This window comes from Neltuma alba, unplaced genomic scaffold (genome assembly GCF_004799145.2).
Source record: "Neltuma alba isolate B1F8T4 unplaced genomic scaffold, ASM479914v2 tig00010382_pilon, whole genome shotgun sequence".
In the NCBI taxonomy this organism is placed as follows: domain Eukaryota; kingdom Viridiplantae; phylum Streptophyta; class Magnoliopsida; order Fabales; family Fabaceae; genus Neltuma; species Neltuma alba.
In genome coordinates, this window is record NW_021635286.1 from 1,542 (window position 1) to 62,489 (window position 60,948).

Below are 60,948 nucleotides of genomic sequence, written 5' to 3' on the forward strand. Positions count from 1 at the left end.
GCTCATTTTCAGCCCAAATGACATTAGTGACATCCTCAGCATTTTTATCCAGATTTGATACTCCAATAAATGCCATTTGCTTTGTCAAGGTGTCTTGCACTAGCCCACTCAAAGCTTCCTTAATTCTTTTAGCTCTTGCTCTTGTGATTGGTCCAGTTGGGATTTGCAATGGATCATTGGAAGTTGAGGAGTTAGTTGCTGTATCGCATCAATGGGTGACCAGAAATTTAATGGAATAGTGATTTTGGACAGTTGCTAGAAACAGGGGAGTGATTTTGATCGAGTTAGGGTTCGATAACTGACAGGGGTTTTGAAATTTTTAACGTTATAAAGTTCAAAATTATCGATCATGTTATCGATCAGCCTATAATCGATCACGTGTTCGATAAATATGAAGAACACATAAGAACACTGAAGGCAATTATCGATCACGTTATCGAACAAGGAATTATCAAACATGTTATCGATAAAATTAATAGAGGAGATGCGTACCTGGTCTGTTTTATCGATCAAATGATCGATAACCTACTTATCGATCAGCTTATCGATTAATGCTTACCAAAATTTGAGTAAATATCGCCAAAAACTTGCCGTTCCTGATCGATGTTCTGATCGATAATTCATTTATCAATCAGCTTATCGATAATCATCGTTCTGAATCTCTTCTTTTTCCACACATGCCATATTTATCGATCAAGTGATCGATAAATTGCTTCTTTGTGGCTTCATGATTATCGATCTCCTGTTCGATCATTCCATACTCTGTTTACCTCTGTTTCTTCGACAAAACAGAGCTTCCTGCAAAACAAATTTCTATCCACTCCGATGCTTAAGTTAGTCATTTAATTATTAAAACATTATATTTAAAGATTGAAATTTGAGAGATAATGTGAGATTTCTTACAACTTATTGGGATTTACTATTCCTAATTCTCTTCGAAAGAAGTTGAACTTTTGTTGATCTAGAGGTTTCATGAAGATGTCGGCTATTTGATATTCAATGGGGATGAATTCTACCTTTAACATCTTTCTTTTGAACATAATCTCGAATGAAATGATGTCGAACATCGATATGCTTAGTTCGGGCATGATGGACTGGATTTTTGGACATACTTATCGTACTTGTGTTGTCACATAGGATTGGAATCTCTCGTAAGTTGATTCCTAGATCCTGTAGTTGTTGCTTTAACCATAGAATCTGAGCACAACAACTTGCAATGGCCACATATTCTGATTCCGTTGAGGAGATTGCTACAGTATTCTGCTTTTTGCTTGACCACGAGACAAGACACCATCTGAAAAATTAACATTGTCCACTGGTGCTTTTTCTATTTGTTTTATATCCTCCATGGTCTGTGTCTGAATATCCCATTAGATTCTGCTCCCTTCTTTGGATACCAAATTCCCAGATTTTGAGTTCTGACAAGGTATCTGAGAATTCTCTTGACGGCTTCATCATGTGACTCTTTTAGAGCTGATTGATATCTTGCGCACATTCCCACACTGAATTGTATATCTGGTCTACTAGCAGTGAGATATAGTAATGAACCAATATTCCTCTATATCTGGTCAGATTCACGTCCTTATCGTTTTCATCTGCGTCTAGCGAGATGGTTGAGCTCATCAGAGTTTTTACACTTTTGGCATTTTCTAATCCATATTTCTTTAGTAACTCCTTCAGATACTTTGTCTGGGATATAAATATGCCATTTTTCTTCTGCTTGATTTGTAATCCCAGAAAGAAATTCAGCTCTCCCATCATCGACATTTCGAACTCTCCCTGCATTAGCTTAGCAACTGTTGACAAAGATCTTTATTAGTAGCTCCAAAAATAATATCATCCACATAAATTTGAACAATCAAAAGATCTTTTCTATTTCTTTTAATGAAAAGAGTAGCATATTTGCCTCTTTCAAATCCTTTTTCTATCAGAAATTGCTAAGTCGTTCATACCAAGCTCTAGGAGCTTGTTTTAAACCATACAAAGCCTTTTTGGTTTGTAAACGTGATCAGGAAAGTTTGAATTTTCAAAACCAGGAGGTTGTTCGATAAAAACTTCTTCTAAAATATATCCGTTCAAAAATGCACTTTTAACATCCATTTGATAGAGTTTGAAATCTTTAATGCAAGTAAAGGCTAAAAGTACCCGTATGGCCTCCAATCTAGCTACTGGAGCATAAGTTTCTTCATAATCAATCCCTTCTTCTTGATTGTATCCTTTAGCCACCAATCTGGCTTTGTTTCTGATGATTTGTGCATACTCATCTAGCTTATTTTTAAATACCCATTTGGTGCCTATGACCGGATGATCATTAGGTCTGGGTACCAGTTCCCAAACTTGGTTTCTCTCGAATTGGTTGAGCTCTTCCTGCATTGCGACTATCCAAATTCGTCAGATAGGGCCTCGTCAACATTGGTAGGTTCAATGTGGGATATGAATACAGAGAAGCGCACTTCATTGAACACTTGTCTCTGGGTTTTAACCCTTCATTGACTTTAACAATGACTTGTTCCAGTGGATGGTCTCGGATATGTCTCCAAGCCATAAGCTGCTCTAAATTTTCTTGTGAAGAAGATTCATTCAAAATTTTTGTTTTCTAAATGTTCTTCTGAAGGTAATTTGTTTGAAGACTTGTTTAAATCCAATTTTTGAAAATTTTGAACGATCTTGGCATCATCATCTAGAGGTTTTTAAAGTTAGTTCGGTTTCAGCAAACACAACATGAATTGATTCTTCAATTGTAAAAGTACGTTTGTTAAAAACCCTATAAGCTTTACTACGATTAGAGTAACCAAGAAATAAACCTTCATCAGCTTTAGGATCGAATTTACCGAGATTCTCTTTGTTGTTGTTGTGAATGTAGCATTACTCCTGAAGATCTTTAGATGAGCCAGATTAGGCTTTCTTTCTTTGTATAGCTCATATGGTGTTTTCCCGAGCAACGTTCTAATGTAGGCTCTAGTAGAGATGTAGCAAGCCGTGCTCATTGCTTCTGCCCAGAACACTTGTGAAATTCCTTTGTCGTTCAGTATTGCCCTTGCCATTTCTGTGAGCACTCTGTTTTTCCGTTCGACAACACTGTTTTGTTGAGGAGTCCTTGGTGCTGAAAAATTGTGATCAATTCCATGCTCGTCACAGTAGTCGGTGAATTTTTTGTTTTCAAATTCTCCTCCGTGATCAAACCTGATTGATACAATGGAAATACCTTTCTCATTTTGGACCTTTTTGGCAAAAACAATGAAGGCATTAAATGTTTCATCTTTAGAGGAAAGAAACAAAGTCCAAGTGAATCTTGAATAGTCATCAACTATCACAAGAGTGTACAGGTTTCTGCTGAAACTTTTCACTCTCGACCAACCAACCAAATCCATATGAAGCATTTGGAGTGGCCTTTCGATTGAGACTATCTTCTTTGATTTAAACGAAGACTTTGTTTGTTTACCCTTCTGATAGGCGTCACAAATAATATCATGTTCATACTGAATTTTTGGTAAACCAACAACCAAATCCCTTTTTGTTAATTTTGAAAGTTGATTCATGTTAACATGTACAAGACATTTATGCCAAACCCAACTTTCCTACTTTTACTAATAAAACAGTTTTAGAAGATTTAGAATCAATTTGAAGTGTATAACAGTTACCGTCCCTTAGAGCTCTCAGCTTTATATTCAATTGCTCTTTCTTCAATGGCATGTCGTCTTTGCTTATTACTAAGCATTCTTCTGAATCAAAGATCACCCAGTTATTTTTATCAGTACTCTAACTAACACTGAGTAGATTGTGGCACAGTCCTTCCACGTAGTATACATCTTCAACCTTCATTCCTTTGTTGCTCCCTATCTCTCCAATTCCAGTAATTTTTCCAGATTGATTGCCATCGAAACTTACTTTGCCTCCGTCTTTTGGTTTGAGCGATGTGAACTTCTCAGTATCACCTGTCATATGTCTAGAGCATCCACTGTCGATGTACATTTGTTTGTTCTAGATGCTTTGAGGCATACCTGCAACAACACAATCATGTTTTAGGTAACCATACCTTCTTGGGTCCTTTTTGGTTAGTATGAGTTGTCCTAGGCACATAAGTACCTTTAGGCACCCATTTTAATGTTCCGTAAATCCCTTTCTTCTTGTGATAACAAGAAGAGGTTGTATGACCTTTACGGTTGCAATAAGAGCAAAGTGAAAATGGATTAGAGGAATGAATAGTATTTCTAAAGAATGTAAGATATGATCGACCACTACTCTTCTTTTCCTTCGACTTATCCCGAACAGGATCATATCCTATTTCGGTTTTATCCATCGAACATCGTTAAGCTCCCAAAATCACTTTGAGCATTTCACTACCCTTAGTGAATTTTTCTAAGGTTTTTGTGAGATCCTCGGCATTCTTTCTGTTCTTTTCACATTCCATGCATTCTGGAGGCGGGACTACGTTGTCTTTAGGCTTCATTTGCGGTTCTTCTAGGAACTTTATTCTTTTCTTGGAGCTTACCAACTCCTTTGCAATTCTTACTAATTCTAAATGTAATGCATTATATTCGGACTGTAATTCATCATAAGAGGGTTCAGAAGTGATTACCTCATCTATCTCTGATTCTTCGTCTTCCTGAGCCACGAGACAGATGTTGGCAGTTTCTTCATCATCACTTTCTTCTTCTTCTTCTTCTTCCGAAGAGCTGTCGCCCCAGATTGATGTGACAAAGGCTTTCTTCTTTCTAAATCTTCTTTCTTCTTTTCTTTGTCCTTCATCTTGGATAGTTGGGGACACTTTGCTTTTATGTGTCCTGGTTTCTTGCATTCGAAGCAGATGATCGGTTCTTTTGACTCATTCTGAGTTGTTGAGATTCTGCGTTTTGACTGGAACTTCCTTCCAACTCTGCTCTTGTAGAATTTCTTGAATCTTTCTGACAATAAGACCCATTTCATCATCCTCCAAGTCTTCTTGTTTTCATCTTCGCTTTCTTGAGTTTTAAGAGCGATACTTTTGCGGTTCTTCTCGTTCATCTCCTTTTTGTATCTTTGCTTACTCTCATATTCTGCAAGGCTTCCGAATAGCGCTGCAATAGAGCCAATTGATTCTCCCTTTATTTCTTCAATTGCTGTTAGCTTTGGCTCCCATTCTTTTGTGAGACCACTTAACATTTTTCTCATTTGGTCCTCCTGACTATACTTCTTTTCGAGTGCCGTGAGATGCTTTATGAGATGTGAAAATCTGACTTCCATGTCTCGGACACTTTCACCATCCTTCATTCTGAATAGCTCAAATTCTGTGGTGAGAGTATTGATTCTACTCTATTTTACACCGGTGGTCCCTTCGTGAGCTATCTCCAGTGCTTCCCATATTTCTTTTGTTGTTTCTAGACTAGAAACTCAGAAGTATTCACATTGCCTCAGTGCAAAGGTGAGTATGTTGATGGCTTTGTCGTTTAGGGTCACCAACTTTCTGTCTTCTTCATCGAACTCTCTAGGACTCTTGCGTACTTGCTGTCTGTCTACAGTTTTCATAGGGACGTAGTTACCATGCTCTATCACGTCCCATAATCCATACTCGGTTGCTTTGATGAAGATTTTCATCCTCATCTTCCAGAAGGTATAGTTTTCACCATTGAAGCCTGGCGGTTTGGACGTTGAACATTCTTCAGGCAGCACGCTGTCTCCGAATCCTACCATGGGATCTCTCTTCGGACTGTTAAGTCTTTACTAAAGAGACCTGCTCTGATACTAAATGTTGGCAGTCTCACCCAAGAGGGGGTGAATTGGGTGAGTTATAAAAATTTTCGAAATTAAACCAAAGAACTATCAGAAACAAAGAGTGTGAGTTTAGAATGATTTCACCGTAGAGAGGAAGACACAAGATTTATACTGGTTCGGTCTCAACCACTTGACCTATGTCCAGTCCTCAGAACACCTCTGAGTATTTCACTATGATCCAAGATTGACCGGGCTCTTGGCGCTTCAGTACAGTAATTGAAATTCTCAATCACCCCCTTACTTCCCGTAAGGTTACAAACCCACTTAAGAGTCCACACCCTTGAGTATCACACAAACGTGATTAATGAATAGTAGATAAACTCTCTTACAGAGTGAATAAACCATAATCACTAACGCTCGTTGTTACGGAAGAACAGAGTATTGAATGCAACAGTAAAAAATCAACACAGGGTAGCTCGTGTATTCAATCTGTTCATTTAATGCTTCTTCGCGCCTTTTATAGTTGAAGTCATTTAGTAACCGTTAGATGGAAGAGCTTCTAGCCGTTGAGAGTCCAGTTGCGTGTTTTTCCAGTTGTAACGGTTTTCCGCCATTAATGCTTCTGACAAGGTAGGTTACAGGCTACTTGGACGTGTTGGAAACTGTGCCCTAGGGGCCAATCATTATGTTATGAACATTGTTGATTTATGAATTTATTAATTACATTATCATATTATTTGCATGTTTACTGTGATGACTATCCTTGGATAACTCATGATTTATCCGTCCCTGGTCTGTCATCTATGTGGGAGTAGAGATGAAATAAGACCAGTATGACTTTAAAGATATATAGAGATATAAATTAAAGTCATAGGCACATGTAAGAGTACAAGGTGTTGGACCGACCTGCTATAAGAGAGCTGCATGGGTTAAGTCACAAGCTTCTCTCATATACAAACCATGTCACTGAACCCTTTGACCTGAGATCATCATGCATTCCTACATGAGAAACGCTCAGCTTTGACCTAGTCAAAAGTCACTTTTGACCGAGTGATCATAAAGACTATGTTCAGGCTTAGTGGTTTTTCATGCGGAGGAATGTGAATGGTCAAGATGGAATTTGTCCCTCACATTCGTAGAGAGATATTACTGGGCCCCTCGATGAGTGAGTCTGAGAAATGTATGGCCATACTATAATGGAAAGGTAGTTCCATTTCTATACTCAGACTACTCAGGGATCAAGAAAGTAACGGTCATGAATAGGAGGATGACGTTCTCCATGCCTCATCCATGACCAAAATGTCGTGTGACAAAAGGGACGTGATATGGTTGTATGAAAGGTTACGTCGTTCAACGATCCTCATATGATTTGGGTAGTCGTGATGTCTTGCTAGAGACCGCTTACGACTTGTGAGTCATTATAGTTAATGGCCCACTACCAACTTCATATGGGCCTACAGGGTTGCACACAAAATAGCCCAACACGAGTTATGATGTCCAGATTTATTGAATCTAAGATATGTCCAGATTCAATGAATAATATAGGGTGGACGTGTATATATATATAAATTCGTATATATATACATATTATATAAATATAAGAGATATTAATTGTTAGATTTAATTTATAAGGATAAATTAGATCTATGTAAATTAATTCCGTCATATCTTTATTTTGAATTAAATAAATAGGTGAATTAAATCTGTGAGACGAATTTAATATAAACTGTATTTATTTAATTGTTCTCTTATCTGATTAGGCAATATTTGATATTGCATTAATTTCAAAATTAATCTAGGATTAATTCCGAAATTAAATATCATTCATAATACCTATAGCATCCTATATATTTGATATTAGGAGCTAGGGTTTTGTGTGAGAGGGCGAAAGCTTGCAGATAAGAGACGGCCAAAAATAGAGAGAGGAGGACGGATTCTTTGAAAAACCCTAGACGGACAAAGAGGCGCTAGCACGTCGTTCGTGACTGGAGAGCTATTCGTGTGGATATCGGTAGAGGAAGCCGACCAGAGTTGTCGACTTCGAGCGACAAAGGAGGCAAGCAGAGGCATCCTGAACGGCGGAATTACCGAGCCACCAAGAAATTGAACATCGAAGGTAATGCTTCTTACTACTTGATGTAAACACGATCGGTAGATCTGGGCAAGGGATTGAAATTCTTAAATTTATTTTCCGTTGCGCGTTTTTCAATTCCCTTCAGGACGACCGTTGGAGTACCGTTGGATTTTCTTCGTAATCTGCAAAAATATGTTAATCCAATAAGTTTTTCTCCGTAGAATAAGATCAAAAGTAGAACCAAACAAATGATAGAACGAATAATCATAGTTTATAATTAGAATCAATCAGTTGTTAGATGTGCTGTGTAGTAACTGATTGTGCTTGATCGAAGTGATGTTTGATTATTACTTGATCGATCAGCTTATCGATTATTCTAAGTGAAGGCTTTTGAACCAAATAACTAAGATTATCGATCAAGTGATGGATCAACTGTTTATCAATCAGGTGATCGATAAAAGGAAATGGTGACAATATACTATGATGCATAGACAATGAAGATCAAGGTTGCTTTTGATTTTGAAACTCTTTAAATAGTGAAACAAGAAATTTATGAAGGCTGAGAAAAGCTCGAATGATAAATTTTGAGAAACATCGAGACTTATGGTTTGAAATGAAATCACCTCATGATCAAACAAGTATTCGAAAACTTGTTGATCGATCAGGTTATCGATAAATAGAGTGTTATAAAAATAACTTTTGGAACACTAATTTTCGAACACTTTATCGATAAATGGATGATAGATAACCTTATCGATAAACAATAAGCAAAAGTATATTTAGTGAAAACACAGGCTATGTGAGATGATCGAATAGGTGATCGATAAAAGGTTGATCGATAATGTTATCAATAAAGAGATCTATTCTTGTAAAACCAAAAGCTGATTTATCAATCATGTTATGTGAAAACAAGATAAACGTGAAGTGGTTATCGATAATATTATCGATAATCAGATTATCGATCCGATGATCGAAGAGCCACGATGTGACAAAGATATGTTGATTATCAATCATGTGATTGATAATTTTCTTATCGATCAGGTGATCGAGAAGCCACTGAAATAAATTCCTGCATGAAAAGTTAAGAGGCAATGTTCGATCATATTATCGATAAATGGTTGATCGATAATGTGATCGATAAATGGTGAAAAAACAAAACATAGAATGAATAAAGTGCATTACCATTTATCTATCTTCTCATCGATAATCGGTTTATCGATCAAGTGATCGATAAACACCTATCAAATTTGTATCCTAATTATCGATCAAGTGATCGATAATTTGTCCCAAATTTTCATATACAACTAAGAATGATCGATCAAATGATCGATCAACACATTATCTAACACGTTATAGATCAAAGTTTCTGCTGAGTTTACTTAATTAAACAGAGTTATTATCTATCAGCTTATTGATAAAACCTTGATCTGATCGATCAACATGCTAAAACACAAATTACTCACTTTGTTATCATCAAAACCTTTTTTTTTTGGTGAATAGTACGGGGCTCTAAGGCCCAATATTATTGAATCCTCACTGATCTTGGGAGAGCAACACCCACCCAATCAGCAAATAACAACCTTCTTACAACCTGGGGAGGACTTTCAAAAATCATCTCCTCCATATCTATCATAAGACTATAGCTAGCAAGGCAATCCGCGACAGTATTGCCTTCCCTATATACATGCTGTATCCTAACATTCACAAATCTATCAAGTTCAGCCTTTACAATTTTCAGTAAGCTAGAGTTACAATCAAAATCATCAATTATACTATTTAGAATATTAACAACAGCTAGGGAGTCACATTCCACAATCAAATGCTTGATCCCAGCCCTATAAGCCATCTGCAATCCAGATATCACAGCCCATATTTCAGCCTTTATAGTCAAGCAAGACCCTAGTTTTTTTGAGAATCCCTTGATCCATTTCCCATTGCACCCCCTTAACAGACCACCACATCCAGCCAATCTATTCCCACCCTTTGAAGCTCCATCCGTGTTTAATTTCACCCAACCATTCTCTGGAACTTCCCATCGAATAAGCCTCTCATATCTCTTACCAACAAGCCCATCAGTGCAGCACAAAGTATTTCTAACTTCAGCTAGGTATCTTCTAACCACAGCACTTCTGTCATTTGGCATTTCAAAACCATTCTCAAATAAACTTTTGTTTCTCCAATTCCATAATAACCAGCAAGTAATTCCAAATTCAGCAACCTTCCTCTCATCTTTATTGCTCAAACACCATCTGAACCACTCTTTATCCTTTAGTAGGTAAAAACTTGAGTTGTAATTACTCTCTCCTAACTGTCCCCATAGCTCTTTAGCACAAGTACAATCCCGCAGAACATGCATACTAGTTTTAGGTTCCACATTACATTTGTAACATAAAGCATTACCTCCCATTAGCCTGCTTCTCCTTTCTGCAGTAAACAACCGGTTGTGACTAGCCACCCACAGGAACACTTGAATTCTTCTAGGCCCCTTCCAGTGCCAAATCTTCCTCCACAACACATCCACCTCACCATCCTCCTTCTTCAGTAAGTTGTACATGTCAGCCACACTGTACTTGTTCTGTAATGCTGACCCCCATCTAATTACATCATCTCCATAATCAGCATTAGGAGGTGGTACAGCACGTATGATGTTCCTCCCTTTTTCTGAAACACACGTGTCCAGCTTTGCATAGTCCCATTGTCCATTATTATCCACCATATCCTTAACTCTACAATCCAGATTTATATTGTCAACCTGGACTGTACATTCATCTTCTAGTTTAACTCCTTGATCAACCCAATAGTCCCTCCAAAATCTGATTTTCTCACCATTACCCACTTCCCAGCACACAAATTGATTCACTTGGGGCCATAGACGAGCCACATTTTTCCAAACCTCAGAATCTGTATTTTTGACACTACATTCATCAATTAGGGTCATACGTCTACTATACTTCCCTATTAAAACCATAGAGCATAGGTTACTCTTCTTTGCAACTAAATTCCATCCTACTCTACCTAAAAGAGCATCATTCATTACACCCAAATCTTTTAAGCCATACCCCCCTTTCTCCTTGCTTGTACACAATAAATCCAAACCAATAGCATGAATTTTTCTTCTTTCCTCATCACTATTCCAAATAAAGTCTCTCTGCAACTTTTCCAATTGTTTCTTCACACCTACAGGTATAAAGGAGTGCTGCATATGAAAATTTGTCAATTGGTTTGTCACAGATTGCACAAGAGTAAGTCTCCCTGCGAACGATAGATTCTATTTTTTCCACCCACTCAACTTATTCTGCATTTTATCAATTAAAAATTGAAACTTCTCCTTATTACTCCTCCCCTTTGTAATATAGGCACCCAAATACCTCCCTAAATCCTCCATTTTCCTGAAGCCTGTTAACTCACAAATCTCATTCTGCATTCTTCTCTCAGTATTCTTAGAAAAGAAAACACTGGTTTTGTCTATGTTGATCTTTTGGCCAGATACATAACCAAACTTTTCTAGCACCTCAACAACATTTGTAGCCTGATCCAAATTTGCTTCACAAAATAATAAAACATCATCAGCAAACAACAGATTTGAGATAGCAGTGCCCTTTCTTCCCATTCTTATTGGATTCCACTTTTTCAAATTAACACTGTCAACAATCAAATGTGTTAACTTCTCCATTCCTAGAACAAACAAGTAAGGTGACAGGGGATCACCTTGTCTCAAGCCCCTTGTAGGTATAAAAGCCTCTCTTTTCACACCATTCCACATAAGAGCCAAAGTAGAAGTGCTAATACACATCTTAATGACCTTTATAACATGTTCATCCAATCCAATTTCATTCAAAACCTTTTCAACAAAACACCAAGACATTCTATCATATGCCTTTTCAAGGTCTATCTTTATTGCCATAAATCCCTTTTTACCACTCATTTTATACATCGAGTGAACCATCTCTTTAGCAATTATTATATTATCATGGTACTTCTTTTAGGCACAAAACTAGTTTGGAAAGGAGAAACTAGTTTATCCATGATAGGTTTTAATCTATTCACAATCAGCTTTGTCAAACCTTTGTACAACACATTACACAAAGCTATGGGTCTGAATTAACTTACCAATTCTGGTCTTTCAACTTTGGGAATCAACACCAATAGCGTGTTATTGATTTCCTGAACCCTTTCTGGATGCTCCCACAGTTCAGCCAGTAGCTTATACACTGAGTCCCCCATAATGTGCCAATTATGATGATAAAACACAACTGGAAATCCATCTTCCCCTAGAGCCTTAAGTCCCCCCATTTGGAAAAAAGCAGTCTTCACCTCTTCCCTACTAATTCTTCGGCCCATTCTGGATAAAACACTACTGTTGACACTCCCCCAACCTTGATTAGTTGCAATCCAGCCCCTGTCAACAATTTCTTCTCTGAATAAAGAAGCATAAAAGTCTTGAAACAGATTTACAATCTGTGACTCCTCCTCTACCCACTTTCCTTCACTGTCTTTCAGCATTTTTATTTTATTCTTTCTTCTTCTTATCAAGGTTTTGGTATGGTAATACCTTGTATTTCTATCCCCTTGGTCAATCCACCTCCCCCTCGATTTTTGAAACCATAGCATCTCTTCTTGCTTCAAAGTTTCCATCAATTCCCATTCTAGTTCTTTCTCAAGATTAATGAGGAATGGGTTTCCATTCCTATCCAGACTTCTCTGCACACCAAACAAGCGATTTAGCAAATTTTTCTTTCTCACCTCAATCCTCCCAAAAACATCTCTATTCCACTGAATCAGATCAGCTTTTAAATTTTCCAAGCTTCTATGAGTTTCCATTCTACTACTCCAACAATTTCTCATCATATCATCAAATTGATTATGCATCTGCCATGCTGCCTCAAATCGAAACATCCTTCCTCTTGCAGGTTGGTTTTCAGGAAACAAGTCGACTAGCATAGGATGGTGATCTGAACAAATTCTAGGAACAATTTTTACTTCAGCATCTGCAAACTTATACTGCCACTGATCATTTGAAAGTACTCTGTCCAGCCTTTTAAACACTCTGTCCAAGCCTTCCCACTTTGGCCCTTTCCAAGTGAAAAAAGGGCCCTTCGTATCAACGTCTATAAGATTATGATGCTGTATCCAATCACCAAATCTTCTACACCATGCTTCATTTACTCTTCCACCTCCTTTTTGCTCCAAAGGTGTCTTTATCTCATTAAAGTCCCCAGCTATCATCCAGGGATCATGCACATTACTTGCTAGATTGCCAAGTTTTTCCCAAAACCTTAATCCTAACAGCTCTTTCTCTTCTTTCTTTTCTCTCTTTCTCTCTCTTAAATTCACGAGCAAAACATTCTCATTTTATGTTCACTAGCTTGGCCGACTAGTGAGGAATGTGGGGGGTATTTATAGGCAAATTTTTACCCTTGGTTTGCCTTGCTTTTTCCTTGGGAAACTTGAAAATTCCAAGGCCACTTGTCCCTTAGTAATGTCATTTTTGTCAAGTTGTAGCCAAGTGACTTATGAGATGTCTTCTATCCATGGTTACTCCCTTATGATTTAGCCAAGTAACACCCTTAGGCTTCCTAAACATTAATGTCCATCTTCTAGATAAGCCATCTCACTAGCCACCTAATTACACAAGTGTGAAAAATAATAATTTTTGTATTAATTCACTTATTTTCTTCCAATTTTGCCCTTAACAATTTGTATAATTCCATCCATGTTCTTCTCCTCCCTTTTGGCATCATATTATGCCATTCTTAGAATCTATGCTTACGTAACTTACAGTTCCATACTTTTGTCATTTACACGAGCATAGCCTTCGCTTTTAAGCATTTCATCGTTGCTACTAGCATTATTTTTGTTATTTAGGCACACTCTTTCAAGATAATGCCATGACAGTATACCTATCTTTATGGTATTCCACTATACCATGTCATTTCAAGTTCCTCTAACACTGCTTTTATCAGGTCTTTTTCGCATACACTGTTATTCTCATATTTACCTTAAGAGCATATCTCCTTTCTTTCACATTCTCATTTCATATTTAGCTTGCTTGAGTGTATACCGTTTAGGACATACAGCTCTCAACTCTTTCCAACTTTTTCCTGTCTTACTTTTCTTTATTGACTAGATTAGAATTGTGCTCAGTCCAGTCAACAACAAAGGTATCTTGCGACAAGTCAAGGGTACTCTCTCTGTACTAGTCGACCATTGAAGGAGGTTTCTGTCACATCCCACCAATTTTAACCATAGGAGTATGAATAATAAATTAGACAAAGGGTCAAGTAGTAAAGTAGATTCAGAGGTTAAGTAACTTTTGAGTTGAGATCTGACTCTTGTCCAGGATGATAGTTTTGAAATTATCAGTCTAGGACAAAATGGGAAAATTAGAGAAAAATTCTAGAAAATTCTCAGAAAATAGTAAAAGATAAATTAGGAGGTTTGGAATCCTATTTGAGGCCTTGGAGGTGGAAATAGCATGAAAATAATTTATTACAGAAATTTCTATAAATAAAGGATTTTTCGATAAAATAGTGAAAAATTAGCTAGAAATAATTATTTTAAATATGCAAAGGCCTCAATAATTATGAAAAAAATATGAAAAAATTATTTGAGAATTTATTTGAGTTTATAAAATTATTTCCAGGCCCTGGAGGTGAAAGGATTAATTTTAGAATATTTATTACCAAAATCTTATTGGTAAAGCCCAATTTCAGAGAAAATTCAATACAGATAGTTAGAGGTTGAGATAAATTCTAAAAAAATTTAGGAGACCTTCCTATATTAAAATATGATTTTAGATGGGCAAAAATGAATTTTTAAAGGTCCAAAATATTATTAAAAATTAGATAGGAATCGGGTAAAAAATATTTGGAGTTTTTTTTTTGGTTGCCCACCCAGTTCACCGGAGCTTTGCTCCGGCTACATCTGGATCTGACCCGCGTTGTGCACCTGGCTATAGTGGGTGAGTCTCCTAACAGGAATTTTGGCATACGCTGAGGCTCGAACTCGAGATCTTGCTTAAGCGATACCAAGCCGCTTACCACTTGGACCAACTCCCGTTGGTAAAAATATTTGGAGTTGAAGGGTAATATTTCTTCCTTCTTTCTCCAGCCCATTAGGCATGATTTTGGGCCAAAAAAGCCCAAAAATTTTGTGGTCCATGAAGCCCACATGATTAAGGAATAAAATATTAGAAAATTATCACATGGTTTATCCTAAACATCATGACACTTGGGATACTTGGACACTCCAAATTTTCTGTAGCTTACATGGCCTTTCCCTTTCAGATTTTTGTGCGACACTTGGAGCTAGGGGAGGCCAAATTTTTGCTCTATAAAATACCCCTCCCATGCTCCTCAATTTTGGACATTTTAACACTCTAAGAGGGGGAGGTTTTTCTGCAGAAAAACTGATCCTAAAGAGCCAAAAACATGCAGGATTTAGCCAAAAATTATCAAGCAAGAATCAAGGATTAATCAAGGTATGTTAAAGCTTTTATTTGACTATGTTTCTAGCTAGTTTCAAGTGAAATTTGGTGACAAAACTCCTAAGGTACATGCTGTCCAAAATTTCAAAATATTGAAGAATGATTAGGAAAGGATAGAAACCATGATTTAGAGCTTGGATTGGCTTGCTTGGTTGATGTATTAATTGATTTTTGAAAGAAAGTCCAAGTTCTTTAATTAAGGGAGCAATTCGGCCAAGCTTGGTTCTTTGGATCAGAGATTGTTTCTGTTACATCCAGTAATATGTTAATTAGAAATAAAGATATTCCTAAATAATTAAAGGTAAAAAAGGATAAGGAGAAATAGAAGATTTATTGTAGAAAATAATTATTATGATTGTTCAAGTTAATTATGAAAATTTGACTATTTAAGGAAAATTGGTCAAAAATAATTATGAAAAAATATTTCTAAACCTCAGAAAATTAAGAAAAAATAAGGATAATGTTCCTTAAGAATTATATGAAGTTATATAATTGGTTTTATGACCAAATTACCCTTGAAAAAATTACAAAGAAATTTAAGGGTGATTTAGGCTAAATATTTGGAAGGAGAATAAAATCCCAAGAAAATTCCTATGATGTCCCAAGGAATTATAAGAGATTATGGGATTAAAATGAGACCCTCAGATATCCAAGATTTTTCCTAATTATTTGGACAAGTGGAAAAATCAATAATAAGTGGAAAATAGTTTTCCTTTTTATTTAATTAATGAAAAATTGAGTTTGAGCTAAAGAGGGCATTTTGGGAAGAAAAAAAATGAGGAGAATAAATTATGGATCTAATAGAAAATAATTACAGAGGCCAGAGTACTGTAATTATAGAAAAAAAAATTAAACTTGGAGTAAAAGTGCACCGATAAAGTGAAGACTAGAGTCTTGCACTTTAAATGGCCCACATTTTGCCATGTGCCAAGCCCCTAATGGAGAAGATTTGAATTGCCAAGTGTCACGCCTCAAGGAGAGAGGATTTTGACTTTTGGTAATTAATTTCATTTGGATTTAGTTAATTAAAAAAGAGAAAGTAAGAGTAAAAGGGGGATTGACACTTGTATCTTCATTTAAGATGGTGGTTGAGATATTTTGCTCATTAAAGAAGGCTCTTCCTCCCCTTATTTTCAGATCATCATTCAGCCAAAGTGAGGAAGTGAGGGAAAAGAGAGAGTTCCAAGGAGAAATCAAGAGAAAGGGAGCAACTTTGATTATCTAAGTGAGATTCAAGGTTAGTTTTTGGTTCCAAGTTGTTCCTTGTCTTGTTTTCATGCTTAGTATGGTTGGAAATTTTGGTTTTCCCTCTTTGTTGGAGCTGGCCAAAATGTTTAATGAGTGGGGGAGAATTTTTGTGGTTCACACTTGTTAGAACACTTAAAAGCATGATTATTCCAAGTGGATCCAAGTAGTTATAGGTTGTTTTAAAGAGATTTCTTCGTTGCTTTGAAAGGACTGTTCAGTCAAGATCATAACTAGACCCTAGGATGTGTTTTTCAATGTTTTGATGCTTCCATTATGTTTAAAATGGAAAATGGTGTGAGATAAACCTAAAGAACAAGTGTTGGAAGCATTAGAATCCAAGTTGTGATTTTTGGATAATGAACCCTTTTGGTTCAGCCAAGCTGAAACTAAAAGAAGGAATTTTTTTTCCTTAAATCCAAGTGCATAGTTGGATTCTACATGAAAAATCATGTAGGAATGAACCAAGAAAGAATTTTTAGGGCTTAAAGAAACAAAGCTCAAAAAATTAAAGATCAAAGGTTAAAGCTTTAAAAGGGTAAGGGTTTAATTGAGTTTTGTTATTGATTTTTGATATGGTTTGGTTGGTAATGTTGCTGCCCCTTTCATGGTTTGTGATGCTAGGGTTTATTAATTGTAGAGGAGAGAAAGAAGATCAAAGAATCATAAGAGCTTTTAGATCAAGGTAGTGGGATTTAATTAGCCATTAATGTTAACTTTGCATTGTTATTTATGGCATGAATGCTTGCTATTATATGGTTGAACTATGATGTTTATGATATGGTTGCTCTTTACATTTTGTTGCCTTGGCTATTGCATGTTGAGGTTGCCTACTATAAAAAGATTAGTTCTTCTATGATAGCTAATGTTAAAGTGCTTTATAATTATGCATGTTGATGTTTTGGTTGATTGATCTTGCTACTTGGATTTCACTAAAATCTCATCTCCCATATGTAACCTAACAATTTAGGGGTTGGATCATCAAAAGGGAAGCTGCCAATTCAAGGGTAATTGTGGTGATGAACCATAAGGAAACAATTATATTTTGGTTATATATAAGTATGTATGTTTGGTATTGTAACCCCAAGCAGGACGCCAACTTGGAGCTACGTTTTTATTAAGTTTCCAAATGAATTTCTTTACAAAATTTGGTATACTTAAAGTTCACATCATAAATCAATAGGCAGCACATTAAAAATAGCCAACTATACAATTTTTGGTGATTTTTCAAAGTTAAGATTCAAAATCTAGAAAAAGGATTTTTACCAAAAGGACAGTGGTAACTTTCACAAAAATCTGGGACTTTCTCACAAGGAATTAATTTCTAATATTATTTTTCCTTGAAAGAGTATTCAAAGAGCTTTCCACATAATTTTGAACCACTCCATTTTGATTTTTTTAGATTAAGTTATGATTTTTTGAAATTGGACCAGAAAACTGGATTTTTACCAAATGAACAGTAAAAATCCGAAAATCAGTGTTTTTACAGAATTTTGAGCCCAAGACCATCCAATGTGGTCTAAAATGGTTCTAATTAAACTCTAAGTCATTCTAGTAGTAAGGTGTAACAGTTTCAGTTTAATTTGATGATTCTGTTTAGAATGTGTTTTTGTGTGGGAAAACACCAAGAGAAAATGTTTGAAAGTATTGGAATCAAAACTGAAAATCCTAACCCTAATATGCATACTATTTAGCCAAGTGAAAATGAATACCCTAGGGTTTGATTTTTTTTTTCTGTTTTGATACTCCCAATGGCTTTAGAAGGTCATTTTGTGTAGGGATATAAAGAAAACATGTGTTTGGAAGTATTAAAATTGAAAAGAAAATTTTGAACCCTAAGGTACCCTATTCGGTCAAGAAGGGAAATGGTAGAAGGAATTGGATTTTGATAAATCTAAGTTCAAAAATGGATTTTACATGGAAAATTGTGTGAGAGACACCTATGGGAGTTATAGAAAAATTAATGGAAAAGGGGTAGGGTTTTAGAAAGAATTGTGTAATTAATGGTATGATTGATTTGGAACACTATCATTCTTGTTGTTTGATAGGTTATTTTAGCAAGCAATCAAAAACCCAAGGACTTAGAAAAGAGGCCATGCAATTAGACATAAAGAGGTAGCATAGAATTTATAATTTTAATGTTGACTTGCTTGATTATTACATGATATGATTCTTTGAATATATATCACCTGGTATTTGAAGTTGTTTGATGGTAATGTGTTTGATTTGTTTGCACGGCATGCCTCGGCAAGATGCATTAATATATTGATTTAGAATGACTTGATATGATTTTTACATGGAATAGAAGTAAAGAAACATTTTATGGAATTGATTGTAATATATCTTGCATGTTTAATATTATTGTTGTAATTCCTTTGCTACTAAGATTTCTATGAAATCTCATTCCTCTCTATGTCTAAATAACACTAATAGGATAAGCAAGTGGTGTGGCCAAGGGCAAGGAAGCGTGCCTCCATGAAGAAGAATGTTGTGAAATTTATATGGAAGTATATGTATAAGTTTTGTAATATATGTGGATTGATATTTAGATGATCTTTGGAGCTTGTAGATTATGTGAAACTACTCATTATATGCTTTAATATATGGCCAAATCATTTTAGAGTGGTTGTAGTCTTATTTTGTCAAGTTATGCATAAAAGGGATGGAAGTTGACTTAATTAGAGGCAAAGTTTGACCATGCCAAATTTTAGGCAAATGGAGTTTGGATATGAAACTTAACAGTTTAATAGTTCATATTTTTAGCTTTAAAATGAGTGATATTTCATAAAATTTGAAGTTTTGTACAAAAAGTTATGCCCTTCCAAAGTTGGACATAAATTCTGGAAAATTGAAAAAGTTACAAAATGAACAATGCACTTTGTCATTGAAACTGAGCACACACAAGCTGAGTTCATACTTTAGATGTATTTTTTCCTCAAAGAGCTCATTTCAAGCTTTAAATAGGATTTAGAGCCATATCATTTTAATTTTTGTAGAATTAGTTATGATTTTTCAAAGTTTGATAAAAATTAGGATTATAATGAATAGTAACCCAAGAAATTAAATATAAAAGTTCAGTTTTTTTTTCAACTTAAGGTCTTGTGAAATGGTTCCAATTGCTCCTACTTGATGTAAAATAAGGTGATACAGTGAGGTGTGATAGTTTTCATACCTTAAGCTCATCTCTAGTCATCATCTTATCAAGAGGTACTGTACTCTCACTCTTATGGCTCAGCCACTCTACTTAGGCTTGGTTTATTATGACCTCGGAAGCTACTATGCTCTACTGTAAACCTCTTCAGAATCCACAGTGACCTCAAAATACTATGATCTATTTGAGCCAAGTTAAGATCTTTGGGAGACCCTAGACCATAGGATTAAGTAATAAAATAAGTTACCTTTACTCAGTTGGTAGCTTGACTGATTATTCCAAAAGACTAATCACAAATGCTAGTATTGCCTTTTTAGGCCTTACTCAATCTTTTTTGTCAACTTCAGAATCATTTATCTTTCTGCATTTCCTATACTTTTAGCTCTCAGCTTTCTTAAGCCATTTTTCCTTTTTGTTGTGCCTCTTTAGTCTTCTAGGCCATTGGTTTATCTCTATGGCCTTTTAGCTTGCCATCTTGCTTATGCCACTCCGCCATGGTTTAGGAATTCTCTTACTCTACTTACTGTTCTTGTTGTCTCTTAGTGATTCTAGATAGTACAAGGAGAGGACTTGTAAAATCATCTCTGTTATCTTTCATGATATTCCATTCTTACCTATTTATGGCTCATTTTGCTCTCATTGGGGTAATGCCGACTCTGTGTGCTTTGCCTCGACTACTGTCACTTTTTTTTTGTGGGATGACATATTACTCTTATAGGAGTAATGTCTGATAGATTTAAGAATTTGATGATAGCAAAATAAGTAGTTAAGTTTCTCTGCATAACTTTTAAGCTGTTTTTCAATCAGATGTTGGATCATTGGGTTGATCGAATACGTGTTAGATAAATGATTGAATACTGAGAGTTTAGTTACTATTTAGCTTTATTGATAACGTGTTACATGACTACTATTCTAGATAACCTGTTAGATAAACATATTATTCGATCACCTTATCAATCATTGATAAAATTGCTTGAATATGATTACTGTGAGGAAATTATCAATCACTTGATCGATAATTCAAATGTTTGATAAGTTATTAGTTAAAAAGGGTTAGTTTCTCACTAGTGACAAGTTTTTATCGATAACCTTATGGATAAATGAGGTTATCGATCACATGACAGATAATTGGTAAGTTCCCTTTGACCATACCTATCTAGAACACATTTTGAATTATCTATCACCTTATTGATAATCATACTTATCAATAACTTGTTCTAAAACTGTCTAAATATGTCTTGCTACAATGTTTGATAAGTTGTTCAATCAAGTTTCTCTTAGTCTTACTCAACTTCAAGTTTTATTTGGTCAATTATTGATCACTTTATTGATAATCACTGTAATCAAATATGTAATCGATAAATGCACTAATTGATCATTTAATCGATTAATGTCACGTCTTTCCTATTTAAGTCAGTCTAAGTATTTCAGATAATATGTTCGATCAAATCCTTATCAATAACGTTTCTGATAAAGTTGGTTAAAATGATTTTCTACACTTACTTCAATTATCGATAAACTGTTTGATAAAGTGAATTATCAATAATCTGTTCTATAAAGTTCAAATACATTTTCTGGAACTTGCTTTTCATGTTACATTTCAAAAAGCATGATATTATCTTATTTTCAAGCTTTTCTCAGCCTTTATTAATCATCTTATATTCTTATAAAAACTGAGAAGGCACTTGGTTTCAAGATACAAGCTTTTCAACTGATTTCATATGAATTTTCTTTATAAAATCACTTTGACTATATTTCAATATTTATCGATAACTTGTTCCATGAAGTATGATCCATAATGACTTTGATAAGTGAGTCTTTATAAAATTTTCTTTATTTCAAATGAATTTTCTTTATAAAAATTTCTTGAGGGGATTATAACCTTACAAGAAGTAAGGGGGAGTGATTAAGAGTGAGCTCAATTACTATATTGTGGCACCAAGAGCCCATTGAATCTTTGGGTTTAGTGGAAAACTCAGAGGCTCTCTGAGGACTGGACGTAGGTCAAGTGATAACTGAACCAGTATAAATTCTTGCGTGTTCTACTTCTGTTCATCTTCAGTGAGATCCTTCTAAACTTGCTTCCTGTGTGTTATTCAATGCTCTTGGGTGAAACTACCACTAACAATGTCAACTCAACCATTTTTCCTGCCTTAATGGAGAACATACCATTTTCATTAGTACGACATCAACTCTACTGTTTTAGGAGGACGCGCTGTTTTCTTCATAGCGTTGTCAACTCCGTCATAACTGTTTCTCATTCTTTCCTTCAGAGGACAACTCACTCTTGATAGAACAGTGTCAATTCTGAGTCGGAGAAACACCTCCCAATTTCTTGAGAGTTACTTTACGGCCAAGACCTTCTGCCTATCTTGACACAATCTTTACATGTCAGATTCCTATTAGGAGAAGCCTCTCTACCTAACTCATTCAATCACTTGGCAGTGGCATTTACCTATAGGAATCCCAATTCTTACATTCCCTACAAGCCTGAGTGATATGGTTACTCTTCTCATATATGCTTTAGGGACGCAAATGGGTACTCACCAGTCCCAAATATTACTGTACATTTAGGCGTCATTGGGAACATACTCATCTATCTATATTAGTTCCCAGTACAACCATCATCTTTAACATCTCATATGTTCCTCTTCATCTTTATCCTCAAGTAATATTGCCCAACTCTTACTCGTTCTGACTTTCGACTATTCATTCCTATGGTCATACATTGGTCATAAAAAACTAACCACACTCTACAGCAGGCCTAAATCATTCACACACCCTTGTCGTATGGTATTCTAATCAAGCACCCAACATCAATCACCTGAGGCTTAAGTTGTCACTCCGCTTCCCTTTTAGGGTATAGACTCATACTCCTGCCTGGTTTACTATACTCTCCAGGGGAGTCTTTTAACTTTGACTCATACCTTTGTCAAACTTTCTTAGCCTAATCATTCCTCTCCTAAGGGAGAGTCTCTTAACAATGGTTACTTATTTCTCTAGTTACTTTCTGTCATTCCTTACTTTTCCTCTATGTCCATTTTCCTTGGAGAGATTACCTCCAAGGGAAAATGTTACTCTCTTAGGTAGAGTTTTTCTCACACCGGGTTTTGCTTGAACCAGTGCTTCCCACTTAAATTCAAGAGTAAAACAATCCCTTTTTATGTTCACTAGCTTGGCCGAATTGTAAGGAATGTGGGGGGTATTTATAGGCAAATTTTTACCCTTGGTTTTCCTTGGTTTTTGCCCTTGGAAAACTTGAAAATTCTAAGGCCACTTGTCCCTTAATAATGTCATTTTTTGTCAAAATATAGCCATGTGTCTTATGAGGTGTCTTCCATCCATAGTTACTCCCTTATGATTTAGTCAAGTAACTCCCTTAGGTGTCCTAAACATTAGTGTCCATCTTCTACATAAGCCACCTCACTAGCCACCTAATCACATAAGAGTGAAAAATAATAATTTTTTTATTAATTCACTTATTTTCTTCTAATTTTTCATTGACAATTTTTATAATTCCATCTATGTCCTTCTCCTCCCTTTTGGCACTATATTATGTAGAAAATTTGGGAGAAGTTTTGTCCCACTAAACTTTATGTTATTTCACTTCATAATCTCACAATATTGGTTAAATTTTTCTAGAATCATATCAAATTTAGTACTTCTAAAAATTTATTTCTCTATGCCAATCATTCTCTTTTAATGAGGAGAGGTTTTCCTATTTTTCTTAAGGCAAAATTTAACCTGCGAGTTCTATTTAATTTTTTCCCCGTAATTGGCTTTTACTGACAAAATTCAGCTTTAAATATTTTTAAAGCTAACCTCTACATTTTTAAAGGATGGGGATAATTTTATAATATGTCATAACCTCTCCTCTAATTGTTCTCATTTTTTTCATTAATTATTGAGGCCTCTATATATTTAAAATAATTCATTTTGGCCAATTTTTCCTTAATTTGCCAAAATTCTTTAAAATTACCAAAAATTCTAAAATAAATTATTTTTATATTGTTTTTACCTTTTAGGCCTCAAACATTGTCCTAAACCTTTTATTCTATTTTTCATGAATTTTTAGGGATTTTCAGGAATTTCAGACATAATTTCATCTTTTGCCCTTTCTTCACTAACAATTTCCGAAATGACAGTTCGGTCTCGGCCCAGGTTTCACTTCAAAAGTTGTTTCACTTATGTCTCTACTATACTGCCTGACCCTCTATCTATTTTATATTCCTCATCTTCAAGGTCAAAATTTATAGGATATGACAGAGAGTCTAGTGTCTAACAGCAGCAATAGTAAAATGGCCATGAATAAAAGCAATCCAAGTAATGGGAGCAAAAGTCTCCTCATAATTAATACCATACTCCTAAGTAAATCCTTGGGCTATCAAACACGCCTTTCACTGCTTGAGAGAGCCATTTGAATGATTCTTATTCTTATATACCTATCTACACTCAACTAAAGTCTTACCATGGGGAAGATCAACAAGATCCTCGTGTGCATTTTCTCTAAGGCTTATAGTACTTCATTCATAGCTTGCTACCAAAAGGGATCATGAGAGACTTCTTTATAGGATTGTGGTTTTAGAAACCGAAGGATGGTAGAAAAACAATGATAATCTTTAAGGTAGGAAAGAAGAAACTAACTCTATCTTCTTGATCCAATGTTGAGTCAGAATATCAAGCATTAGCAGATACTAATATTGAGGTTCTTTAGCTATGTTGGTTGCTTGATGATTTAGGAGCTTCCCAAACATCCTATACTAACATATACTATGATAGTCAAGGAGTTATTAAGATTGCACATAACCTCACTCGAACTAACCTATGTCTTTCTTTGTCTCCAGAGAATATATAATTCAAAATCACCAGTGGTCACATCTAGCTATCAAAGAAGATACAGGCCTTATCCCAATAAAAGTTAAGGAAGGAAGGCAATCTTTCTTTTTCCAAAAAGAACCTCAACTTGCATACCTTTTCCTTCCTTATCCATCTTTACCTTAACATATCCCATAAGTGAACAAAACATATTGAGATTGAGTATCATTTCACTCAATAACATATTGTTTGAGGCACTATGAAATATCATTCCTTTAATCTCTCAGAGTACGCATTTGGAAGTGTAACGTCCTGAGTTTTTATCGGGTTTTAATAACCTCTTTTTGGTTGATTTTGAGGATAGATTAGTGATTTTAACCTTGATCTTGGTGTTTGGTTTGGGATTGAGGTATATTGAAGGAATAGGTGAACAATCCCTTTTAGGGTTTGTTCACCGCAGCAAACCGAGAGTTCCAGGGGGAGTGTCCTTTCGGGAAGGTTTCGCCGCGGCGAAGGTTTTTTAGGCAAGCGAGAGTTTCCTCTCGGGAAGCTTTCGCTACAGCGAAGATCGGAGTTCACCGCGGCGAAGTCAAGTTGTTAGGCGAGTAATCCCTCTCGGGATTAGTTCGCCGCGGCAAAGTTCTGGGTTCGCCACGGCGAATGGGGTTGAATCTATATAGTCACGGGAGGGGTCAGATGTGCGAAAAATAGCAAATCTGAAGGAAGAGAAAGAGACTCTGCTAGGGTTTTGAATTTTTGGCTTAGAGGGGGCATTTCTAAGGATCCATTACCTCAAGTAAGTGATTTTAACCTCTAATCTACTTTCTTTCTTGGAATTTTTGAGGATTTATGGTGAAACCCTAGAGTTTTCTAGGTTGTGATGGAATTGAGGTTTTTGACCGATTGTTTTGAGTTTAATTGATTGCTTTGGGTTAGTCTAAGTATTTAATCGGTGTAGTTTTCTTGGATTTGAAGAACTTTGAGTTTTTGAAGTTAGGATTTATGGAAATAGGAGGTTTGTGATTGAGGATGATAATGTAGAGGTTGATTTTGAGTTTTGTGTAGAGGTTGATTTTGAGTTTTGTGAATTGGGTTATGTTAAGAAGGGTTAAATTGGATGTTTAATCGGTTTAGAATGTTGTTAAGACTTCAATTGTTCAAATGGGATGTTTGGGTGTTGAATTCCTATAGTGGGTCCTTGAGGTTTGAATCCTAAATTGATGTTTAGAGAGGAATTAAGGTTTTAATAGATTTTTATGACCTTGGAGTGTTGCCTTGATGGTTATACCCCTTCGAGTTGGGTAGAGTTTTGGTTGGAGCTAGGAATTTTGTGTCCCCAAGTGTTGTTTTGGCCACATTATTAGTTTGAAAGCTAATACTTGGTGGTTGTATGTTTGTGTGCTTGTGTAGACTGGTTGTGAGTCTTTGGTGCGCGGGGCATCGTGGTGGTTTGTTATTCCTTGCTTAGGCGAGAGGTAACCACTTTCCAATCCTTTGTACATGCTTTTGTGGTATTATGAGTGGATTTATGTTTTGTGCTCCGAGTAACAATTATGTTCAGATTGTATGTTGTATATTGAAAAGGAAAACCGTCTTGTGGGGTTTCGATTGATATTGAATGAATCTTGAATTTGTGAAAGATATGCCACTGAAAGAAGTTAATTGTGAAATGATCATTTACTCTTTGATTACAGTTTGAGCATGATGCATGAATTGGGAATTGGTGAGAGTTTTGATTGTTACTACCACATGGTAAGGCCTCCATTAATGCATGATGGTTGGCTCATTATGTCCTCCATAGTGAGGGATAGGCCTTTTGTCTCATTACGTCCTCTAAAGTAAGGGATAGGCCTTTATGGCTCCTTACGTCCCCCATAGTGAGGGATAGGCTGGCTTTAGCTCTTGAAAATCCCCCAAAGTGAGGAATATGGTTGATGGGATTACATCATTGCACTTGCATGACTTGTTGTTGCTATCATTTATAATATTACTTGTGAACTGCCCCACTTGACACCTCACGAGCACCCATTTAGTAGTACCTTGAATTGGAAAAGTTGGTTACTGGGGAGTTTGTCTCACCCTGTGGTTTATAATGTTTTCAGGTGAAGGTTCTAGGCGTGTGCCATCAAGAAGAGACGCAGAGGCTTGAACTTGGTTAGCTTTAGGCTTCTAGCCTTTGTATATGTATGGCTAGTTGTATATTGCCACATTTAGGGCCCTTTTGAGATATTTTGATTGCCTGATCTTATTGTAAATTGGAAAAAGTGTTCTCTCCTTATTTTTGGTTGGCTGGAGGCCATTTCTAGTGTTTTGTGAAACTTTGATTACACTGTTGGAAACAAATTATATAGACTGATGTTGATGTCTTTTGTTACCTGGGCCGGAGGCTCGGAGGCCCAGTGGATGTTAATGAATTATTTTAGTTGCATGCAACGAAGTTTGGGCTTGACTCGAGTTTGAATGTTAATTTCTAAAATTACGCAATTTCTTTCTACTATGGTAGTTTGTTGTAACAGCTTTCCTTTTCTACCATAGTAGTAATTTTATGACGAGTTTATAATGTTTTGAGGTTAAGAACGTTACAGGAAGCGTTATGGTTCAAGCGATTCACAAAACAAGCCCGTAGATTCAAAATTTGCAATTGGTTCTCGAGTTACTGTTTACTGGTTCAATTCTAGATTTTTGGTCCAACTTTGAGAATTCATATCTCTTAGTGTACACATCCAATTGAGGTAATTTACCTATCATTCTAAAGTTTGGGATGTGTATAATATGTTTGCCGAGTTTCATGGCTTAACTCATTCATTTAATAGGTCAAACAGGAGCTGGAAACTGACTGCTCCAGGACCTACGTTTTATCCATTAAACAATTCTTACTTTAATTCTCCCTTCGTTCGAACATGCAACAACTAGCCTTATGGATTCCCATTCATTCATATACTTTGAGTTTAGGGGTGGAAATAGGCTAGGCCCCTATCAGGGGGCCTACGGCCTGGCCTAGCCTGTTTATTAAAAAGGCTAGGCCAAGGCCTATTTAAAGGCCTCATTATGTAAATAGGTCAGGCTTATTTTGTTAAAGCCTGGCCTGTAAGCCTTCAGGCCTGGCCTGTTTAGGCATAAAAAGTAGAATTATATTTGTATGAGATATATATACAATATTTATATTTTTTATTCTTATTTTCTAATTTATAGATATAATTATATTTAGTGAATTACAATAGTATCCTTGTCCATTTGAATTTTGATGACTCCCTTCCGGTTTATTACAAAAATTAAACCTAAACTTGAAACCTAGCCGTCACTTCGTCAGTCTATCGCTTCATGCTTCACTGCTCTGCTTAGTCCCCATCTTGCAAATGCAAAGTACTTTTTGCAATTTTCTCATCGTCAGTCTATCACTGCTCTCTCCATTTTGATAGGCGACTCTTGTGTTTCAAGTAACTTTTATATTTTCCAATAAGGATTCCAAGTCTCTTTGTCAATCTGCCAAAGCTTTGTTCTGCGTGTTTTGAATATATAATATATTGTGATAATAGAGACAAACCCATTAGAAAAAGCAAAAAGTAGAGAGTGTTCCCCTACGATTTGGTTTGCTTCATTTGAAACTTGTTTTTTTTTTATTTTATTTGGATGATGACAAACCAAACAGTTGAAAGTGGTCCCCTACTCCTCTTAGAGTTGCTTTTTCAAAGTTCTCTTATATTATTAGCATACCTTTATTTGTTCTTATATTTTAATTTATGTTATTTACAAGTTATTTATGTTTTGATTATTTAATTTGATTGAAGAGTACCCGTTGAAACCTTTTTTCTCCATAAACAGAACACTTTTTCTTGACATAGAGAGTGGCAATAATAAAGCCTCTTATTTGTTAGCAGAACACTTGAAATGGTATTAGTTTAACAAACAGATTATTTTTCATGCTTTTATAACTATTATAGCAAGCTTGGTAATAATAAGCCTCTTTAGATGAGAAATAAAGCATGAATATGATTTTTTTTATTTTTGATTATTTCTTTTATTTATTTGTTTATTTTATTGGAATATGGTATTTTATTTTTATATAGGATAAGTTCTTGAAATGGATAGCGGCAACAATACAATTGAACCCGCTCCTCCTCAACCTCAAAGTGCCCAATCTGAACCACAAATTAGCAAACATGTTACATCTCCCTCAAGCAATGCAATAAAAAATAACAATGTTACCTCTCAACAAGTAGCAACTACGGGTGAAGAAACATCTATTATAGCTAAGAAGCGGCGAAAAACTTCAGAGGTATGGAAAGATTTTGAAGAAGTTCAACTTGCAAATGGAGTCAAGAAAGCAATGTGCTTGTATTGTAAAGAAAAGCTAGCTACTGGTGGAAGGGGAGCTAGTACTAGTCATCTCAAGAGGCATTTGGAAAAATACTTGCAACGGAAGCTGTTTGTCTCTGGGCAAAATAAGCAAACCACCATATCATTTTGCCAATCAAGTGAATCAGGAATTAATCCTTTTATTATTCCTGGTAGTAAATACTCCAATGAAAAGATGAGAGAAATCTTTGCTATAGCTGTCATGGTACATGAACGCCTTTTTAGTATGGCAGAAGATTAAGTTTTGATTTGGGCCTTTGAATATGCAAATCCAGAGTTTAGAAAAGTCAACCGTAAGACAACACGAAGTGATTGTCTCAAATTGTATGAGGCTAAAAAGAATACTTTGAAAAATATATTGAAGAATGTGAGCAAGGTTAGCATTACAACAGACATGTGGAAGTCAAGTCACCAAGTAGCAGAATACATGGTTGTTACTGGTCACTTTGTTGATGCTATGTGGAATCTTCAAAAGAGAGTTTTGAGTTTTATCAAAGTGCTTGCTCCAAGACGAGGAGTAGATATAGCAAATGCAATTTTTAAATGTTTAAGGTCATGGGGTATTGAGAATAAAATATTCTCTGTTTCTGTTGATAATGCCAGCTATAATGATTCTTGCTTGAGAAATTTGAAAGAAAATTTGTCGCTGAGCAATAAGTTAGTTTTGAATGGACAACTATTTCATGTTAGGTGTTGTGCACATATTTTAAATTTGTTGGTCCAAGATGGCCTGAATACCATTAAAGATATCATTTATAAAGTTCGTGAAAGTGTCAAATTTATAAATGCTTCAGATGCAAGGTTGAAATCTTTTTGTGAAGTTGTAGAGTTAAAGGGTTTGAAAGAAAGAAAACTCATTCTTGATTGTCCTACAAGATGGAACTCTACATTCTTGATGTTGACAACAGTAATAAAATTTAAGCATGCCTTTTCATCCTACAATGAAAAAGAGCCTCATTATACTTATGCACCGGATCCTGAGCATTGGGAAAAGATTGAGAAGGTTTGTCACCTTTTAGAAGTTTTCAATGATGCCACTCATGTCATTTCAGGTAGTGAATACCCCACTGCTAATTTTTATCTTGCTGAAGTTCATAGGGTCTCTTGACTTATTCATGAATGAGATGGCAATACCTATGAAAGAAAAATTTGATAAGTATTGGGGTGAATGCAATTTGTTGATGGCTATTGCAAGTATTTTAGACCCAAGAATCAAATTTGATGCTATTGAAATAAGTTTCCCCCTAATATATAAACCAGAAAGTGAGGCTACACGAATGTGGAAAAAGTAAAAAAGGCATTAGAGGAATTATATCTTGAGTATATAGAATTGTGTAGAGAAGAGTCATCTTCTACATCTGGTGAAGTGAATATTGATGGCACTGCCTTAACAGATGCTACTGTACAACAAAAAGATAAAGGAATGCAACGAATGTTGAACATGATTCGTCAAAGGCATTCAGTTCCTCCTACAAAATCAGAGTTGGAAACTTATCTTGCTGATGATCCTTACATTCCTTCTTCTGATTCTTCATCATTTTGTGCCTTAGAGTGGTGCAAAAACAATAGTACAAAATTTAAAGTTTTATCTAGGATGGCATCTGATATATTAGCTATCCCTATCTCAACTGTGGCATCAGAGTCCGCATTTAATGCTGGGGGAAGAGTGATTGATGAATATCGTGCTAGATTGAATGAAGAATCTATTGAAACTCTTTTATGTGGAGGGGACTGGCTTCGTCACAAATATGGGTTGAAAAGAAAATTAAAGGTATGAATATAATGTTACATAATTTATTTGTATATTTATATCATGTTAGTTGGATTTTGTGTTGTACTAACTTTTTAATTTAAATTAATTTATTTATTATGCAGGAACCATCTGAACAAGAGGATATTATACTGAGACCTTGATGTTGATGTTATTTGTTTAATTTTCATTTCATGGTCATACTGTTATCTTATAATATTTTGATACATTGTGTTATTAGTATTGAATTCCAGTGGGATGATTTTTTATAGTAGAAATTAGGTTTTATTTTAACTATGTGTAGGTTTTAAGCACTAGATGAGATCTTAATATTGCTATTATTGTGTTATGCAATTTCGTTTCATGCTCATGCTACTATTTTATAATATTTTGATATATTGTATTATCTATGTTAAATTCTAATAGTATTATTTGTTTGTAGCAAAAATCATATTTTATTTTAATTATACATAGATTTTAAGCAGGCTTTAAGCCCATTTAAAACATACAATTTGTAAATATATAGGCTTTAAAGCCTTACAAAAGCCTACAGACATGTTGGTTTTAGTATGCTCAAAGCCTACTTATGGACTTTAAGGCCTACAATATGAGGTTTTTCTAGAGGCCTACATCGCAAGTAGGCCTTTAAAAAGGCTTGAGGCTTGATCAGGCCTTTGAAAGGCTCAAGCTTGAACTAAAAAAAGCCTACATCCAGGCTCAGGTTTTAGATTATCATTACAGTCTCAGGCCTATTTCACTAAAGCCTGGCCTGGCCTGGCCTGGCCTATTTCCATGCCTATTTGAGTTGCATGCCATTACATTATACATCAAACATTACATCACATTTCATACTTGACATATCCACAATTAATTACATAATTAGCGATGTCAATCATTGCATTGAATCGCATGTAAATTCTCCACTTTCTTTGCTTCCATCTTCTTGCCCTTCTTCATGCATGCCTTCTCTTTATCATTTGACCTACTATAGTTGGTTAAGGGAGGGTGAGATTCGGGAGAATCTTAGTAGCAAACAATAACCACCTAAACATACATGGCAAGCTTGGCATTCATAACATGCTTGCAACTTCACATTTCTATAACATAGTAACCTATTTTGAAATCATCATGCATTAACCATAAAACACATAGGTCTATGAAACATTTCAAACATATTCACAATCACAATGCATGAGTTCATAAAACCATATAAACACAGAACATGTCATACATGCAAGCAAATACCAAACACATAAGAATAGGGTAAAGTTTGCTACCTTACACCATAAGTTTTCTCTTGTTCTTCAACTTGCTCCCTAAGCTTGCCAACTATCAAGGTTGCTTGCTCAACCACATCAAAACCTTCTCTTGAATGCATCAAGGTCCTAATCACAGCCATAAGGGTCACATTACTCATTAGGACCAAGAATTACATAACATGGAAGACTTATGTCCTTAAACTTAATCCCTTTTTCCTTAATTTATAATGTAGTGTTCTAGCTTTGTAAAAATTGTTCCCTTAGGCCAATCCTACACAATTTTACCCAAGGAATCCAAATATGAGCTTAGATTCATCAAAATCTAGCTCCTTCCCCTGGTCTTAGGCCAAAACCGAAATCTGCCACTTAATTTCTAATTTTGATTCCAATGCTTCCAACTTCATTCTTTCATCTTATCCCTACATAATTTTTCATTTTAAAAACATTGGAAGCATCAAAATCATCAAAATCACATCCTAAGCACAAGAACTAGGTCTAGCCGAAACATTTTCTCAAGTTACATAATAATGAAATTCAACCAATTTCAGCATAAAACCACTTGATTCGTGTTCCTTTCAAGCTGTTGAACATTAATCTAACATTAATTTCATCTCCCCTCACACTTAACAATTTCGTGCAGCACCTCCCCCAAGGGTTCCACCAAAAATCATTAAAATCCATAACCAAGCTCAACAACAACAAGAGTAGTGAAAACTACATCAAAAACCATGAATATACCTTGTTTTAGAGCTTGATCTTACATGGAACCACTTGGCCTTTCTTTCTCCCTCTTCTTTCTCTCTCTAGAAATCATTTTTCCAGAGCTTCCCAAGGTTTCCATGAGCTTGGACGAAATGAGGGTTTAGAGCTTGATCTTACATGGAACCACTTGGCCTTTCTTTCTCCCTCTTCTTTCTGTCTCTAGAAATCATTTTTCCAGAGCTTCCCAAGGTTTCCATGAGCTTGGACGAAATGAGGGGTGGGGAGGGGGTATTTATAGAAAACGAGACTGAATCTGGGCTGTTGATCTTAAAAATACGTGGCCTGATCTGGACCGTCCATTTTCTCTTTTAATCTTATGGTGACAAGTGTCCTATGACATCATGCTTACCTCATCATGATGACATCATGCTTACATCATCAATCCACATGCTTTTAATCTGACCGTACACGTGTCTTGCATCCGACCGTACACGTAATACCTTCTTTTTCCATCTAACCGTACACTTGTCTCTTCCATTTTCCTTCATCATTAAGGCATTAACATAAGGAGGAAATTAATATAAATTTTGTGCAAAATACAACTTTAGGTATTCCTCCACCTATCTTCCCATTCTGCACCGTATAGGGTACTCTTTAGGGTCTTGACTTTCTCGGGACCACTGGGACAAGTTATAACACCATTTCCTCTCCTCAAATAAATCCACATGGCATTATATAACATGTCCAAAGAGAGAGTGATGCTCTTCCCTTAATCTTCCATTAAAATAATTAAAATAATTAATAATATTTATTTCGGAGTGATTTTGATCGAATTCTTTCTACCGGTCCACAACTTCGAGAATCTATCTTCGGGTACCAATACTATTTATTCATCACAGGAAATTCCTCTAATTTTTCTTAAGTCAAAAGTCAACCTTTAGACATTTGACTTTGACTTTCCCTGGATAATACATAAATAGGCTTTAAATTCCATTAAAGCCACACATAGCTATTTGTAGAATTTTCAGGATTCAAGAACCCTATAGTGTGAACAAAACCCTTTGGAGCTAAATCTGTCTGGAACCTTGATGTAGTGAGATGATGTGATGGTTTCTGTGTATGATGAGGAGCCCAAAAAACTTGATGGGATAAGTACAACAAGTGTATAGGTCACAAGAATAGGCAATAGCATATCAAGATCGATCTCATAAAGAATCAAGTTAATCGGTAATCAGGCATAAATTTTTTTCTTTTCATTTAAGTTGAACAAATAAAATTGAATTTAAATTGAGTGAATTGAAATCAAAATCAAATAAAAGGAAAGAATTTATGAAACTAATTACAAGCACAAATATAAGAAAGAACAATCTGGAGTCACCAATATGCCACTAATTTCATATACTTTGTTTTCACTTAATTAGTGAGCTTTGATGTTTATTTTGGTAATGTAAAGTATAAATAGCTACAAGTATCTGAGGGTCCACTTATAACACTCTTTTCTCTCAAGTTAATTATGTTATGTTTAATAATTACTCCAAAGACTAAATTCTAACTCATAGTCTAATTATATGAGGTAATTAGCTATATGTCTATCTTAATTGCAAATTAGATCGTAATCTAATCTTGTATTATTTAATCTTAGAGTCCAATTAAAATTCCCTTTGTCAAGAAAAATTTTAAAGCTCAAATTCACATTTAATGGTGACCAATTATGAAATGAACATAGCAAAACAAGATTAAGTACCCAAATTAACATTAATTAAAACCAATCAGTGATAACATTGTTCAATCCACTAACATGTTCATACTTCCTTTATGTTGCATAAAAAAATTAGCCACATATGGAGACAATCAGTTTCAGCATAGCAACAAATTCAAAATTCAAAATTACATAAACGACAAAACTCAAAACTAAAAGGAAAAAAGAAAGAGAATATATAATACAGGTAATACATTTCCTCTTCCTTTGCTGTCCAAATTCAATGTCCTCTGGATTTTAAATTGCAAAACAACCAAAGAAATTATAGAAGCAAGATCTTAAAGCAAACGTTACAATGTTGGAAACAATTCAAACTTTCAAGAATTAGATTGTCATAGAAATCTTTTCCACTTTCCAAAAATACAAGTAGCAAATCAAATAACTTGGTAAAGATAAATCACAATAGAATGTCCCTCATCAGTCAAGTATTTTCACTCTTCTCTTATGGCATTTAAAGGCTTGTGTTTCACTCAATTCCAATTATTGCAACTCATTTACCATAAGCTTCTTTATCACCTCAATCTCCACTATATTATCACATTGCATACACAAATCAAAAGGACTTCTCAAGCTTTATGATGAGTAAGGTGAGATAATGGAATGGAATTGATAAATGGAGGAATACTTTAACTAATGCTAATTATCCCAGTGGAAAACGTGAAGAACGAAGGGGGTACTAAACTCAGTGAAAGCAAACTCTTATTCTTTCTTTCTTTCTTTTTCTATATATTTCTAGCCCTTTTTTCCTCATTTTTTATATGCGTACATGAGTTTTACACATTATTGATTTTTATTCTTTCTTTTCAATACAACTCAACTCTTTTCTTTCTCTCTACTTCTTTTTTTTAATTTCCTTTCAAGATCATATCACTGAGCACTTACTAAAGTAATGAATGAGAATAGAAGAAAAGGGATATTTTTCTCCTGTAGATAATTGAAAGAGCTTTGAATGGAGACTTAGATCTTCTTTATATGATTTTTTTTATAATTAGTTATGAACTTTTAAAGTTAGACAAAAAATATGAAATTTACCAATGAATAGTAATCCGAAAAACAAATTTTAAATTTTCAATCGACGGGCTTATTTCACGATTAGTTTAAACTGTAGCACTTTTGGATGCCTACTAAAGGGAGTAAATGGAAGAATGTTTCATTTTGATATCAGAGCCTAGTTCTGGCAAATGTTTAGACAGAGCAAAGGTTTTAGAAAAGGTTCTAGCAATGGTTTAGACTTAGCACTCATTTAAGCAAAGCCCAATATAAGAAAAACTCTACCTAAGAAAGTAACGGATTACTAGGATTGGTCCAACTAAGGTTAAGAGTTTGAGGTGATTTCTTTAGGGAAAATGAGCATAAAGGAGAAGTAAGGAATGACAGTGAGAGAGTAACCTGAAAGATAAGTAGCCACTGCTAAGAGACTCCCCCTCAGGAGAGGAATAATTAATCTGAGAGAGCTTGACTAGGGTATGAGTCAAAGTCAAAAGACTCCCCCAGAAAGTAAGGGTTGAGAGTACAGTAAGCTAGGCAAAGGTATGAGTTTGTATCCTAATAAAGAAGCAAAATAACAACTTAAGCCTCAAGTGATTGATATTAGGTGGTGCTTGACTGGAATGCCACATAGCAGAGGTGTTTAAATGATATATGCCTACCATGTAATGTGGTCAATTTATGATGACCAGTGTATGACTATAAGAATGAATGGTCAAGAGATAAGAAAAGTTAGAAAGAATAAGAGTCAGACAACATCCCTTGAGGATAAAGATAGAGAGAAATAGATGAGGATATTATAGATGATGGTTGCACTAGGAACTAGAGTAAAAAAATGAATATCTTGATGATAGCGATGAGGAACATGGTAGAGACAATGAAATTAAGGGTTACATTGGCAAAGGTAGGAGGAGAAAGAAATTGAGAGGGGAAGAAAGTGGAGGACCATGAACTACCACTGTGAAAAATGAAAATCTATCACAGATGTTAGGGATTTTAAAATCCTGAAAGACTTCCTATAACAATTTTATATAAAACTATTGCAAAAAGAACTTTCCATGACGTTTGTTTAGACAAATGCCATGAAAGTAATTACCAAGTTGAAGGGTTTCTTTCATTTTTAATGGTGGTTTTTTCAAAAACTGATGTGAAAGGTTACATCAACCACCAAAAATTTTACAAAATTACCATTGCTTTTTTTATGGTGTTTTTTCCCCCCCATAATCGCTATGAATAAGCATCGCCTAAAGCCTTTTTTGTAGTGGTGAATGCCACTATAAATTTGAATTTTCGATGCTATCTCATGCCTCTAAATAAAAACGGGGTTTGGTAAATTTTATTTGCCTTTCTCACTTAACTTTTTGGGGAATTTTTACTTTTTTGTGATTATTTATCAATCATTAAAAATTTATTATATTTGCATGTATGGCTTATACCTATGTAATTTGCCTAATGAAATCTTAAAAATATAGTAGAAGAGTAACAAGTTCTTTGAATTGTGGCGGGCGTAGACATTTTTGCATAGCCTTTGCAACTTTTTTTTGTTTTAACAAATGGCCCCCGCAGCTTAATTCATCTTTACTAATGAAATCTTGGAGTTAAGCCTATAAGAGAAAAGCTATTTTTTTAATTTTCAGATGAAATGGATTTCTCACTGGATGCTTATATGAGAAGTAGAAGACTCATGGTTGAATGGGACAATAAAGCTAATTAGTATTAAGTTTTGATGATGACAAATGTATTTTAGCTCTTAGGATCTCTACAAAACTAGTGCTTGAGTTCTAGCTAAAATGCTTGTAGATAAGTTATAGTTTCTCTCAATAATATTATCAAGTTTTGCTGAAAAAGATTTCTAAAGAAGTTTCTCGATAAGGTTATTGGTCACAAGTTTTCTCAATAACATTCTCTAGTTTTGAAGTGTATGAAGTAAAGTTGAAGTCTTTCAACCAATAGATTTTAACAAAATTATTGAACTCTTCCCTACTCGAGTTCAAACTAGAGTTTTGGCCTTTGACTTTAAAAGAAGTTCTTCTTAAAAGATTATTTGTCTTTACTCAATTTATTGAACAAATTCTGGAGTTTGTATCTTTTCCATTATTTTCTCAAGTATCTTAGCTGTTTTGTGCAAAAAGTTATTTTAACTCTTTTAAACTCGAATATATACTCAAGTTTACAACTTGTCAAGAAACTTATCGAGTTGTCATTTAAAAAGAATTTGCTTTCTAGCTCACTTTCACAAAAAAGTAATCAAATATCTGATTACTAGATCTTCAACTTGAGTTTTACAATTCTATCTCTTTCTATCCAACATTTTAACTTGATAAATTTTTCTAGAGCTATATTTGACTTTTATTGTACAATAAGGATTTTTGACATTTCACGATAATATTTTCGAATAACCTGTTTCTCGAGAATTTACTTGAGTTTTGGTCTCAATACTTTCTTAGTTATCAATAAACTTTTTGAGAACTACGTTTCAAAACTCTTATTCTTGAAATAAGATTTACAAAGGCTTCAATAAACTTATCGAGTTATCGCTTTCTTGCTTCAATGCTAGAGTTTTAATCCTTCAGCTTTTAACTTGGGAAAAGTTTTCTTCTAACCTTTCTCAAGAACATTCTTGATTCCTCTTCTACACGAAAACTTTGTCGAGTAAGGATGTTCAATTTGACTAGCTTAATCTCAGATAAAAATCAAAGACCTTATGTTTTAATTCAAAGTTATGGTTATTCTTCAATGTTAATGACTTGATAAACCACTAATGACATGTTTTGAGTAAGATTATCGCAGGATTAAAGGATCAACGGAAAATTGGCATTGGTTAGCCACTTTATATCAAAAGTATTAAATGCTATACAACTGTTACAAGCTACCCTCCCATTGAGTGTCCTTTCCAAAGGATACAATGTTTTGAGTCTAACGGATACTTAGAAAAGATCAACCATAAATAGATCTAGTATTCATTGGAGCATTACTTTGCTGCATTTATTTTGGTCATTCATTACTTTGTTATTCTGAATTATCTAAGCTTCAATGATTAGCATTCATACGATATAAGAGAGTTTATAAAAGCCTTTATTATACTCATGTGAGAAACTTAAGATTATGAGAATCTTGAGTGGATTATATCTTACGGAAAGTATGGAAAAGCGATTAAAAGGTAATAGCCTTTTGAATCTTGAAGAATGTAGTGGAATTCTCAGAGGTGAGAGACTGAATGTAGGTCAGATAGTTTGACTGAACCAGTATAAATTGCACGTGTCTTCTTTCTCTTCAACTACTCCTTCTTTGAAATCTTTCTTACTCTCAATCACCCTGTTATTTTAATAATATTAAGTTATATATTGTTTTAATGTCGCCCAATTCACCCTTTCTTAGGGTGAAACTACTATTCTAACAAAAGCCATCTTTGAGAAAGATGGTTGTATTTCATATAAAGAGGTAACTAAAAGTGTGGAGTTTGTGGAATTGGGTTTTCTAGATTTGTTCAGAAGGCCTGTTCGCAGTAGCCAGGGGAAGCATCAAATAGTGAACATGACAACGATTCTTGTAAGAAAGTTAGTTTCTCTACTCATGTTATATATTGCTGTAAAATTCACCTTCAAGAGAAATAGAATCTGAGTCAAGGATTATGCTCTCCATGTTGATTTGAAGCACAGAAATGGAGAGAGGTTGCTGTGGAAAAAAACCTAAATAGAATTGTGAGTTACTTGATATGATTTAATTAAATTATACTACCTCCTGTCTTTAATATAAGAGCTTGTTTGATTTTTATTTTAGTTCTAACTATAAGACCCTAATCTACTTAGTCTCTCATATTTATTCATTTTTTTAAGACAGTTCTTGTAATAATAGTAGTTCTGGTCAAATATATTTAATTAGTAAGGATATTTTAGAAAAGATAATACTTATTTATTATAAATAATTAAGGCTCTGTTTGGTTGAAGGGTTGTTAAGGGGAGGGGAGGGGATAAGTGTGTTTGGTTGGGAAAAATAGAAGGGAGGGGAGAAAAGAAATTTGTCTTTTAAGGTGTGTTTGGTTGGAGGGGAGGGTAGGGGAGAGGAGGGAAAATGAACCCCTCCCTTCATTTGGTAAAAAATTTTGGAGGAGAGGAAAGTCAAAATGTTCCCTCCCCTCCCTGCCCCAATTTTAGCTCCCCACAAATTGGAAAGTTTTTAGAGGAGAGCTAAATTTTTGGACGATTATATCGTTATGATTTTTTTGATATTCTACTACCACCAATAAAATATATTATTATAATATTTATTTTAAATAAAAAATAATATTATCCTAAATAAAAATTAAAAAATATAAATTATTATAATTAAAAAATATATTATAATAAAAATTAATATAAATTATTATAAAAATAAAAAAATTATTTAAATAAAAAATTATAATATTATAGAATTAATTTTTTTTATAAATATATTATTTATTAAATATATTTTAAAGCTGAAAAAAAAGCATGGCCTAAAGAGAATAAAATTTCAACTTTTTTAGAGCGTATAAAATTTGTTAATTTGATTATTTTAAATATATTATTATATTAATTAGAATTAAAAAAATACTGTACCAATTTTTTAATGCACATATTAATATGATAAGACTAAATTTTTATTAAATTATATGATTTAAATTAAGATGTAAATTAACTTATATAATATATCGATAAAAAATATAAACTAAAATGTAAGGATAAAATAGTAAATGGATTATTACTATCCCTCTCCTCCCCCTCTTGAACCAAATAAGGAATCATTAAATATCCATCTCTCCCTTCCTTTTTAATCAAACAAAAGAAGGTAAGGATAAAACCTCTCCCACCCTCCCCTCAAACCAAACAGGCCCTTAGTGCTCCCCTCCCTTCTTTCTGCTTCCCTCCAAATTTGAGATTTTTTTGGAAGGGAGAGAAATATTATGTCTAATATTGACTAAACTATCCATACTAGCTTTTCAATATTCTAAGTTTGTCCCTCTTATTAGAACCCCTTTTCTCACTTCTTTCTCTTTTTAACCACTAATGATATTTGACAATGATAATATAATATTTCTATCGTGGTAGTAATTTTTTTTTGTAATATAATATGACAAGTATATATTAATAGAGGGTGGTATATTATAATTATATAATATATACATATCATATATATTAATATATACATATCATAACGTGTGCGTATTATAATTATATATTATAGCGTGTGTATTATAATCTCAGATGGACTGCAAACATACATATATATTAATCTCAGATAGGCTACACATATGCATATATATATATATATATTAATATATACATATCATAACGTGTGTGTATTATAATTATATAATATATAAATATCATATATATTAATACACATGCGTGTGTATTATAATTATAAAATTAATGAGATAAAATGTTAAACTTTTTATCATATTTTCTAATTTTTTTAGTTTTATCATAATTTTTTTATCACATGTAAGTGAGGTAATTTGTTTTTTGAAATTGATAAATTAAGAAATAATAATTTTGATATAAATATTGTAATAAAAGAATAAAGTAGTCTAAATATAGAGATAAGGATATATTTGTCAATTTATAATTACCTTTCCTCCTCTCCTCTTATAGACCAAACAAGAAATCTCTCTTCACCTCCTCTCCCCTCTAACCAAACAAAACCCATCACCTCCCTTCCCTCTTCTTCTCTTCTTTTAATTAACTCCCCTCTACTGAACCAAACAAAATTTAACTTAACTAATTTTTTTAATCTATTTAAATTACTCAATCAATTAGTTCTTATATTAAAAATAAAAAAATCGGTTTAATCTCTGATCCCTTTTTGGAACCTTGAGGCAAAATATTCCAGAAATGTTGCCCACAAATGTCACACGTGCTGCCCTCTCTTCCCACTGTTCGATGAGTCACCTCTGCCCTCCTCATTCTTCACCTGTGACCAGAGAGAGTTGAGAGAGAACCGCGAGAAAACCAGAGGAAGACCTACGGCGAAGGATGGCCAACAAAGAATGAGGATCTTGCATGCAATTGTGATATCCGGTCAAGGTGAGTCCCTCAATTCCTCCTTCATCTTCGTTGGGTGCTGTTTGTTTAGGAAAATATCGAAGAAAAACCGGTCTTCGTGGGTGAACATGCTGTCTATTTTTGCGTAAGGAATGGGAGAGCGTAGAGTGAAGCTTGTTGGTGTATTATTTGCTGTTGCATGTGTTTGATTCTCTCTGTTTCAAGACTGTCGAAAGGGGGCCCGTGTTTTTCTCGTGTTGGGGTGTCGGGTTCTAACAAGATTGGAGAGAAATGAGGCGATACATATATTCAGTTTTATGATTAATAATACGGTTAAGATTAGAATTAAATTAGGTTGCTGTTCTAAGGGCAATATGGTTTCAAGTTTGGATAAGAACAAAAGCTTAGGTGTTTTAAAGTATAAAGGAGTTGGGAAAGAATAGAAAGGAAGAGGCAAAATAGAGTATACATATGGATATAAGTAATGTAATGAGTGTGGATTGTAATAGGACTTTTGGAAGCGGAAATTATTGGTGTTTAAATGATATAAGAACATACATACATAGCTATATATTTGTGTGTGTGGTTTCGGTTCATGTAATTAGAAAGAGCAAAACTTTATGTATGTACTCCCTCTGGTCCTTAATATGCCTTAATATAAGACCTACTTTGTAGTGCAATGTTGGTATTAGATTGTCAAGAAGTTATTTTAGATCGTAAAATTTGTTTAGGGACATACAAGTAAGTGATGATTAAATTAATGTTGTGAAGTTGGGATTGTTTGATTTTGGTAAGGTGTTAAATTGGATTAAAAACAAGGGAAATTGAATGATAAGATTGTTATTGTTAGTTTAATGTTAGAAAGGCATGGTGAGTTCGAAAATTGAAGTTTAAGGTGCTTGGAAGTTGCTGTCCTGTTTTTAACAGGATGTAATTTAAGAACTTTAAGACTAAAAGAATATTGTAATCTAGTTGAATAGGGAGAATTAAGTATTGAGTGAATTCATGACCCCATCATGTAATTATTAAAAAAAAAAAAAACTATAAAAGCTGGAACTTGCGGAAACTGTAAGTCTTACTGTTTGAGGCCACTTAGAATAAATGAGTGACTTAACTATATAGATCTTAGTTGAAGAATTTAGAATGATGATTAAACACTCTTCTTGAGCTGAAAATTTTATGGATTGATATTGAATTAAAAGTTAGTAACTTTTAGTTGGAATTGAAGTTTAGGATGGTGTTCATCAAAAAGGGAGGGGGGAAAAAAAGTTTAGGATGGAGATATGAACACAAGTGAAATTATAATAAGATACCTAATGTTGTTGGATAGAATTTTGAAGCTCGATTTATTGGCTTAAGGGAGTTTTAATTGCTTTTTATAAGGATAACTTAGATAGGTGGCTAAAAGATTAGAGAGTTAATAGATTTAGAGTCGTTGAAAGTGATCCGGTGTGCAAATAATTGTAAGAGTTTAAATGATAAGAATTGATTTAAGATTAAAGTGTTCAAGTTTAGAAGCAATGGTTATGAAGTTTCATAAATGTGTGTGTGTGGAGTTCGGCCTATGGGAGCCAAAAGAAGAAGAAATGTGAAACTTATAAAGTGAAAGGTTACTAAATGAAGCAAGAGTGAGGACATTCTCTAGATAACTTTATTATACATGGAAGTTGTATATATATCTTTTGGGCTTATGTTAGATACTTGTATTTAGCATAAATGTGTGGGTGAAGACAACCGGTATACAGGTAAGTGCCATCATTGAAGATGGCCTCTATATAAGTGTATGATATTAGTTCTTAACTTTTATTATAATTATGATTATGGATGTTCAATTAAGCGGGTTGGAAATCAGGGTAGCGAATGCATTAAACATTGTAGATCGTAACAGGTTAAATATGGTTATAGAATAGTTATATAGAGTGAGTACTGGTTCAAATGAAGTTTAATTTGAACCTGGGTTTTGTAATATGTCATAGAATTTAATCAGGAATTTACTATAGAAATTGAACCACTAACTTGGTTTCAAAACAAGATTTGGACTTACAATGTTTTTTGAAAAATCTCATTCTTGAAAAGTACCCTAAGATGTTTTAAAGAAAAGTTTTAAACCGTTTAGATTTTTGGGCATTTTATAATTTAAAAAGTGGTTCTATGTTAGTAAACAACACTAATATTAAGTCTCTAGAGTTAGGTGGTACAATAGTGCTCTGGCATTGGCTTTTCACTACTACAAAAAGGTCTATTTTCGTCTGAAATTGAGAACAGAGGAGAAGAGAATTCTTTGATGGAAGTTTGGAGTTCTTAATGATATTCCAGCTTATAAAGGTATGCCCCTTTACCATGAACAAGAGCGTTGCCATAAGGAAAACAAAGATAATTTTGAGGTGTTTGGTCGAAAAAACCCGAAATTTTCTTAAGGTCTTGGGGACGACTATACAATAATGATTGAATATGAGCCTGTTTGCCTCAGCATTTGGAGGGCAATAAGCTGCTTTTTTTCAAGCATAAGCCCATTTAAAGAATGTGTAGTGTTTGGGTGGGCGATTGAGCAATCTGACTTTTGTATGAAAAGCTACAATAAGCTATAAGTAAAAATTAACTACTTATGACTTACGGCTTATGACTTATAGCTTTTGAAGCATGAAGAGAGAAAAAGTTAAGAAATTTATTACCTCCTCTGGTTCTTATTATAAGTATTGTTGAGTGGAGAACAATATGGAAAATAATTCCTTGTATTTCATTGATCAAAATATGCATATATATATACAAGTGAGGGGAGCCTTTGCATTAATGGCTCATTATGATAATATCATATCATATCAAATCCTAATCATAATTACATAATATTTACATAATATCATATCATATCTCTACACTCCCCCTCAAGTTGGAGTATAGATGTTAATCATGCCCAACTTGTCACACTCCCCCTCAAGATTTTGATATTTCATTATTGTAATAATCTAAAACAATCATGCATAGCATAAGGATCATAAGTATAATATGATCATCTACAACTGCAACATTAGTTTTCTTGGGGAAACATCCGTTGAGGAATATATCTTTTATTTCTTTTGGTAACCTTACGAGTTTCAAATCATTAATATTACAATTCACAGCATGCTTTCAATTAAAATCCTTCCCCAAAAACAGCAGAAAAGAACTAGAACTGGAGTAAACTCTGGTGGAGCTTGCTCTGAAATTATGAAGTTTGGTAGGACTTTTATGAGTAATTTTAAGTAACTGATTTTAAGGGAACAATAAATTGAGCACTCATCTCACAATTGCGGGACTGGATGTGGTTGACCAGTTCTGTTTCATTATTGAGATAATGTTAGAGAAACTTCTGAGTAAAACCTGAATGGATTTAAAATTGCTAAATGTTACAATTCGTACCATGATTTCAGATGGAATCCTTATCTGAAAAACAGAAATTGAACACAAAAGATAGGGAAAGCACATGCATCGCACTAGATATATCACACCACCAAGATTATAACAACTGGGAAGTTATTTATCAAAACTATGTTATTTTACTCATAGATTGGTAATGTTGCTATCTGCCGTGTATGTCACTAATACTAACTTCGTTGTTAGAAAATAATCTTTGATTCTCTTCTGGGGTCAATTGATTCAATATACTCTGCCATTGGATGAACGCAGGTTGCCTTGGAGGAGGAAGATTGACAATCTCACTGTTAAGCATAGAAACTACAGTGCTCATACTTGGCCTCTCTATTGCAAGGTCTTGTACACATAGAAGTCCTATGTGTATGCACCCTAATATATCCTTCTCCTGGTTTTGATTAGATGTTTCTGGGTCTATTAGCTTTACAATGTTTCCTTCATTCCATAATTTCCATGCCTAAAACACATAACAAAAGAATCATATATAATTATTACCTTTAGAAGCCTTAGAGCTAAGAGTAAAATCAATAATTAATAATAGAACTTTCTAATTAGGTATTTAGGAAGTTAATAAAAAGTAGAGACTTACAAATCCCAGAAGGCTAGGAGAGTGCTCATTATTAGAAAAGCTTGAGTTTCTTCTTCCACTTATAATCTCTAATAGTAAAACTCCAAAGCGAAACACATCTGATTTCTCTGAAAATAATCCTTTGATAGCATATTCTGGAGACATATAGCCACTACATTTTAAGTGAAACAAATAATTGTTAGAGTACTCACTACTTAGTATGCTGCTATAATATTAGGTAGGGAAGGAAAACTTACTAGGTTCCAACAACTCTTCTTGTGTTAGCTTGATCTTCACTTCTTTTGAAAATTCTAGCCATACCAAAATCTGATATTTTTGGAATCAAGTTCTCATCTAGCAAGATATTACTTGCCTTTAGGTCCCTATGTATAAGTCTAGAGTCCCTATGAAGATAAAGTACTCCTCTAGCTACTTCTTCAATAATGACAAAGCGCTTTCCCTAGTCTAGAAGTTTGCTTTTTCTCTGGATCTACAATAGTAGAGGAGAGGGTTATATAAGTTTTGTCCATACCATAAAGAAAACTCAAATATCTGTAAGAAAGACTATTACAAACAAATGTTGTCTTGTTCCCTTAATTATGCATATGACTAGAAAGAGCTAGAGCATAAGGGATCAGAAAAACCAACCAAAGTTAAATGCATCCAAACTTTTATTTGGCATGTATTCATAGATCAACATCTTTTCTTCTCCTTCAATACAGCAACCTAAAAGTTTTATGAGATTACGATGTTGAAGCCTGGAAATGACAATCATCTCATTCATGAATTCCTCTTGTCCTTGTCCAGATGCTCTAGATAATCTCTTAACTGCTATATCCTGACCATCTTGGAGTGTTCCCTTGAAGAAAATCCCATTAAACAGTTGTTATACATAATGAATTTGAATTAAACGGATTTTTTTTTGCCAATTAAACTGACTAATAATTCATGAAATTAAATACCTTGTAGACAGGACCAAAATCGCCTTGCCCAAGTTTATTGGTGAATTGAAAGTTGTTTGTAGCCATTGCAACCTTTTCAAAATCATAGACCAATAACTCCTGGAATTTAACTTGTGACAATTTTCCAATAATATTGCCGCTTGTTTTGCCTACATTTGCACCATCCCTTTTTAATGAGGTCTGTTTGCTATTCCGTTTTCCTGCTGGTCATATGAATTTAATGTATTTACAGAGATAAAGAGATGGAAATGCTTCATTTGAAAAATGTGGAAACATAACTATCCAAAAGACATCTACTCATATGAATATTGCTTTTGAAAATGCCTTATATATTTAAATCCTGAATGCCTATGTCATGTTAAAGCTAATAGATGTGGTAGGATTTGAAACTAAGATGATATGAAAAGGAATAATACCTGAATGTTTTGCCTTCCATTTCCATAAGAAGCATGCACAATTGACACCGATAATGATAGTTCCTATTACTACAACAATGATAATGATGTATGTCCTATGTCTCTTCTTATCTGTGATGAAAGAAAAAGTTAAGGAAATTCATGCCAAAAAATAGAGTTAAAAGAAAATTTAGATACCAAAGTCTGCACGAATATATAGGTCAATTCCTGCATCTGAGAACTGTTGTATGTCAATTAGATTTTCTTTCCAAGTCATACAGCCAAGCACTGAATTATATGAATATGCTTTACAAGTGCAGTTCTCCGAGCACTGGATTCTACATTCATCTTCTTAATGAGATGATTGTTCTCCAAAGTTTGGTGCTTTAACATTTTGCAGATGGAAAAAGGTATCTTCCTTTCCATCGAAACTCCCATTTTTCATTTTCTCACATCACAGAGTTGATTTCCCAACACAACCACCTGTCCAATTTTGTCTATTCCATTCCTCATTATTTCTTGGTTCAAACCCACTCAAACAACTGCAGATTGGTGCGCTCTTTGAATTGCAAATTCTGAATTCCCCACATATACCATAGACATGACAATCTGAATTTTGAACAATATTTGTTTCTAGCCATCTCCTCTATCATCCCATTGTTTATGTAATAACTTTCCTTTTGCATTCAAAACAACCATCTCTTTGATATCAGACCCATTTGATAAGCTAACAACCATCTCTTCAGCACCATTATCATACTCGGAACTCATCCTGAGGACTGTTGCAAGGCCTTGGCCATTCTGTGGACCACTACGCCAAGAGGGGCTAGTTCCATTCCATATGAACAGTTCTGCAAAATTTAGTTGTTCTAGGCTCATAGAAAAATTGCCAAGGGATGGATCAGACTGATTTTCCATGCTGTTGATCAGACTGATTCTTCCATGCTGTTAACTTTTGTTTCTCCCCTGTTCTTTCGTTGCTTGTAATTTTCATGCTTGGCAACAATGTATCTGAAGGATACTCAAAACTTTGCCATATGGTTTTCGTCAAGTTATCAGTTAGGACAAGGTTTCCAGAATCTAAAATCTGAAAACTAGTAGTAGATGAAATATTTGATACATTTGATGACCAAATGGTTTGGTTTTGCCCATCTAATACTATAAGATTGCCATCTTCAGATACCTTAACAATTCCTGAAGTATCCCTTAATGGTCGATTTCTGTTTGCTGCCCATACAATAGTTGAATTGGACATGTACCAAATTCCCACATGGCGATTTGTGGAATTTTTGGATTGAAGAACCCTAGTGTGAACAAACCCCCTTTGGAGCTTATTGTATTTGGATCCTTGATGTAATGAGATGTTGTGATGGTTTCCGTGCATGATGAGGAGCCAGAAGTGTCCAAATTTGTGTAGGGTGATTCACAAAAGGTGATATTATAATCTGCACCTTTACATGTGAACATGCTTAGCTGATCATCTTGCGGGTAGCTATAGGCACGTTGGCAAACGCTCTTGAATAGTTCTACAGAAGAGGAGGGCTTGGAAGGGTTGTTGACACAAGCTTGCAATGATGATGAGCGATCTGCCGCACAAGGGCCCCTGCACGCCACCACTTTTCCATCTTTGCTCATTACCCTCAGTTCTGAAGGGCATAGGCTGATCATATCTGCCAGACAATATGTGCTCTTGCATTCTCCACAACCACTATGAGGAACAACCGCTACAGGCACATTGAACCCATCTACCAAGCTCACGTCATAAATATCAAGCCCTTGGGATTGGCCAACAGAAATTTCTACACCACCTGCCTTTGCATTCCAGCTTCTCGGAGCCACAGTCACCGGTGACACGAGAAGTTTCCAGTGAAGTCTTGTGCGCACTGAGTTCAACCCCAAAAGCGGCCATTCCTTGAAGTTGGCACAGAGATGATCCTAGACTCACCAGTTTTAAGAACAAAACTGGTGGCTGATAATGGATTATTGTCACCACTTGAAGCAATGCCTGGCCACACTGTGTAGCTGCATTTGTCAACCACTGTGAACTTTGTTGAAGTTACACCTGCAAAAGGAATTTGCTAGTCTTAATTTCCACTTGTGATTTACAATTACCTGGTACGGATTGGAGAAGAGCTATTGAAAACAAGAACAATTGTGTTGGCTGATCCATGTATATATGATCATAAAATCTGTATGTTCATAATAGAGAACAGGCTTATGTCTCAGCCGAAGCACACCATCCTTGTGTTGGAATCTTCAAGTTGCTAGCGCCGTGAATGAAGGATCCACTTTGTTTATAATTTTCTTCTATGGGTCCCATCTCTTGAGAGTTAGTGACACAGACAACCCACGCTTACCAGAAAGGATCTGTCGTGATGGAGCAACACACAAGAATTTGGTAGACCAAATTTGAATTTGGTGGAATTATATTCATATTTGTTGGATAACATTTGAATTTGCTCATGTGATGATCAAATTCTTTAAAATGCAAGTTTTTTTGAGCAAATTGGAATGCGATGTAAAAAAATTCAAATTTGATGTAAGAAAATTTGAATTTGCTTACTCTTTTAGAAATTGATCTTTAAATTGATTTTGTTTATATGGCTTTGTTTATGCTCTATCCAACACGTGAAAAATAGGGACAGACAGAGTGTAGATGAGAAAGAGTTGTGGTTTTTTTAAATTTTTTTTACAAGTCTTTTTAATATTGGCTAGCTATTCCTGAAAGTTTGGTTTGATGAATCCTCATCTTCTAGTGTTTTTCCAACCATGAATGGGAGAGGGAAATTTTTGAATCATGAATCTTAAATGATAATTGCACCTTACTGTTAGAATGGCTGATCACCCAAGAGGAGGGTGAATTGGGTGTTAATAAAAATCAAAAACCTTTTCGCAATATAATTAAATTCATAAGAAATTCTGAGTATAAAAATAATGAATTGACATAAGCATAATCACAGTAGTAAAATGGTTTAGCTGGAAATATAAAGAGGTAAGGGAAGAGAAGATGCAAACTGTAATTTATCCTGGTTCGGTCCTCACCGACCTACGTCCAGTCCCCAGGCTCCTCCTGAGATTTTCAATCTACTATCTCCTTCAAGTTTAACATAGGTACTTGAGAACCACTACAACCATAAGTTTGATCCAGGCACTTGTGACGCCACTTACAATTCTTAGACTAATCAGTCTATTCAATAGCAACTTCACACCGAGGTAAATACTCCCCTTTACTCACCGTAAGGATACAATCTAATAATGATAATGAAGATTGAATATTTCTTCTCTCAAAGAAGTGATAGATATTACTTAAGCACGTTTGGGAAACTTTCCTCTCTATCTTACAGATGCATAAGTTTTAGTCTATGAAGTATAGAGACAGAGAGTTTTCTCTTGGAGCTCTAAATGAGAATATATTGATTTGGCATTTTAGCATTTGATGTTGTAAGCTCAGACTCTTCTTCTTTTCTTGTTTTGAATGCTCTTCTATTTATAGATAATGTTGGGTACTTGACTGTTAAGCATTTTCTTCCCGTTTGGCTTGAAGAATATGACCGTTGAAACTAGCCGTTGGAAGCTTCTGACAAAAGTCGATTCTTCACATCATAAATTCGTTATCGCTCTTTATCTGAAATAATCTTCCTCAAATCAAGTGATAAGTATATGATAATCTTAGAAACAATAAGTTGGAAAACATGGAATCAATCATCAGATATTCAGATATTCAGAAAGTAAGATGAACTTACTTGATCGATGTCTTGATCGATAATCCTTTGATCGATCATATTATCGATTAATTACATGAAGAAAAGATATAGCCGATATATACAATTATCGAATAGATTATGGATCATATGATGATCGAACATGTGATCAATAATTGATGAAACATGAATGCAGTGAGCTTTAAATGATTTATACAAGAATAAACTTTTTCAAGTTACATTTGCCTTCATATCCTTTCAATAGAGAGTTATGTGTAAAAGGAAAGCTGAGAAAAGTTTAAAGATAAGAAGATAAAATATTTCGAAATCATCGTGAAATGCTGTTATGAAATGAACTGGTACAATGATTTTGATCGATCATATTATCGATAAAGCTAAGTATAAGAGAAATATATTTTCAAAGTGTGTTGATCGAATACTTTATCGATAAATGGATAATGGATAACTTTATCGATAAATAATGAGTGAAAATATGTTTAGTGAAAAACACAGACTATGTAGGTTAATCGAATAGATGATCGATTAATGAATGATTGATCAAGTGATCGATAAAGAGGTTTAATCCTATAAAATCAAATCACGTTATGTGAAAACAAGATAAACATAAAGTGCGGTGATCGATCATATTATCGATAATGAGATTATCGATCCTGTGATCGAAGAATCATGGTTTAAAAGCGATGTGCTAATTATCGATCATGTGATCAATAATTTGCTGATCGATCAGGTGATCGATAAGCTACTGAAATAATTACCTGTATGCAGAGTTATGAAGCAATGTTCGATCATATATCGATAAATGAATGATCGATAAATGGAGACTAAAGCAAAGCATAGAATGAGTAGAACACATTACCATTTATCTGTCTTCTCATCAATAATCTATTTATCGATCATGTTATCGATAAATGTCTATTTATTCATAACGTTAACCTTGTTTATCGATCAAGTGATCGATAAATACATTTATCCATAACGTTATCCAAAAACCATTTATCCAACAGGTTATAAAACCTCAATAATACATATGAAGATAAAAGAAAAGAATTGAAGAGATAGTACTAGGAACTCGATAAAGTGATCGAGTATGTAGTTGCTTGATCAGGCTCGAGTAACATCTGATAATGGCTTTTCATTTCCTCAATTCTTCTAGTGCTTTTACTCAATAACATGTTTGAGTAGCATGTTGCTCGAGAGCTTAATCAATCAATGTAGAACTTCTAGTCTTTGGCTTAATAAATTCGAATTCTGATTCAAACAAAATGAAGGTCAACTTTGAGTGATCATAACTCTTCCAATTCAACTCCAAATTTTCAAATGACCTATCCCCAGAAAGCTCTTTGAGTCTACTTTCTAATGCAATAAGAATCACCCCAAAATTCGTTGTAATTACAAAGTTATCTTCATCACAGTGACTGAAGGTCTGAATCAAGGCGTTAATCCTTACTACAATGTTTCGAACAATATATCTCCCTCATATGAAACTCTTTGAAGCTGATTTTGGTGTCCATGAACCGTGTTCTGAGTCTAGTTTCATATGAATCAAGTTTCACCTCAAACGAATTTGTGGTTTAAGAGATATTAGAGAAATACCGAACCTATGTCAGAGTTGAACGAAGAACAGAGCATAACAAAGTATGTGTTTTATCGATAACTTGATCGATAAGTGGATGATCGATCAAGTGATCGATAAATGCCAATGAAAATCACCTCTGAAGCTTATTTTCCATGTTTATATGAAGGGTGACTCGATATATGATTATATAACTTTCAGTTTGTGCATTTTATCTTCCGATTGAGCCATTCAAACTTCTGATTGAGCATCGCAACCTTTAATATCAAATCTGTGAACTTGAATCTTGATATTTCTATTTGTCTTGCAAGTTCTTTTCTTAATCTCTCTTCTTCTTCCTCTTGATCATTCTCCACAACTCAAAAGTTCAACATAATAACTCCTTTCTTTTCTTAAGGAAACTACATAGGATATTAAATATGATAGTTAGTCAAAATATGAGGTAAACAATTTATGCAAACTTTTTGCTCTATTATTTGACATCATCAAAACTAATCATATCTAACACTTACGATTTAATGACAAAATGGGAATTAGTTTAAAATATATTATATAAATTTGTCTACAATAAAAAAATTGCTCAATTGGTAAAAGGGAAAATTTCACTGTAGGACCGCACAAGACAATTAATCTCAAAGAGCCCCCAAAACTTTCTGAAATCTCACTGCAGGACCAAGGGGCCAATCTGATATTAACTCCACAAACGAAATGACGCCACTACCCTTAGCATCAGGTGAACCAGTCCACATGTGAACGGACTAATTCCACGTGTGAATATATGTATTTATTTTGCAAATTGGCTAGTTCCCCTTGCAAATGCGCTCTCCCGCACTTGTTTCCTCACGAATGCATGCATCAGGTAAACCAGTCCACATGTGAACGGACTGATTCCACATGTGAATATATGTATTTATTCTGCAAATTGGCTAGTTCCCCTTGCAAATGCGCTCTTGCGCACTTGTTCCCTCACGAATGCATGCATCAGGTGTACCAGTCCACATGTGAACGGACTGATTTCACGTGTGAATATATGTATTTCATCTGCAAATTAGCTAGTTTCCCTTGCAAATGCGCTCTCCCGCACTTGTTCCCTCATGGACGCATTCATCAGGTGAACCAGTCCATATGTGAACGGACTGATTCCACGTGTGAACATATGTATTTATTCTGCAAATTAGCTAGTTCCCCTTGCAAATGCATTTTCCCGCACTTGTTCCCTCCTACTAGGGGCAGTGGCGTCATTTCGTTTGTGGAATTAATATCAGATTGGCCCCTTGGTCCTGCAGTGAGGTTTCAGAAAGTTTTGGGGGCTCTTTGAGATTAATTGTCTTCTGCGGTCCTACAGTGAAATTTTCCCTTGGTAAAATATAAACAGAAATTGGAAAATAATTACAATTCCCGCAAAACAAAATCAAGATGTATAATCAATTTTGTATAATATTTATTTTTTTATCTTATTTAATATATTAGATATATTTTTTATTTAATTTTTTATTTAATTGTTTTTAATCATTCCATAGATTTTATTATTTATATTTAATATCCGTGTTTAATTATTTATTTAAATTATAATGTATTTTTATTTATTTAATTTTTTAATTGTTGATTTTTTAATAATATTATTATTCTATAAGATCAAAAAGTTTTTTTGGGGAAAAAATGCGGGCATATCGTTTTATTTCATTATCATCCGTGGGAAAGCAAAACCCACAAAATCATATCCATTGAGGAGGCAGGTCAAAAAGAACAAACTCCTCGCCCTCAGCAACACTTCAATTGGCTAGGGAATTTGCACAAGTATTACCCTCTCCAAACACATGATTAATCTGTAAACCAGAAAAAATATTTCAACTCTAACGGAATTAATCTCAACAAGCTGGAATCAAAAAACCTCACTAACCTGTAAGCACTGTAATATGCTAACCATTTTATTTAATAATATTGTATTCTTTTATTAAGGGTAACATGGTAAAATTGTACAATTTTTCAAAAAAATTTCATCTAATCAAATATAAAATTTTCTGTCAATCTATTTTCCATTCCAATGCTTACCAAATATACCATCACTAAGAAATTTTCTATTCCATTTTATTCCTTTCCATTTCAACCAATTCTTTCTATCAAACGGGCCCTTATTTTATTTTTATCAAGAGTATCTTCTACCAACAATAAAATCCCTTCAGGATACGTAAGGCAAGAAAAACAAATCCTTTATTCATGTTAACTTTTAAATGATGGCTTCTGTATTTTATTTTGGTTTTGTCAATATATAATATAACAATTGTATAATTATATTATTCACAAATTGTAAGTATGACTTATTGTGACCTTTTACAAATGCAAAGGCTTTATGTAGTCGTTACTCAACCTAGAAAACAGTAGTGAGAATATGGTGAAGTTTAAGATAAGAAAATCTGTGCAAAGTTGAAAAGGTGAAACATTAAGATGAAAAATAAACATTTTGTACTTTTTTTTCCAAATCAAATTTGGTTCGTCTATACTTCATATCTTTATATTTAAATATTAAGCATCATTTGAAAAAAAATCACAATCGTATCACATTATTAATGTTAAGTCCAAATGAAAAAATTTCTAGATATTTACAAAAGTGATAGTTATTGAACTCAACTCGTTGAGTCTGTAAACAATAGGGTATGAAAAGGTACTTCAAAAAATTTGATTACTGATTTTTTTAAATTTACTTTTTAGTTATAATAAGATCTATATTATAAAATTAAAATATTTTCTATTGATTTAATTTTTTTTAAATTTACTTTTTAGTATCTGAATTCAGATCAATATAAAATATTATTTTAATTCAGAAAATTTTTAATTTCCTCAAAATAAAAATTTTTAAAGTAAGATAATACGTTTTTATAATAATAAATATTCTAAAAACTGAATAATATTTTTAAATATTAATATGCATGGGTAAAAATTATGAAATAAAATAAATTATTTGATTTTAACAACTTTTTTCCAAAAATTTATTCTTTAAATATAATTTTTCTATTCCTCTTAAGTTACATTGAAATTTCATATTAGCATATCAACTTATTCTATTATTAACTTAATTTTAAAACTATTTTTAAATTATATCTTTTGAATTCAAATCAACGTGAATTATTATGTTTTTGTTTAAATCTTTAACTAAACTGAGGAGAAAAACTGTTAAATAAAATAATTATTTTTTATATTGTTAAAAAATTCTAAAATTCAACGTCTTGTTTAAATTTGAGTTCGTATGGTTAGGAAAATTTAGAATAAAAATTTTTATTATCTGAAATAATATACATTGAATAACAAATTCTAAATTAAATAATTCGTTTCATGTATTTTTAATATGTTCAGATTAAAACGTTGTAAAATAAAATAAATTTAATGTTTCACATAGCAACAGACAAAATGTTGTTCATCCCATCTTAATCTTAAGTACACTAAAAACACGCACACAAATAAAAAGGAGGGAAAATTAGAGAGAAGAACCTAGAAACAATAATATTTATTAAGAGAATTTTAATAATTATAATTATTTAAGAGGATCAAATACTTATAAATTTAAAAATATTCAATTGCCCATATCTCCTATATTTTCTCCTGCCACTCCTCCCTGCCATGGTAAGCAGTAACTCCCCCATCATAATAATCTTCAGGCTTTCGAAATTCGAGATTCGAAATGAAGTCGAAAGCTTTCCCGCTTTTTTTTTTTGTTGAAAAAATCCCAAAAAAGTAATTGTTGAATTTTAAAATTCAAAATCAGTAATTATTATTAAGAAAAGGAACACAAAAACGTGAGGATGATCCAACATGAGAAAGAGGCTTTAAGCCTTCAATCACGGGACGTAGCTACTTGTTCAAAAGCTTAAATTCAAATTTTCTGTTTTGTCATTTCAAATTATTATAATTTTGAAATAACCAATCCAAAATAGTTAACATTTATTCAAGCATTTAATAATAGGGATGGTTTTTTAGTTCACTTAAAAACAGTACCCAGATAAAAACATATTTCACCTTGTATAGAAAGAAAACACCTTTCAATAGTTATATCTAATACTACTATAAAATTACACAACTGCATTTATTTTAATACACTACAAAAAATATACTTCAGCAGCGACAAAAAAAAAAAAAAATAGTGCCGAAAGTATTGTTAGCGATAATGTTTTAATGATGACAAAAGTATTCTGAGAGTCCAAAATGATTTATATTTCAAAATCCCTCAATTCAAAATTTTTCACAGCTATTATTCAAAGTGTTATTCGAATAAAGAACCTTCAGTTTTTAAAAGTTGAGTTATCCAAATAATTGACTATTTGTTTTCAAAAGCCAAGGTGTTCGAGTGTTTTTCTCTGGAACTTTTGGTTATTTGAATAAACTGATCTCAAGAACTTAAATTTATCTTTTTTTATCAAAAATCAAGTGTTATTCGAAGTGATACTCATGTTATTACAAAAAGACTCTTTAAAACCAGTTTGTTCCAACAAGTATCCAAATAATGAGCTTTTTATTCAAAACATTACTCTAAGTTAAGCTTGAAAAATCAAGTGCAAGCCTTTTCTTCTGTATTATTCAAATAAGATTTCAAGTTATCTCTGTTAGAAGTTTTATTCTAACACCTATTCAAACAATGGTCCTGAAAAATCATTCAAAATCCATCTTTCTTCATTTTATTCGAACACCTATTCGAATAAATAAAATGGTTTCTGACCAAGTCTAAACGAGTTTTTCAAAGATTTCATGAACTTATTTGAACGTGACTTCTAGTCAACCTTTCAAAGTTTTTATTTTGAACTTTACTCGAAGTCCTATTCAAGTCAAATACTTCTACCATAAAATTGAGATATCTTCAAATAGATATTGTCGATTTTTACTCAGATATTTATTCAAGTCACACACCTTAAAAGTTTGACTCCAAAGCTTCATCAAGTTAAAAGTATTTAATCTTTTTGAAAAGAAGATTCAGTGTTCCAAGCCTTACTCGAGTCACAAGTTTTTTATTCTAATTCAATGACTTATTCAAATAAAGCCTTCAATATCTTGAAAAGCTCACTCGAGTATGTGTCCAAGTCAAATCAGAAATTTTGCTTATCAAATTTTATCCTTGATTCGATTACACTAATTATTATTTAGATTTCACAAGTTAAAGCTTCCAAACATTTAAATGTATATTTTAGACAAATAATGACCAGGTGTGAAGCTTTTTAATCATAGGATTAAGACTTAACAGAAAAGTGACATATAACGACGTCATTTTACAGCAGTTATAACGAAAAATGCCATTAAAAAAAAAAGGCAATGGCATTTTTAAAATTATACTCAGTGACTATTCACTTTCCAAGGCAGTTATTAAGGTAACTGTTGTGGAGAGTTCTTTTAACAACGGTTATTAAATATAACCACTGTTAAAATGTCTTTCCACAGGGGTTATCTTAATAACCACCATGAAAAGTTTTAAAATAAACCCTATCCGCGAGTTTTCGTTTTCACAGTTCCACAGTTTCATAGTTACACAACGTCGCGGTCCCTTGGTCTGTCCCACCACCCAAACTGCATTTTTCGGCAAATGCTCACCTTTAAACGTCATGTTTAGTCCTCCATTTGCTATCTTGTTGCTTGCCGCCGTCTTCTGCTATTCATACTTGCCTCTTCTAGTGCTTTACTCGTCTCCCACTAAGTGAGTTTTCTCTCCATTCATTCTTTTCCTTTTTTCTTATTGTCTTGAATGTTTTGATGATATAAATTTGTTATATATCAAATGGGTTGATTGGTTTTATATTTTGGATGTTTTGCATTGTTTATTTTGAGTATCTTATGTGCTTGAGGGGTTGGTTGGTGACATTTGGAATTAGAAAATTGCAATTACTTCCTATACACGGCATTAGAAACTCACTCAAGGCTTTAAATTTGATTAATTTTTAAGTTTGTAATTTTTTTAATAATTTTTTCATATTTTATTTCAAATTTTTGTGATAAACTTTGATATTTACCAATGAAAGCTCTGCTAAGTGTTTTGGCCATTTTTTTTGGCTATGAACTTTGATTGATGATAAAGTGTTGTTTAAAATTTCATGACAAATGGATATCATTTGTGTTCTCATTTTGGATTCAGAAGTTTTAGTTTTAAGAGAGTATCTTTTTATCCTTGGAGAGTTCATTGGTGATATTTGGAATTAGAAAATTGCAATTACTAATATTATTCCATTCATGTCTCTTCATCAAATTTGCTCTAAAATAAGGAAAAATTCGTGCATAACCATACTTTTGGCTTTTCCTCCACTTATTTTACGATTTTACGTCGTATCAGGTACTTTTTCGGGTTCTAACTTACCCAGTAACCCTGAAACATGCTCTGGCACCTTTTTTTTTTTAATCACAATTAACCTAACATGGCATTATATAACATGCCTAAAGAGGAAGTAATGCTTTTTCCTTTGTTCTTCCATTAAAACATTTAATAATATTAATTTCAGAGTAAATTTAACCGAATTCTCTCTATCGGTCCATAACTCTGAGCATCTGTCTTGAGGTACCAATACTATCTTTTTATCACTCGGAATTTCTATAATTTTTCTGAAGTCAAAAGTCAATTCTAGACAGTTTATTTTGACTTTCCTCAAATAGTGTATAAAAAGGCTTTAAATTTTATGAAAGCCAACCTCTTTGCTTTCTAAGGATGGAATTATTTTTAAAACCTGTGATGATTCCTAAAATATTCTTTCCCATTTTTTCCAATTATCTGAGGCCTCCTCGTATTTTAAATAATTCAATTTTTTCTAATATTCGTAATTAGTCAAAACCCTGAGAATTTCATCAATTTACTTCGGGGGTATATTATTTTTAACCCCTTATAGGCCTTAAAAACCTCATTTTCTATTTTTCTAAATTTTTTTTGGGATTTTTCTAGAATTTTGGGCAGTACTTTCCGTCATTACCCTTTCTAGCCCGAAACTCGCTGAATTTGCAATAAGGTCCCTGCTCAAGTTTAACCTCGGGAATAATCTCACTAAGGTTTTCAGCATGACCTTTAGCCCTTAATCACTTCCAATTTCCATACTTAAGCCCTTGAGACTTTATCGAAGTCTCTAACTTGCCTGTTTCGTAGTTCTACAAAACTTTTACTTTGCAATTTGGTCCCTAGGAATCCCCCTCCTTCCAGGAAATTTCTAGAACTCCTGCCAATGGAGGTTTGGTAGCCTACCCTTTTCAAGCTAATTTTGGTACTTCTAGGCCTAAAATCTAGGATGTTGCAATTCTCCTTCTCTCAAAAGAAATTTCACCCTCAAATTTTCAGGTCAACCCTCTATTTTTACACTTAATGAGAGGTTAACTTAGGAGAATATCCCTACTTATACTCAACTTTGGTCCTTTTGACTCTTTATTATGCTTTATTACCAGGTTTTGTTCCTCAATCTGTGCTTACTTGTCCTATCGTTCCATACTTTTCTGTCATTTACATGGCCCTTGCCTTTAAGCATTTCATCGTCATTGCTTGCATTTTTTTTTTATTATTTAGGCATATTTTTTCATGATAATGCCATGACAGTGTACCTGTCTTTATGGTATTTCACTATACCATGGCATTTCAGGTTCTTCTTCTAACACTGCATTTATCAAGTCTTTTCGACACACACCCCCTTTCTCATCTTTTCCTTAGGGGCTTATCTCCTTTCTTTCATATTCTCATTTCATGCTTAGCTTGCCTAAATACATATTGTTCAGGACTTACAACTCTCATCTCTGTACTTTTACTATTCCTTCTTTCTTTTATTGATAGACAGAATTGGGCTCAGTCCAGTTGACATCAAGGTGTCTGTAGAACAGTCAAGGGTACTCTCCATGTGCTAGTTGACTAACTTGAGGAGGCTCCTATATCTCAAACTCATTCCTGGTCATTATCCTTGGTCACCCTTGTAACACCTTATTTTTATACCTAATAATGTATCAAATGGAAGCATTTAGAACCACATTTGTTGGCCACATGATTAGAAAATCAAGTTTTCAAAAAATTTGTTTTCGGGTTACTATTCACAGCAATCGTTAAAAATTTTGGCCAACTTTAAAAAATTATAACTAATTACAAAAAAAATTAAAGTATAGGGGTTCTATGTTCTATTTGAAGCTCTATTAATTATCTATATGGGAAAAATACTCATTAGTCTCATTACCTCACTATTCGAGCCTAGTTTTAAGCCAAAGTGATACTCTTTATTTGGTCATTTTTAAGTTTCCAGGTTTTTGTCTTAACTTTGAAAATCCATAACTTTTCATATATAGCTCCAAATTAGGTGATCTACTACTCTATTTGAAGCCTAGGATGAGCACTATTAACCTGTAAAATCTCATGGCCAGATCCATTCATTTACTCAAATTTACATGCTCACCAAGTTGGCCTTTTTTTAGCCATTTTTCTATCCCCTTTTAATGTTCTTTCTTGGCTTTTTTTTTTTTTAAAACTTTCTGGCCATACCCCATGTGCAATGACATACAAACATATCTTTAACTATAATATACTTCAATATATAGTCAAAAGCTTATACATTCATACATATTCATACTCATTACAAATTTACATATTTAAAACATAAGCTCATAAATTCATAACATCTCAAAGCAATCTTCATTGCATCTTCCTTGTATTACATTTGCCTCTTGAATGTTCAGCCCCTAGATGGTGTAATTTAAACATGAAAAGGAAAAATCTTAGTAGCAATGAATCACAACAGCTATGCTACATATGCAGTGCTATCTCATGCTATACATTTTCATGCACATCTCATACATATTCATCATTATACACATCCCATGCATAATCATTATCAACGTCATGCCATAGAAAGGCAGCATGCTATCATACCACTTTATAGCTCAACTATACATATTGCCAAGGCATCAAATACAAGGAGTTCAACACAATCTTATATCAAGCTCAATCACTTCATGGCATACACACATATAGCACACAAAAACAAAGCAAGTTATCATAAAAGTTATAAGTTCTTGCTACCTCTTTAAAGCCTTGACTCTTGCCTCCCTTCCTTGCTCT

General features: G+C 33.9%; 2 protein-coding genes across 2 annotated transcripts; both read right to left on the bottom strand.

The window, feature by feature from the left end:
* Positions 1-11,866: 11,866 nt before the first annotated feature.
* LOC114756290 (uncharacterized) lies at positions 11,867-12,991 on the bottom strand. The gene has a single exon (XM_028945218.1). It carries the CDS (start codon positions 12,989-12,991, stop codon positions 11,867-11,869), a length of 1,125 nt encoding a protein of 374 aa, XP_028801051.1.
* Positions 12,992-44,680: 31,689 nt separating this feature from the next.
* Positions 44,681-47,528, bottom strand: LOC114756291 (G-type lectin S-receptor-like serine/threonine-protein kinase At1g11300). Its single transcript, XM_028945219.1, has 7 exons — positions 47,307-47,528; positions 46,216-46,287; positions 46,001-46,112; positions 45,511-45,580; positions 45,275-45,425; positions 44,920-45,142; positions 44,681-44,697 (listed from the first exon to the last, which is right to left on the bottom strand). The coding sequence occupies exons 1-7, from the start codon at positions 47,526-47,528 to the stop codon at positions 44,681-44,683; spliced, it is 867 nt and encodes a 288-aa protein (XP_028801052.1).
* Positions 47,529-60,948: the final 13,420 nt, after the last annotated feature.

What these genes read in the sequence shown, in the direction of transcription:
- LOC114756291 (XM_028945219.1), bottom strand. Translation starts at nt 47,528, where the DNA reads ATGGAAAATCAGTCTGATCCATCCCTTGGCAATTTTTCTATGAGCCTA. An exon ending in AGAAGAGTTGTTGGAACCTA is followed by an intron (nt 45,426 to 45,510) that starts GTAAGTTTTCCT and finishes CTTAAAATGTAG; the next exon opens with TGGCTATATGTCTCCAGAAT. An exon ending in CTCCTAGCCTTCTGGGATTT is followed by an intron (nt 45,143 to 45,274) that starts GTAAGTCTCTAC and finishes TATGTGTTTTAG; the next exon opens with GCATGGAAATTATGGAATGA.
- LOC114756290 (XM_028945218.1), bottom strand. Translation starts at nt 12,991, where the DNA reads ATGATAGCTGGGGACTTTAATGAGATAAAGACACCTTTGGAGCAAAAA.